Source organism: Hemiscyllium ocellatum, chromosome 35 (assembly GCF_020745735.1).
Source record: "Hemiscyllium ocellatum isolate sHemOce1 chromosome 35, sHemOce1.pat.X.cur, whole genome shotgun sequence".
Classification (NCBI taxonomy): Eukaryota; Metazoa; Chordata; class Chondrichthyes; order Orectolobiformes; family Hemiscylliidae; genus Hemiscyllium; species Hemiscyllium ocellatum.
Window position 1 is genome coordinate 26,924,896 of NC_083435.1, and position 72,089 is coordinate 26,996,984.

General features: G+C 41.2%; 1 protein-coding gene across 1 annotated transcript; it reads right to left on the reverse strand.

Moving 5' to 3' along the window:
• Positions 1 to 8,211: 8,211 nt before the first annotated feature.
• Positions 8,212 to 41,409, reverse strand: LOC132832579 (muscarinic acetylcholine receptor M2-like). Its single transcript, XM_060850670.1, has 3 exons — positions 41,041 to 41,409; positions 13,585 to 13,649; positions 8,212 to 9,562 (listed from the first exon to the last, which is right to left on the reverse strand). Exons 1-3 carry the CDS (start codon positions 41,407 to 41,409, stop codon positions 8,212 to 8,214), a joined length of 1,785 nt encoding a protein of 594 aa, XP_060706653.1.
• Between the last annotated feature and the right edge of the window lie 30,680 nt (positions 41,410 to 72,089).

The following is a 72,089-nucleotide window of genomic DNA, read 5'->3' on the forward strand; positions in this document are numbered from 1 at the left end:
GAATAGTGCCAGAAGACTGGAGGATAGCAAATGTGGTTCCCTTGTTCAAGAAGGGGAGTAGGGATAACCCTAGTAACTATAGGCTGGTGAGTCTTACCTCTGTTGTGGGCAAAGTCTTAGAGAGAACTGTAAGGGATAGGATTTATGAACATCTGGATAGGAATAATGTGATCAAGGATAGTCAGCATGGTTTTGTGAAGGGCAGGTCTTGCCGCACAAACCTTATTGAATTCTTTAAGAAGGTGACTAAGTAGGTGGACGAGGGTAAAGCGGTAGATGTGGTGTATATGGATTTTAGTAAGGCGTTAAATTAAGGGGTGGTAGTATAGGACTGATGTTAGGGGTAGATTCTTTACTCAGCGAGTCGTGAGTTCATGGAATGTCCTGCCAGTAACAGTAGTGGACTCTCCCTCTTTATGGGCATTTAAACGGGCATTGGATAGGCAGATGGAGGAAAGTGGGTTAGTGTAGGTTAGGTGGGCTTGGATCGGCGCAACATCGAGGGCCTGTACTGTGCTGTATTTTCTATGTTCTATGTTCTATGAAACCTTAGTATGGGCTGAATTCTAAGGATCCATAAAGGTGCCATTCTTCGGCCAGAATTGGAGGTGTCTTTGAAGAAAGAAACGAAAGTTTGCCATCTGAGATCCAAATAAAACTGGGTTCTATGCAAATCTCTGTGCAAGGCCTAAAAATGTTCAACTGTGTTGAAACAAAGTTTCTGTCCGCTGTTAGCCCATTTAAAGATACAATAAAAAACAGGTGCATTTTCCAGCATTGTTCTCAAAACACTTTTAAGAAGGAAAGTAGGGCAGTCTGTTGACTATCCAAATTCGTCTGAAACCTGACAGACTGACGAAGATATACATTCTATTTCAGACCCTGGAACTGTCTTAGAATGACTTGCTATCATAAAGTTGTCTTTCTTATTCTTCTATCCACATCTGAATCATATACAATGGCAGCTTCTATTTGACTGTGACACACTCTCAATGCTGGCAAATACCTCTGTCTAAATCCTTGTTTGAACCTAACCAACAACGTTCATAAAAACACTGTGAATACAACTTATAAGATCTACAACATTGGTCAATTGGCAGATCACATTGCAAAATGAACTGCTTTCTAAACCAATTATCATCATTGGCTCCCTCTTTGTGGTATAACCATATACTCTTGCCATAGCAGGGGTACCTCTGTGTACGTGCTTCTACATTAAAATATCAATGGGGTGTTTCACTCCAGCTGAACCCAGAGTTACATTCAACCACTAAGGTTTGTTCTTCGCAAAGTATGTAGACAGTTAAATTTGGCGAGGTCACCTCTTGACTCTGATTGCATTAAAGTTTTAGCATGCAAATTCTTAAGCCATGCAACAGCCGCTTTTGTAAATCTCCAAAACTGCAATGAGTGGACCTTTGTTTTTCAAGTCTCCCATGTTCTCACTTTTCAACTTATTCTGAAATGAGAGATTTCTGCAATTTGGAAATCACTGGAGTTGCAGCGATGCTCTGTGTTACCAAAACCACCAACGATATCTCGGCGTGACTTTGCTCAGGGCAAAGATTCTAGGAACGCCACTTCAACCAAGAATTTTGAATTTTCTTATGACACAAGAAGGTCTGCAGACAGATAGGGTCATCAGAATCTTCAAATGCAGCGTTCTTGGAATCAATCTGTGCAGAGATGTCATGTTTGGAAAAAGTCGGACTTGAACGAAGGATTCGAGTTTCGAGGTAGAACTTTCAAATTTATTATCAGTAGCCATTCTATATCGCAGAGATGGGTTCAAGTGTTAATACTTCAACGCAAGGAGTATCAGAAATAAGGTGGGTGAACTTAAGGCGTGGATTGGTACTTGAGACTACGATGTTGTGGCCATCACAGAAACGTGGATAGAAGAGAGGCAGGAATGGTTGTTGGAGGATCCTGGTTACAGATGTTTCAGTAAGATTAGGGAGGATGGAAAAAAGGAGGGGGTGTGGCTTTGCTAATTCGAAATGCTATAATGACTGCAGAAAGGCAGTTCCAGGGGGATCTGCCTTTGAAGGTAGTATGGGCTGAAGTCAGAAATAGGAAAGGAGCAGTCACCTTGTTGGGTGTTTACTATAGGCCCCCCAAAAGCACCAGAGATGTGGAGAAACAGATTGGGAAACAGATTTTGGAAAGTGCAGAAGCCACAGGGTAGTAGTCATGGGCGATTTCATCTTCCCAAATATTGATTGGAAGTGTTTAGATCAAGGAAATTGGTTTGGGTGATGCTTGTGCAGTGTGTCCAGGAAGCTTTTCTAACTCAGAATGTAGATTGTCCGACCAGAGGGGAAGCCATATTGGATTTGGTACTCGGTAACGAACCGGGACAAGTGATGGGCTTGTCCATGCGTGAGCATTTTGGTGATGGTGATCACAATTCAGTGACTTTCACCTTGGTTATGGAGAGAGATAGGTGCATGCAACAGGGTAGGTTTTACAATTGGGGGAAGGGTATACACGATGCTGCAAGACAGGATCTGAGGAGCATAAGTTGGGAGCATAGGCTGTCAGGGAAGGATGCCATTGAAATGTGGAACTTTTTCAAGGAACAGGTATGACGTGTCCTTGATATGAATGCACCTGTTAGGCAGGAAAGAGATGGTCGTGTGAGGGAACCTTGGCTGACGAGGGAGGTTGAAAGTCTAGTGAAGAGGAAGAAGGAGGCTTACATAAGGTTGAGGAAATAAGGTTCAGGCAGAGCGTTAGAGGGATACAGGATAGCCAGGAGGGAGCTGAAGAAAGGGATTAGGAGAGCTAAGAGAGGGCATGAACAATCTTTGTCGGGTAGGATCAAGGATAACCCCAAGGCCTTTTATGCGTATGTGAGAAACATGAGAATGATGAGAACGAGGGTAGGTCCGATCAAGGACAGTAGTGGGAGACTGTGTATTGAGTAGGAAGAGATAGGAGAGGTCTTGAATGAGTACTTTTCTTCAGTATTTACAAATGGGAGGGACCATATTGTTGAAGAGGAGAGTATGAAACGGACTGGGAAGCTAGAGGAGATACTTGTTAGGAAGGAAGATCTGTTGGGCATTTTGAAAAACTTGAGGATAGACAACTTCCCCGGGCCTGACGGGATATATCCTTGGATTATGTGGGAAGCAAGAGAGGAAATTGCAGAGCCGTTGGCAATGACCTTTTCGTCTTCACTGTCAACGGGGGTGGTACCAGGGGACTGGAAAGTGGCGAATGTTGTGTTCCCTTATTCAAAAAAGGGAATAAGGATAACCCTGGGAATTACGGGCCAGTTAGTCTTTGGTGGTAGGCAAAGTAATGGAAAGGGTACTGAGGGATAAGATTTATGAGTATCTGGAAAGACTCTGCTTGATTAGGGGCAGCCAGCACGGATTTGTGAAGGGTAGGGCTTGCCTTACAAGTCTTATTGAATTCTTTGAGGCGGTGACCAAGCATGTGGATGAGGGTAGAGCAGTGGATGGAGTACATGGATTTAAGTAAGGCATTTGACAAGGGTCCCACGGTAGGCTTATGTGGAAAGTAAGGAGGAATGGGATAGTGGGAAATTTGGACAGTTGGATAAAGAACTGGCTAACCGGTCGAAGTGAGAGAATGGTGGTAGATGGTAAATATTCAGCCTGGTGCCCATATACAAGTGGAGTTCCGCAGGGGTCAGATCTGGTTCCTCTGCTGTTTGTAATTTTTATTAATGACTTGGAAGAGGGAGTTGAAGGGTGGGTCAGTAAATTTGCAGATGATACGAAGATTGGTGGAGTTGTGGATAGTGAGGAGGGATGTTGTCAGCTGCAAAGGGACTTAGATATGATGCAGAGCTGGGCTGAGGAGTGGCAGATGGAATTCAACCCTGTCAAGTGTGAGGTTGACCATTTTGGAAGGACAAATAAGAATGTGGAATACAAGGTTAACGGTAGGATTCTTAGTAAGGTGGAGGAGCAGAGGAATCTTGGTGACTATGTTCATAGCTCTTTGAAAATTGCCACTCAGGTGGATAGAGCTTGTAAAAAAGCCTATGGTGTATTAGCGTTCATTAGCAGAGGGATTGAATTCAATAGTCGTGAGGTGATGTTGCAGCTGTACAGGACCTTGTTAAGGCCACATTTGGAGACTGTGTGCAGTTCTGGTCGCCTCACTTTAGGAAAGAAGTGGAAGCTTTGGAGAGTGTGCAGAGGAGATTTACCAGGATGTCGCCTGGAATGGAGAATAGGTCGTATGAGGATAGGTTGAGAGTGCTAGGCCTTTTCTCATTTGAACGGCGAAGGATGAGGGGTGACTTGATAGAGATTTATAAGATGATCAGGGGAATGGATAGAGTAGACAGTCAGAGAGTTTTCCCCCGGGTACAACAGAGTGTTACAAGGGGGCATAGATTTAAGGTGCAGGGTGGAAGGTATAGGGAGGATGTTCTTTACCGAGAGAGTGGTGGGGGCATGGAATGCGCTGCCAGTGGGAGTGGCAGAGTCAGAATCATTAGTGACCTTTAAGCGGCAATTGGATAGGTACATGGAGAGGTACATGGATAGGTGCTTATGGTAGGACAAATGTTCGGCACAACATCGTGGGCCGAAGGGCCTGTGCTGTGCTGTATTGTTCTATGTTCTATGTTCTATGTATCACCCGCTGCTCCAGACTTGCCATAAAATGTCTATATCATGGCTCTATTTCTCCTCTCACTCTCCTCTCACCCTAGCTCTAGACAAAGCATACTTTTTAAAAACCTAATTCAGCCTAATTGGTCAACGTGAATGCTTCCACCTTTCAAACCAACTAAGGAATCCATGATTCTATTCTTGTTAAAGGATCTGCTGCCGATGTGCAGAAGGGAGCAGTTCTGTGGACAAGCTGGTTGGTCCGACTTGAATCCAATTGGATTTGTAAAGAGAGCATGTGAATGATCAAATGAGGGACCAATTGTATGTCATTTCCACATAGGTGCATCGCTGCTCCCACAATTCAACGGTGGAATGTTTCCCAACTCCATTCTTTACTCAGCGTTTCACCCACTCCACCCTTCACAATCTTCAGTAAGTGTTGCAATCCTCCAGATGTGAAAAAATTTCTTCTGCCGAATCTGACAGTCTATTTAACTGCAAAAAAAAAAGCCTAGAGAAATATAGCAAGAAACTAATCCAAATAGGCAGATCTGAACTGAAGTGGCAAATGCAGTCTTTGTTCCTTTAGCAAGAGAACGCAGTCACCGAAAAAAAAGAGGAAAAAAATGTAGAGAGAAAGATAACGTTCCCACCATTCTGCACAGTAATTCTTTGCAGCCGAAACAATTTCCTCCTTTAGTTTTGCACTGTAAGAATATCAAAAACTCACAGACAAACATGCTTATATAAAGTTTCTCGCAGTCACCTGCCAAATCGGCTAAATTTCACCTTCTGCATAAATCATTTCCAACACGCTGACTCTTTTATTTTCAACTCTTCCCGCCGAATTCACAACATGGCTTAGTGAGATGTGTACACTCCAAGATGTTTTTCACTCTTCTGGTATATATCATTTTGATCAGTGACAGTGTGTGCTCACTTGCTAAACTGGGAAGCCATTCATGATGCAGGAAGTTGAGACAAAATTCAGCACTTAGGAGATGCATTGTCCTGAGCCTGAAGTGACATCATATTGTCATTTGCTTACGGACCCTGTCTTGGGAATCTCAATACCTTCAACTAGATCTCTCGGTCGAACATTGTCTGTTGAAGAAATGTTGAGCAGTTTTGACTTTACAACTCTAGAGTTAAGAAGAATGAGAGCAGAATTAATTGGGGTATAGTAGATGCAAAAGAGGATTGACAAATTAACGGATTTTTCCCATTGTGGGGTAATGTAGAAATTGAGGATAAAGGGTGGAAGATTCCAAGTCGAGATGAGGAGCAAAGAGGCATGAACCTGTGGAAGTCAGCACCCAAGACTTTCGTGGTGCCGGAGGGCACAGTAAATTTAAGGAAGAGTTAGGTTCTAATTAGTAATTGGTTAAAGGGTAATGGAGGGCCGACAGGAAATGGGGGTTGAGGCCAAAATGAGATCAGTGATGATTGCAAGAAATGGTGGAACAGACTTAAAGAGCTGAAATGGCAACTTCTGTTCCGAGTCCTCAAGCTCTTTTATCTGCAGCTGTGGTGTGGCATGCAGTTGACGAGAAAGAAGCTTGTGCAACTCTGCTTTGGGTGGAGAGTTGGTTTTGCGATCCTGAGCAGAGGTAGAACATGAGTCTGCCTCAGATACCGAAATGGAAAAAATGAGAATTGAAGGGTGTCACTGGAAAGGAGCGATGTTTCTGATAGATGAACTGCATTCCATCAAGTTTCCAATTCTTGTCAAGCAGCGCATATATCTTGAACACTTGTATCTGAATGTAATAAAACTGGAGCTATACAATGTGACATATCAAAACTGTTTCTTATCGTCAATTGCACTGAAGGTCACTCGCCTCAGTGGCAATGATAAGTGACTACAGCTGCTGAAACAGTTAGCTGTGGATGCAAGTTTGTATTGTGAAAAGTATAATCAGTAAATTCAACAATGGACAGGACAAAAACAATTTTTCCTGAAATTTTCTATTCCACTTGTTTTGCCACGAATAGGATGGGAACATTTTAACCTAATAAGTATGCTTCTGTCTTCACTTAACGTGTCACAGCTGTAGAGCATTACCCCCCTCAACTCTTGCTTTTCTTGTTACTTTATTTCATTTTTCCAGCACCTGCACCATTTTGGTTTTGTTCAGAATTCTCGTGAGATGCAGAGTTTGAGAATAAGGTCAACACACTCATGAAACGTGGTTCATGACAATATTTTGTTCCCATTGGTAAATGTATGACTTCATGTTCATTTGTGTGGAAAGTTTTTCATCAATTAGTTTACATGAGCCACAACTAAAAATATTACATACCATAAGAAGTATCACTGGTTATGACGGAAACTGAAAACGAACACTAACATGTCTCCAAGTATTAAACGCATATACAGTGAGTTCTAGGTTGACCAAGTGCATTCTTAATGATAGTTTGATTAGAATCAGTCCCCAAAGATGTTGAGTTCTACTTATTGCACTGTGAATTTTTTGTATTTACTTTACAGGTGGTAGATACTTGTGTTTTGCACGTTGTAAAAGGTGAAAACAGTGCACCTCTTGTGTAATGATCAGTAGCTAATCCTAAAAAAAATCAGAACCGAAGTGTTTCTTTCATCAGCTGACTTACTGAGCCAAACAGATCGAGTCAAAGAGCAGGCTATATGGAAAAAAAAATCTCCAACAACATGCTTAGCTAACTCATTATTTTTCATTACAAAAGGCTCTGGACCACAAATAGAGACGTGGCTGCATTGGTGTCGATTCTAATTAAGCACAATTTTTGAATTGCATCATGTTCTGTGTGGATTGAACTCAAGATTGCTTCAGTCTGAATAATTTGGAGAGAGAATTTAATGCTGATACACATAGGAAGATCATTTGATGAAGAAATGTGCTACATTTTCATCAGCAAGAGATTTGATTGCAAAGTTTGAGATGATCAGGAGAACTAAGTGATGTTTAAAATAGAACCTTTCTTTTCCTTCAAATTTGTCTTTCCAAAGTATGAATGATTTGCTATCTCAGCATTTTAAATGGACTTGTTGCACATCAGAATCAGGATGTGCTTTGCCTAATTTGACCCAATTAAAGGAAGATTCATTACCTTCTCTAGTGACAGAATCGCATCTGTACTAAATTTAGTTGCAGTTGACATCTTCATGTGAAGTACAGACGTAATCCAGGAACTGCACCAGTCAGAAAGGAAATCGACCTCTGCAATTTTAATATCATTCTAATCCATAAGCAAGACATCAAAGCCAATGAAAATAAACAACAAGAACTCGCCTTGAGACAACACCCTAGAAGCTCAGTTGAATGTACTTTTTATTGAATAAGATTGCAAATCGAACATTCTTCAACACAAACATCTTACACGATATGCAATGAAGGGCAACATCAGGCAAAGACATTTCAGTTTATTCAAATATATTCTCTGACATGAAATATTAACTTTTTTCACAACAGACATAACCATTTCGATCTATATAATTCAAATCTGTTGACAATATGACATATAAACATCTGTGCATGACTTATGATCTTTCCAAGCGAGCTTCTAATTTACTTGCATTGTTGAAGCAACCTAAGGATGTGTTTCTTATATTGTGATTATTACTGTCGTCTTAGTTTGTAGAACTTATATTCCTACACTGACACAGTAGAAGATGCTTGAACGTTTTCCTGAAGGTCATATTGCTCAGTGCATAGCAGGCAGGATTTAGAGTACTATTGATATAACAGAGCCAGTATCCTATGTTCCAAACGGTGCTGGGGACACACATTGGGCAGAAGGTATCTATGAGAACAATGACATTGTATGGACTTGCTGTAATTATAAAGGCCAGAAGAATAGCCAGGATGGTTCTTGTCACCTTCTTTTCTCGTAATACCGCACCCTTTGCCCTCTTAACATGTCCTCTGGTCACCTTAACAACGTCATCTCTTGTTCTGATCATTCTGATATTTCCATTTCCGTTGTTGGTACCTGATGCTTCTCGCACTGTGATGCCACAGGTATCATTCTTTTGAAATTTGCTGAAAATATTTATTGAAGAGAGTTTCAAGTTATGTGACCTGAAATAGTGGAGTGCAGTTAAGCCGTTGGTATATGTTTGTGTAGCACCTTCTTTGTTCACATTTGATGATGCCAGGGTGAGGAAGCCAGCCTCTCTGGGAAATACCTCCTCTACTCCTTGATCCCAACCAACACCTGATGTTTCATTATTTATTATGCCAGGTTCCGTTTTGACCTCTGGCAACTGAACAAGAATCTTTGCTGTTTTTCTATTATTTGGTTTCATTAATTTGTCATTCACTAGACTGGGAGAAACAGTGGCCTTACATGACTCAGATTCATTTCTATCGTCCTTCATTCGACTCTTGCTGGCCCGAGATATAAGCACATACAAAATTGTCATTATGGTAACCGGGATATAGAAAGCAACTATGGCAGTACCAAAAGTTATACCTGGATTTGAGAAGAACTGCACATAACACTCATCGTCTAAGACAATCCGTTCCCCCACAATGAACTGCCAGAAGAGAATGGCAGGAGCCCACAGTAGAAAAGACAACATCCAAACAGCTGCAATCATTATCCCTGCCATCTTAGTGGTTCTTTTCACTGGGTAAAAAATGGGCTTTGTCACACTGAAGTAGCGGTCAAAGCTGATGATAAGGAGGTTCGTGGCAGAAGCGTTACTGACGACATAGTCTACAGTAAGCCATAAATCACATACCACTGGACCCAAAGGCCAGTATCCATTGACAGTGTAAATGGTGTATAGATTTATAGACAATACACCAATGATCAAATCAGCACAGGCTAAGCTGAAAATAAAATAGTTGTTAATAGTTCGTAATTGTCTGTTTACTTTGATAGAAACTATGACCAGAATGTTTCCAATGATGGTCACCAAGCTTAATGTTCCTGTCGCAATCACAATGCAGATCACTTCAACCATTTTGTAAGGCCACCATCCGACAGTGCCAGACAAGTCTGTTAAATTGATGAGAGATTGATTTGCTCTTGTTCCACTTGCCATAAGTCTGCTCTGTTGTGTATCTAGTACTTAGAAAGCATAAACACAGAAGAGAAAAGGAAAGGATTAGGAAACAAATTTTAAATATTTTGCAGTTAAAGAAACAGCATTTTTACGAATTAAAGTTCAATCAGGAACGCCTTTTAAAAAGTGGTCTTATAATATGTAAGGATTTCGTGTTTATATAGTGTTCTATTACATGCGTGATTCCACAACGTTCAGTAATTGCAGCTCACTTTCAGTTGTATGTTGCAAAGAGTTGGATATAAGACAGATATACAAGAAGTTGGCAGGTGATTAAAAACTGGCATTTTAAAATAGGTGATGGCAGCTTCGTGATCCATTTTGAGCTTAATTTTATAGGCCATATTTAAGAAGATAATTTGCACATTTTCCTTTTGTGGCAAAGCAACACTGGCCTAAAGGAATTTGAAGGGGCCTTCGATTGCTCATGAACTGATTTGATCCCAACATCCTTGTCTGCCCCAACTTAATGTGGCAATGAAGATTTAAAAAGAATTAAAACATACATGCACACACTTCGTATTTATCATCTGAGGTACAGATTATAAGAGCAGGAAGGTTAAGCTGGAATTGCATAAATCATTAGTTCTGCCACAATTTGAGGAGCATGTTCATTATAGAAACAATGCAATTGCATTAAGGAGGATACAGAGGATATACATAAACAAGCAGTATTAGAACCAGAAGAGATGATGAATAGATGCAAGATAAGATGTTTTGGGATTTCCATCTTTTGCAAAGAAAAGTGAATGCAGTGTATCAATTGACATGTTGAAACTTTAACTGAAAATTTAAAACATGACATAATTTCTTTGCAGAATGACGTGTTACCAGAGGACACTTAAAAAGTGTTTCTTAGAAATATCACAATGGCTGACTCGAATTCTCTGTTACATTTTCTAAGGCACAGAAAATACAAATTGTGGCTGGAGTAGGGCACTCAGCCTATTAATCCTGCTCTGCCATTCAATAATAACATGGCTGATCCTTTGTGGATGTCTGACTACCACCGGTAAACCTTTACAGATATGCTTCACATAAAAAGGTGTTCGTGCTTTGATATTAGAAGTTCTCTGTTTCCCCTGCCGAATCAGGAAGTGAGTTGGAAAACCTTATGTTCCTTGAAGAGAAAGCTAAGATCACTGCATTTCTGTATTCAATGGGTGATTCGTAAATTTTAAACAATTTTCTTTAGGTCTGGGTTCTTAAGTAAAATAAAAGATTCTCTGTACATCTATCTGTCAAGAACCGGCAGGACCTTAATTAAAATCATCATTCAGCTGATGTTGTAATTCTGAAACAAAACGAAAACAGGAAGTGTGGGAGAAACTCAACTGTTCAGGCAGGATCTCTGGAGATTGAAATGGTGTAAAAACGTTGAGCCAGACATAATGTTCAAAAGCGAAAGTAGTTGGAAAAAAAAACTGTTTTTTAAAAATATTTTAGACACATAAAATAAAATTAGCCATGTAAAGGGGTGACATGAGGACCAGATTGCAAGCGTTCTTCAAGCCAAAGACAAACGGGTTTATTCGTGGTAGTCAAAGGATAGAATGATGTAGAAAGTGTGTAAGTGAAGGTCTAGAAAGGAGAAAATTGGTCCAGCGAGTGAAGACCAAAGTGAACCAGACACAAATAAGATATGATTGAGTGCGCATGTGAGTACTGGTGTATGCGTGTGCGTGTGTGTGCGTGTGTGTGTACATCTGTGAGTGTCTGTGTGTTTGCACGTATGTGTCTGCCTGTGGGGAGGTACAGAATGGAAATTATATTTTTAGTTTCAAAGACGTGGACACTAAAATTCAGTGGATGTAGTTCTAGCCTGTACAATCTTTCCTCATAAGACAACCCACTTCATACGTCCCTGCCTTATATCAGATATTGTTCTAGCGATCCTTCTTAGACTATTCTCCAACATATTTGACTGACTTTTGTTAAGATGGTGAGAAACGTTATGCACTACACGTCAGATGCAGTTGCAACAATGCCTGGCAGAACTCAAATTTACTGTTTTAATTTTGCATTGTACGAACCTCTTCATCAATTATAAATTTGCAATAGTTTTCCAAATTGCTTCTTGTACCTGCACTTTGACATTGGCGATTCAAGAATGAAAAACCCAGACCACACTGCACATCAGAAGTCTACAGCAATTTCTCCCCATGTAGATAACATGCTTCATTTTTTTGAATGGCAAATAAACAAATTAATTTTTCCAGAGTAGAGACAACTTGACAGGTTGACTTTTGTGAAATGTTCTGCCAATTAATTGTCAATAATCATGAACAGATGCATAGCATTTGGCACCTCCTCCATGAAGCACCGTCCATTTGACAGTTGAACACCACTCTCTTTTCATTCAGTGAAAGTGATAGTTCTCCTGAGATTAGTATTGCTGCAAGATGGCGTGGTGTGTGAATAACAAGAAAGATTCGACACAATGTACCTTTTTCCAGAGAAACGCATCAACTTTCAGTTACTATTCACATGGAGCTGGTGGGCAGCTGTTCCTCCACATCCAAGCATGGGTTTCTGTAGCTGACGTCCAAGAGTTTAAATTAGTCTATATTGTTAATGTCTGACAGTTTCATTTAATTTATTTTGCTTTTGCTCATTGTTCCAAAAAGAATGCATTAATTTTACATCCATGTCTATTAATCAGCCAAGTTGTTGCTCATTTTATCTGTCAACCCTGATGTTACAATTTTTTTTTAATTAAGCATAACTATCAAATCTCTATTAGCATTAAATGTTCTTTTTTGAGAAAACTGCCGGCCAGTAATGCATTCAGAAAGGATAGCATCAGAATAAATAACTCTTGTAGACATAATTATAGAAGTTCCTTCCAAACTGCAAAATAACCTATATCACCACTGGACTCTGCTTCAAATCCCGTATGGAATTTGTCACCAAGCTTTCTTGATAGTAATCATACAGGCTTCTCATTAATTTCTCTAACTAGGTGATCATGTTGTACTTTATGAAAATAATGTAACGTTGTAACACGTTTAAAATCGTTAATTACGACAGCTACTGCACAAGGAAGCTGAGCATTAAGAGCCTACAGATGGCGTTAATAGAGGGATTGCTGACCATGTTCCTTTTTCAAATCAATTTTACCTCCGTAATGTAAAGTGCTTCTACTTCTCATCATTGCCTGTGTGTGCAATCATTTCTGACTTCCACAATTTATCTCTCTACGTGGATTGTTTGACCAATTGAAACTTTAGTTTGTGAACGAATTATCCCATGATGTCACACTTTGGGCGCACTCATTCACTCACAGGGACAATATCAGTTTATCAATTTTTAGGGCCGTTTTCGGCTAGCAGCTGGCGATTCTTTTCTTACGAGCGCTGACATGGGTTCACTCGTCCACAATGAGGCTGGACGGCTGACTGGTACTTTGATGGGATTAGTGTTAAGAAATTGTGCAGGGGAGTAAAATGCCTGCAGTGGGAGATCATTAATGTCTCTCCTTCTTTTACATGCGATTTCGGACCCTGCAAATCAGATCTCTGACCTGAAAGCAGATCTGCGCACTATTTTGAGAGTAAGGATCATGAGTCACATTTGTCCTATGCATTATCTTCCTGGAACTGACTTGTTCATCCGTTGAAGGTCATATATTGATTGACATCATAAGATCTGACTAAAACCTGTTTCCACGCTATCTCTCAGGAGACACGCCAACCTGAAATAAATGTTGCTATACTTGTGGCTACATTGTCTGTTGGAGACAGTAACTATCACTCAGTAAACCAATAAGGAAACGGTAAGATAAAGTCGCACATGCACGTTAGTAGTGTGTAAACCATGAGATTAACGTTGATTTCAGTCAAGTATTTTATTTCATGTTCGAGGAAGATTAACTGATTGTTGGAGCAAATATTACAATGGGAAAGGAAACATCCTTAGTGAAGGTGAGAGTGAGTTGTTGCAACGTTATTATGGGCCCGACTGACAGAGTTATTCAGAGGTGAAAGAAACGTAAACTTGAATGATATTGAAGCAATGATTCGAAACGGTCATTAGAAAATGAATGGAACGCATTGCCTGATTTATGAAAGATAATTCATCCTTCTTCTAACGTCACACCATGTGGAAAGTGAACGATTGGTGCGAAATCCAAATGGAAGAAAGTGAACTGTAACACTGGTACCAGTTTCTGAGTCGTTATAGCAAAAGATTACAACATTTATCTTTTATTTCTCTGTCGGATCAGGTATCTAATGCTCAGAATTATTCCACACATCTATTAGAGTATAGCTTCTGATTTCGATTTGTGATGGACTATCAGAAACCTTCTTTAATCTCGAGAAGGAATGATTATTAGAATCCCTACAGTGTGGAAACAGGCCCTTCGGGCCAACAGGTCCACACCGACTCTCCAAAGAATCAGCCACCCAGTCCCATTTCCCTCTGACTAATGCGCCTAACAATACGGGCAATTTAGCATGGCCAATTCACCTGGCACATCGTTGCGACTGTGTGAGGAAACCGGAGCAAACTCACGTAGCCAAGGGGAGAATGTGCAAACTCCACAAAGACAGTCACCCAAGGCTGGAATTTAACCTGGGTCCCTGGTACTGTGAGACAGCAGTGCTAACTGCTGAGGCACCGTGCCGCCCCATGAAGATATATGGTGACTATGGGCAGATGCTATTAATTGGATTCAGAAGGAACAGATCGCTGTGCAGAAATAAAGTTAAGTCATTTTAAAACATTATTATTCACAGAAGGAACGGACTTTGTGCAAAAAATCAAAATATTTGCATCTGCTGAATTACAATTCTGGAATCAGTAATCGAAAAGACAAAACGTATGAGGAGATACAGACTCACCAGGAACGCCAATGACTGCGACGATTGTGCAATAAAGCCTTTCTACGCGACTATGATACAAATTGTCTTCCACTGGTCCACTCTTGTCGAGATGCCAGTGATTCTTGGATTGGAGCTGTTGCTCCCTGTTCCAGTAAGCGATATATCACCTTGAAAGCGATCTCTTATTAATAAAAAAGGAAAAGTCCCAGTGGCACGGTTTAATTCTATAGAGACTAGTGTTGCAGTCACTGTGAAAAAAAACAAATACAGATCCAGGTAACATATGCCAATTCAACCATTTGATTATCATGGCATTTACAAAATCAATCTGTTAACAGATGTAACATCGCTGGAGCAGTGAGATTTGAATGTGGGTTTTTCAGTCAGTGTTACTAACTGCACGGGTTACTAATACTGCACCAGAAGTGCACTATAAACATAGCATGTATACTGACTGCGTATGAAAAGTGTATCATTCATAATCATGAACGTCAGTTGCCTCATCGAGGTGAAAAAGAAACCAGACCGAAATATATTATCCGTTTTCCTTTTTTGTCTCAAAACTTTGGTTTGAAGTTGTGTTTAAAATCGCCTGGTCAGGCATCCCATTCTGTTCCCTGCCACATTTGTTTTGGAGGAACACAGGGTCTTGAGGAAGTGAACGAATCACTGATGTTTATTTTCCCAGGTGGTTCTCCTGAGCCACCTTATCTTTCTATATCTGCTCGTGTACACAAAATCTCTCCAAATAGACAGTGTCCAGGTATCTTTGACTTAGCAATTGATGGTTACTGGCGTAAGCCTCTGAGTCAATGATGTTGTTCTATCATGAGTATTTGAGGATTTGACTGAGGCAAAGAATCAGAAAATTCTTTAGTGGTTTTTCCTCTCATATGAATGTTATCCTTGTGTCACTACTGCATGGAGAACACTGAGAACTGAGAGATGTTGCTCTTAAGAGATGCGATTCTCAAGTCAGCTTATTGTTAGTGCATACTATGTGACTCAGCTTGCATATAACACTTTTGCTCTTGCAATGTACATTATGATGTCAGAATTTAAAAAAGGTAATTTTTGCATGTAAAGCCTAAATACTTCATGCTAGCAACATCAACCAGAATCGCTCTGTCACTATGGATGGATAGCAACATGACTACGTTAACCCCATGACAACAGTGTCTCTGATGCTGATGATTGAAATATTTAAAGGTCAGAGTGCTCCATCTGTTTGCATCTCCACGTGTTTCTTTGATGTGGACTGTTAGTTTGGCTTCATTGAGATGAGGAATTGATCAAGTTTGGCTTTGGGCCTCAGGTTGACAAGGCTGAATATGTTCCTGAATCCAGAGAAGCGGTCCAAATGAGCACTCTGTGGCAGTCAGTCTGCATCGTGGGGGGTGGGTTTCGAGTTGTGGATCTAAATAAAGAAGAAGGGTAGGCCACTTGAGGAACATTGGAGACCAAAGTGCGGAGGCAGAGATTTTGAAAGTTGCAAGTAAAGAGAGGATGTCCCAAATATAGAGCAGCAGCCTGGAATTTGGGAGTATACAGCTTCAAAATTTAACAAGGATCATAATTTAAAAAATATCACAACTCAATTCCTTCAGTTGATAGAATTGTCTTGTTCTGGTTATTTGTCAGATTTAGGAGAAAGTGAGGACTGCAGATGCTGGAGATCAGAGCTGAAAATGTGTTGCTGGAAAAGCGCAGCAGGTCAGGCAGCATCAAAGGAGCAGGAGAATCGACGTTTCGGGCATGAGCCCTTCTTCATTCCTGAAGAAGGGCTCATGCCCGAAATGTCGATTCTCCTGCTCCTTGGATGCTGCCTGACCTGCTGCACTTTTCCAGCAACACATTTTCAGATTTGTCAGATATACGCAACATTAAGATTGTTCCAAGTCTAGAATTAAGTAGGACGCATTAAAAGGTTCAGTTCATATACTCTCAATTAAGTTATACTTGGGGAACTCAGAGTTTAATTTTGCTCATCTTGCAAGTATATAAGAAATCCAGATAGTTAGAAGGTGCATTTCAGTCTGAGTAACTCCACCTCCAGGTTTCAGAAGATGGCCAGCAATCAGAGGCACGACCTGGACTGAGACACGGGTGGAAAGTAAGTGTTTGGAGGTGGTCAGCCACAATTTAAGAAAATGCAGAGTGAGAGGAAGTGGGTGAACACTAGTCAGAAGACAGTGATGGGTTAGTATTAAAGGAATCCTACTTGTGACTCTTGCTGACAAGCTTTTTATCGCCTTTGAAAAAGTATGGCAGTGGCTGCTCCTCTGAGTAGACAAGCCAGAGCCAAGACCTCAGCTCTGTGGATGATCTAGGTCTTTCGGGACTCGGGAAAAACGTGTGCATGAGCGGGATTCATTAATGAGAGCAGTAGACAGGGGTTTCTGTCGCCATCAATCCAGGATAGTAGTATTGTCTCCTGGATTAGGATAGTGAACAATGTCATCGAACAGGTGGCAGTGCATTCTGAAGGAGGAGGGTGGACATCCAGTGGACGAGATCCATGTTAGGTCACTGACATAGGAAGAAAGATTAAAAAAAATGTGACTGCAAACAAGCTGAGGGAATTGAAAAACAGGTGTTCAGAAGCAACAGCACTGAGTGCAGGAATAGAAAGATAGAACAGATGAATGTGTGCCTAGAGAGATTGTTCAAGAAGCAGGTTTTTAGGTTACTGAAGCATCCGGATCGTTTCTAGGGGAAGTGAGAGTATAAATAAGAGGCGATACATCTGAAGAAGAATGCAACTTCGTGGATAGGTTTGCTACGGTTCTGGAGTGGACTTAAACGAAACTTGCAGCATAGAATAGATCCTGACTAGTAGTTCAGAGGATGGAAAGGCAGTGGTGGCATTATAATTGATACTGTTAATGAATTCGAAATGTTGAGGAAGCACAAAAGAAAAAAAGTTTAGGAACTAACTTCTGCATACCGCCTCAATTTTACCCCTCCCTATCACTGCATCGTTTTTATCAGTACAAAAAACATATCTGTCTGCATAAACTCCATAAAAACTACTTCTCACAGTATCCTGATAACTTCGTGAAGTTTCTGCAGTCTTTCTTTTCTCTGTAACGTTCGATAGGTCTGAAAAAAAAAAATCATCTCTCGGCAACAGGGGCAGCCTTATATGCCTTCCAGTTTATGTAACATTGGGCAACTCTCGTTAATTCTGTGCACTTCACCAGCCTTGACAAACGTTCCAACTTCTGAAAGGTTCTCATCTTCCAGAAGGATTCTGTATCATAGTAACCTAATATTGAACCTGCATGTCATTATCTCTATAGTTTCCTTCAATCTCTTCGCACACCTCTACCACTGGAAATTCCCACAATTTATTGTCCCTCATCATCCTTGTAACTTCTGGCAACTGGTATATTCTCTACAAAACTCCATATTTCTGTGGTATAATTCAACTATACACACTATATATTACCTTATTTCTATGCATACTTCACTACCTTCTTGAACCAATTAATTTCTCCAATATATATATTTACAAGTCTATCATCTACTGCACTTTCTATATCTTTAACCTGATCAGAAGCTACAAATTTATTACCACTGGATCAGCCTACAACCTTATGATCTTCGCTATTTCTGTAATATGCTCAAACCTCTGAACGTCTCCATACTCCCATAATGAACCACCCGATGGCACTAAAACATTCCAATCTCAGGCCATATTCTCCATCAAGCACTAATTTTGAAACATCTATGAGTCTTCTACTGCTGCAGTTCTCTTCTTTTCTCTGAACTAAAGCATTAAAAACTTCAGTCCATAAACTAGTCGCTCTCTAAAAGTATCCAATTTTTTTATGATATAAAATGTTTCTCTAGTTCAGGTTTTTTCACATTCGACTCACATCCACCCCTCCCATTTCGTTGCACTTTGTTTCATCTCTCTGGAAGAGCCAGACGGATCCTCAGTGGCATATCTGTAAAATTTGGAACTCTTTCTCTAACACTTTCTGTATCTGAATTCATCTTTGAAATATCATTCAACATTTATGTTCCAGTTAACTTTTTTTGGTCATCTGCCCTGATAATTCCATATTTCGTTCCTGTCAAAATATGTCTAATCATTCATTCTTTGAAGTGCTCCTGACGTTTTTCCGCATTTCGACAAATTGTCGTTAGTTGAAATGCAGGTATATTTATAACTGATATTAAAACGTGTTCACATTTGATCCATGAAATGTACAAAAAAAAATCAGAGGGCCATGCGGCACAGTGTACGCTTCCCCTGTAGCTCTGTGGTGGACATTTATCACTGGGCTAAGATCACTATAAAAAAGCTCTGCTGATAATCTCATTGATGGTTTGGGCCTCTCACTGCACTTGGAACAACTGTCACGTTTCCATTACACAGCAAGAATTGGTTTATTGAGTGTTGTCATTATACATGTCTGGAACAGGTGGGAATTGAACCTGCACCTTCTGTATCAGAGGTTGGGAAACTACTGGCGCACTACAGGAACCGTGTAGTGACATCTTCAACATGACTACAGAAACAGCACTTTGAGAGTGATTTCCCTACATCAATTCACTGTTTAATTGGTATTACGTTATGTGCGCTAGTGGAAATCAATGAGGGTCAGGGTAGTAGTAGAGTTAGACAACTTTTCAGTGCTGTATTTCTTTCTGGTACACTATTCGTGTGAGCAACTGTGGCAGTTTCATTTTTTTGACACAGGTTACTTAGTTTAATGACCAAATTTAACAACGTTATTCTTAAATGCAATAGAATATTTCTTAGAAAAGGGTTAATATTGACAATGTAATTGCTGAATGCAGGGTTGAGAAAAGCAACATAAAACCTATACGTGGACCTGATGGTGTTTGAATGCTCAACAGGATTTCTGGGAGCTTCTTGATTATGATTTTAATTAATTTAACTATACAATTAAATTGTTCAATCGTCATTGCTTCTAATTCAATCATAACAATAATTATATCCTGAGACAACAAACATTTTACTTGGCTATTGTAATATTTACAGTTTTGATGGAGTTGAAAAGAAATCACGAAGTATGTTGTCATCGCAATGTCCCCATGGAACGACAACAAATGATATATCCAATCTTGTATATAAACCATTATCCATAGTTATTGTTCTCGAGTTCGAAGGAGCAGATCAACTCATACAGGAAAGAATGGAATCATTTCACAGCGTCCGTAAAATGTACTATGTGCTTATTGCTGCCATTGGTGTCCCAGGTACGTGACTGAAATCTATATGTAAACTGGTCTTTTGTTTTACTATTTTATTGAGAATGTTACATGCTCTCCTTCGTGATCACAGTTAATTCTGGATCCGATATTTCAATTTCATTAATTCAAATATATTTGTTATTTTGTTCTATTACTTTTAACCAGGGAGGCTTTGGCATAATTCTACTTTGTTGTTTTTGTTTGTGCAAACTGTTGCTGGCTTGGGCAGTACTCCTGTCATTCCCTAATGTCAATAGATTTTTTTCTCGACAACTCTGGCCAGTTTTTGGTTAAGATCCTATCATAGAACAGGGATATTTCAATTCCAGCAAAAACAATGATTCTTGTCACCATAATGATGACAACAAAATTACCATTGAATTTCTAAAAAAGAAACCAACGGATCGACTACTGTCATCTCGGGAAGCAAATTTGTTATTTTTATTTCGTCTCAGTTAACTTTGATTTGAAACTGATAACAATGTCACTGTCTATTATCTGGTTGCTGAGATTGGTGCAAATGCTAGTCAATTCGTGGGCCAAGAACCAACTAATGTTGGTCTTGTTCGTGATTTCCATGTCACATGAAGGATTGAATAAGAAAGAATGGGGGAAAATATCTTTTTGAAACCAAGCTCGCATTATCACCAAATTGTTCCTTTTCGTGGGCTGGTTTATTTGACTGCTGTGTGGACAAAGTTAAAAATTGCACAACATCAATTATAGTCCAAAAGGTTTATTTGGAAACACAAGCTTTCAGAGCGTGGCTCCTTCAGCAGGTGGTTGTGGAGTATAAGATCACAAGACACAGGCTTTGGAGCAAAGGAATACAGTGTCATGAAAATGAAATGATATATTGAGCAAACCTGGACTTAACATTCCAGGTTTGTTCAATATGTTATTTCAGTGGCATGACACCGTAATCTTTTGCTATAAATTTTGTGTCTTATGACCTTATACTTCACAACTACCAGATGAAGGAGCATCCCTCCCTCATGCTTCCGAATAAACCTATTGGAATTTACCTTGGTGTTGTATGAAATTTGGCTTTGTTCCCTCCAGTCCGACACCGGCTCCTCCACATCACGACTACTGGGTGACACATGAATTCAGTGACCATATATTAATGCGAGTGTCATTCACTGTCGAAATGTATTAGATGTGGGTCAGTATGACACGGAAAATAATTCTGCAAATTTATGACATATGTCAGTGAGTAAGCTCTTAAATCCACGAAGCTATCCATTTTATTCCAAGTGTATTTATAGTCAGAAAGGAAGTTATTTGCTTTAAACCGTGATATTTATTCATGATGCATTAAGTGGAATATGTAAATGTTGCTCTGCTTTCCCATTGAACTGTTCAAGCATAAATATATGTCAAATATTTGCTGACAGGTGACAAAACGGGGAAAGATGATTACTTTGCTCAACCCCTTGTGCAATGATGCCTGTTAATCAGACTATCATGATGCCAAATCGCTGCTCATTCCACTTCATGCACTGAATTGCTTCGAACATGTGGTTATGAAAAGCTGAATTTTATTATGTCTATGGTAAAGGCTTCGTATTTACCTGCAATTATTGTAACATCCATTTGATACATGATTAAACTTATAGATATTCGTAATTATAAATCCATGCATTTGTATGTTGAACCTATGTCAAACTTTATCCTCAGCTCAATGAAATGTGGAAGGTGAAACTTGATAAGTGGTGAACAAACATGTCGAGTTTTCATTATGCGGATGTTAGATGGAAGGCTACAATAACAGTATTGGTAAAGAATTAATAACAACATATGCTGTATATCTATCTCAGTCGTAATCTCACAATGTTCAAAATGCAAGCAGTCTCTTCATTTCTTCAAGATTACTTTTGCTACAAGTGGACAAGAGAAGCACGTAATGAGCAAATTTGATATAGCCAAAGTAAAATATGATATGGTGAGATCAGTTTGATAGAAGAGCTTCAGGTAATTTACATGTTTATTACCATGATATCCTGCAATTTAACTTTGAATAATTCTTAGAGTAATTCAACGAACACATTCGGCTGCTTATTTTGCAAAGTATATTTAGAAATACTTTAAAACCACTATACAATAAGAACAGGGGTAGACTGTTTCACCCCTTGATTGTGCTCTGAAGTTCAACAAGTTCATGAATGATCCAAACTCCTTAATTATATTATTATACTTTGTTTTCAATCAAAATGCAGCACTCCATACTTAGATCCATTGAAATTAATCAGCCATTCTAATGTCACTTTTTTCAACTATTTCATTTTTATTAGGTTATCAGGAATACAGTATAATTCATTTATTTAGGATATTCTCTACCCCCTCTCTCTTTAGTTTTATCTTGTAGATTTGAGAAAACGAGAAAGATAATCATTAAGTTACAGTCTTCACTGCCTTCTCTTGTATTTTTACAGTTAATTTACTGGCTGTCATGATCCTGTCACGGGGAAAGTCTGGACTCTCCACCTGCACTACTCGCTATCTCGTGGCCATGGCAATGGCAGATATGCTGTTCATTGTCACTGCGGTCATCGTGCTACGCATCTTCTCCTATTATTTCCCAGGATCCTTCCTAGATATCACACCTGTGTGTAGTGTTGTTATGGTCCTACTCCATGCATCTGGAGAATGTTCTGTATGGTTCACTGTCACTTTCTCCTTTGATCGAATGGTGGCCATCTGTTTCCAAAAGTTCAGCATTAAATACTGCACCAAGAAAACTGCATCTGTAGTTCTTACAACAACGTATGTTCTACTCAGTTTAAAATGCATATCGACTTATTTCACTTTTGAACCTGGAGAGATAATTAACAATGTTCCCTGGTTCTGTTATTTAAAGCAAAGTTACTATACTGATCCTGCATGGGTAGCTTTTGACTGCTTTAACAAGATTTTGACACCATTGCTCCCTTGTGCTTTTGTTATATTGTTCAATGCGATTACAGTCAGATATATTGTAGTTGCCAGTCGAGTGCGTAAGGCACTAAAGGGTAAGAGCAAGGAAGAGAATAGCAGTGACACAGAAATGGAGAAAAGAAGGAAGTCTGTAATTTTACTCTTCACAATATCCGGCAGCTTCATTCTTCTGTGGCTTTTATATCTTATCAACTTCTTATATTGTATCATTACAGGAATTAATACCAAATATTACAGTGATTTTTCTTATATATTTAGAGAAATTGGGATTATGCTGGTGGAATTAAGTTGTTGCACAAACACATTTATTTATGGAATAACTCAATCCAAGTTTCGAGAGCAATTCAAAAGTGCAGTGAAATATCCGATTACATCCATTATTAATTTAATCAACTAGTTAATTAAAGTGAAAGGGTGCCAGAGGAAGTTTCAGCATTTTCAGCTCACGAATCAAATACATGCGGTTAGACTCGACTCATGTCATTAGTATGAGAGCATATTATTACTGTTAGCTGGAAAAATACCCTCAGTGCTGATGTGGAATTGGTTTGTGGCAACGGAATCTATTTATTCCCTGTCCATCTATAGTCAAAACGTCTATCATCTTCTTTTGTCTGAATGGCTTGTGAATTTAAGTATGCTTTAAGATGGTTAGCTTTCAACTGCCCTCTGAAATGAGCCAGAAAATGTCTCGATTCAAATGGATTTGAATTTTAGAGTCATAACAATACTGACCAATTTGGCAATGCTGAAATATTATGCAAGAAGAATTTTTAAAAATGGGGAAATAAGAAATGAAAGTGTCACATTCGGACACCGATTTGTTCAGTTCTGGATTGACACTCCACCTTATAAGATGCTAATTGAAATGAAATATCAGTAGTCACTGAAATTCTTGAGCTTGAATGTATCATTTTATTTTCTGGGGGTTATTTGGAGGTAATTTATTGATTCACCTAAAACAATGTCCAACCTTCAGTCCTTCCTATCAGTCTCCTCCCATTGACAAAACAGGGGCAGGACTGGGGAGTTCTGTATTTGCGCATAAAAAATACCCAAGTAAGGCAAATGAATTTGGATGATGGAACAAGTCTGTGCTCAGTGCCAGAGGTGACTATACCAAAGTAACAATGTTGGGACTATTTGGATGGGCATGTTCAAGACCATTTGTGACTGTACATTCGCTGAATTTTAATATTTATGTTTGATATTTTTCGACTATCAATGTTGCTCTCAAAGAACAACTATTGATCATTCCATGCTGCGAACTATGGAAATATTTCAATTAAATACATGAATAATGAATCGTGTTAATCTTAATAGTCTTGTCATATCCAGTCGTGAATGATGATGGACAATTAAGTAATTAACAGAAGGTGGAGTCTCCACAAATATCTCACCGTCAACAAGATGTGGAAACAATATATTAGCACAAAATTTAAGGCTGGAATAGTTCATTCATCTTCAGCAGAGAATTCAGATTGAAGAGTCAATCTCGAATTCTAACACCCAGAAGGACAAGAACAGCAAATACCCAGTAGGGCAATCAGCTGAAAGTTCCCTTTCAAACCATTCACGGTCTGCATTTGGAACTATATCAGCAACCCTTCGCATACAAATTCTAAAAACTAAACAGTGATAACAACTACAAAGATGTAATGAATCCAGAAATATGGACTCGCCACCATGCTGTTAAGTAATATTATCTTATCCCATAAATACAGAAATGTCCTTTCCATCAGAATGTGTCCATCTGGGCACAACATAACTAAGACTTCTAAAACTTGTTTTGACGAAAATGAAGATAAAATGGACTGCTGTGATTCGCAGGGACAAACATGATGTGCATTGTGATTTGTCATCCATTGCCAATAACATGCCTGTGCATCTATCACTTTCCTTCAGAAATGTGTAGAAAAGGGACAGTGCGACTGTGGGTGAGTAGCAGCCTCTCAGTGAGACAGTGCATTTCAAAGTTCTCAAGCCCACCCCAGCTGAAGGAGCTAAGAAAAACATCCAGACGCTTTGAATAAGATTGTGAAGTGAATCAGCCAGGGTAGAGTATTAGTGAGTATGAAAAAAAAATCAGTTGACTTCAAAAACTCCACCTGGTTGGCTTCAGAATGTATTGGTCGAAAGAAAACATTTCCTGAACAATTTTGGAGACTCATTACCTTCACAAACTTTGACAATCTGATGTTTTCCTAGTCTGCATGATATTTAAAATCCCACATGTTTATAGCCATACATTTTCTGACAGTCTCTAGTTCAATGTTCCAGTTTAGGTGTTTCTCCCGCATTTATACTTCTGCACTACCTGTGCATGACTTCAAGATTGGACTTCTGGCATTTATTATTTCTCTATCCAGATTGCTTCCACATCCAGATTTTTTGAACTCGGTAATCGCTTGTGCTAAAACGCTAGTTCATTACATTGTCGGTACTTTTTTTCCTAGCTGCTTTCTCCAACTAATATTAAACTACAGCAATGGATATTCAGGTCCCAGGCTATGTTGTAATCGAATTATGATTCAACAATGGCTATCATATTGTAGCATTCATTTCAGTGCACTTGTTTTGCTTTGAATGTTATCAGAATTTTATGCAGAGCCTTTGCTTGTTTTTTTCTTGGTTCTCTCTTTTTTTAATCTTTGCAAATTATATCCTTGTCTATAACTTGCCCTCAGTTTTGAAACCTTTTCCATTTCCTGTCAGGGGTTGTCTATGATTTCCCTCATGAATCCAATAAATTTCAAGAATAGCACAGAGAATATCTTCCTAGCCATAATGCTGAAGGAGGAATCTTGGACGTGAGAAAAGTGTTAAATTGATGAGGCGGATGTTTTAGATACGGTGCCTGTATTTTGAATTGATAAGGCAGTGGGACCAGATGAGATGCATTCAAGAATATTGAAGGAACTGAGAGTGAATTTTGCAGAGACATTGGCAATTAAGTACTTTGAACTTCTCCTGAAACAGATGCCCTGTCAGAGATTGCAAAATTGCAATGTACATATTTTGTACAAAAGAGTTTAGAAAGATAGGTGCAGCAGTTATAGCCTTCTTGTGACATCATAAGATGAATGGTACTGTGTAAGAGTTGCGAAGGAGCAGAGACTCTTGGGTATTTATGTGCACATGCATTCAAGTTATTTGTACAGGCACAAACGTTAATGCCACTAACTGGATTATAGGCTTCAAAGATACAGGCGCATTGTGCAAAGGACGGAACACGCGATCGATTTATGCAAGATACCACTTGATCCTTAGCTTGGGTAGTGTGTAGATTTTTAAGTGCACACTATCGAAGAATGAGCCTGCATTTGCGAGAGTTCAGAAGAGAATCGTTCTAAAATCCTCGCTGATTTTTCATTCTTTTCATTTTATTCCTACATCCGTTTTGATGTTGTGAATTATGAGCTGAGGATGACAGTGGATTTTGTGAAACAGCTTGTGGTGAACGGAAGAGAATAGGTCAGAGAAGCTTTTGTTTGATTTTGCGGCCATGTTTGGAGCTTATTTTCAGGCAGTATTTTGATTCAAAGGGTTCCCAAGATACAACGAGGAGTATTGTCTTTCAGCAGATGTCAGAAATTTTCTGTTCATGAGTTCAGTACATGGGAAATGGTTCCAGCAAGTCTGGAAGACAGGCTATGTTCAAGCAAGTGTCAGATGCTAATTGGTAACTGAGGCCTCAGAGATAGTGATAACTACAAACGCTTGACAGTCAGAGTGGATAAAGAGTGGAACTGGAAAACCACATCAGGTCAAGCAGCATCAGACGAGAAGGTGCATCGAAGTTTCAGGTCAGAAACTTATAGGGGAAGGTAACTGAGCTGCGAAATAAACAAGGTAGTTGGGGTTGTGGAAAGGTGGGTGGGATGGTCGCAATTAGATGCGGGTAGGAGGTGGCATTAATTGGTCAGTGGGTAGGGTGAATCAGAAAGGTGGGCAGGAAGATGGGCAGGTAGGGGGTGGGGTGCAAAAGCAGGGCCTAGTCTAGGATGATGTCGGGGTGCTGGGGTGGGTAGGTGGGATAGGACAGGAGATTTGGAAGCTGGTGAATTGTATGTTAAGGCCATATGATTTCGAGCTCCTAAGGTGGAAGATGAGATGTTCTTCCTCCAGTTTGCGTGATGCCTTCTGATGATGGCAGAAGAAGCCCTGGATGGACATGTCATTCGGGAATAGGAGTGCGAGTTCAAATGGATGGCAATTGGAAGGTGGGGTTGATTAGAGCGTACAAACTATAAATGTTCCCTGAATTCGTTCTCGAGTTTGCATTCAGTATCTGCTATGTAGAGGAGATCCCATGGAGAATAATGATTGCAATAAATCAGTTTAGAGGAAATGCACATGAATGGCTGACGGACGAGGAATGATTTTTTTCGAGGCTTGAACGGAGATGAGGGTGGAGGTGTGTAGGCAGGTTTTGTCACTGTGACGGATAATCAGTCTATTCAAACCAGACCAAAATGTGAACTGCGTTTTCTGGGAAGTGCGTTTAGCTGCTTGTGAGACAGCATGAAGATGCGATATCTGTCTAATCTCCCACATCAGCTTTTGTAAGCTTAAAGAGTAGAAAACTGAGTTGCCAGTTTTGGTTTTACTCTGTTGGGAATGCAGATGAAGAAAGACTGATTTCGTTACGTTGTCTGTCTCTGTGTTGTAACTATGAAAACAGAACAAAAGACAAAGAAAATTACAGCGCAGGAACAGGCCCTTTGGCCCTCCTAGCCTGAGCTGATCCGGATCCTCTATCTAAACGTGCCACCTATTTTCTGAAGATCTGTATCCCTTTGATCCCTGCCAGCTTAAATGGCGCTATTGTTCCTACCTCTACCATTTCCCCAGGCAATGTGTTCCAGGACCCCACCACCCTCCGCGTAAAGAATTTTTCACGTATATTTCTCCTCAACCTTTCCCCTCTCACTTTGAACTCGTGAACCCTCCCACTTTGGACTCGTGACCCCTCTCACTTTGGACTCGTGACCCCTAGTAATTGAGTTCTGCACTCTGGGAAAAAAAAACTTCTTACTATCCAACTGGTCTGCACCTCTTATGATTTTGCAGACCTCAATCAGGTTCTCTCTCAACCTCCATCTTTATAATGAAAATAAACCTAATCTATTCAACCTCTCTTCATAGTTAGTGCCCACCAAGCGAGGCAACATCCTTATAAACCTCCTCAGCACCCTTTCCATAGCATCCACATCCTTTTGGTAATGTGACAAAGAGAAATGTACGCAGTATTCCAAATGAGGCTGAACCAAAGTCCAATACATGTGTAAGATGGCCTGCCAACTCTTGTACTAAATACCCTTTCCAATGTAGGAAAGCATGCCATATGCCTTCTTGACCACTCCACTGACAAGCTTTGCCACGTTCAGGGAACAATGGACCTGAACACCTAGATCTCTCTGTATGCCAATTACCCATGGGACTTTTCCATTTACTGTATAATTCGCTCTTCAGTTGGATCTTCCAAAATGCATCATAGTTCCAGGGATGGGGTACTTCTGTTTTGAGAAAGGATCGGGATATTGAGTCTGTTTTCACTAGAAAGCAAAAGTCTAAGAAAAGATGCGGTTGAACTTTTCAAAAATCACGAGGGCACTAAACAGAATGGATTAGGAGAAAGTGTCCCCATCCCTTCGAGGATCAAGAAGCAAAGGGCACAGCTTGAAATTGTTTTGCATAAGGTTAAAATCTGGGATGAAAAATTTTAAAAATATAATGCACTGTAAGTTGTTACGGCTTGAAACACACATACTAACAGTGAAGATTTCTCCAGTTGAAATACTCAAGAGGGCATTGAATGATTGTTTAAATGTTGTCCATAAGCAGTGATACAAGTCAAGCAGGTTGAGGCAATAAGCTGAAATTCATTGTAAGTCGATAGAGATACAATAGGTGAATAGCCACTTTCTAAAAAATAACACTACTCTAATTCTATGCTTCAACCTTCTTCACATTATTGTACCCTACAAACATTACATTGCTTCTCTTTTACCAGTTTGGAATGACTTCTAATATCATTGTGTGATGATTTAGCTCGTGGATTATACAAACCCAATTCTCATAAATTGGAGCTGCAAGAAACACAAATCTTTTGGGCAATAACAAAAATTGGGGATCCTGCACTCATATCTTGGGTGGTCACTTGGAACTGCCTGACTGCTATTGTAAACTCCAAATCCTGCCAAAAGGATGGGGTCTTGTCCTGATGGTTGTAACCAAACTTTCTGCACAACAGTAAAGTGACTTAACTACTCTAATGCTTTGTGTCCAACTCAGAACTAAATTTCATTCACACATTTGCAGCAAATGTATTTGCCTTGATATTATACATTTCAGGACTGGCAAAGCATGACCAGACATACCATTTTGATTTGTCTTAATGACGGTATTTTGTTCGTATTTATGTATTTCATTAAATTAATGACTACTCATAATGCTAACTGTACTCACTTAAACTGGATTCATGCAAAAACACTTAACACTCAACAATGAAATAAACAATTGAATCACGAACCTTTGCTGCCCTCTCTTGGCCAATCCTAATTAAGTAAAACCTTTTATTTTCTGGTCAAACATGAGATTATTCTGCATCCTCCACCATTCCTCGACCAATGATATCATGACTTTCCCGATACTTCATTGCTCGGAATTATCTTTTTCTAGTTTGAGTTTTACTGGAGGAACACATACCAGCAACGGATCCCGAGTCTGAACCTTTCCCAATCGAAACAATACAACTCCAGTTCCCATTTTGCCTCCTCTCCTGCCTTCTCATCTCAAATGATTTTTTATTGAAGTGCGCTGCATTGCGATCACTGAGCATCTGTGTTACCGAGTGAAAAATTCAAACGAGTGAAACAAAAACAAATTACACTTCAGGCATTTCCTGGTTTAAGATATTGGTGAAGGAGATGGTTCCTGATCTCCATTATGTAGACTTATTGTACGGCAGTCGTTTCTATTATTTCTAAGTTATTTGTCCTCCATTTTACCATATTGCTCTTTATATCAATTCCAGTCTCAAGAATCTTACATACGCAACTCTCTCTTTTAGTTGTATACTGTCTCTCAGTTATGCCTAACATCCAATATTGAATGATTATTAATGATGGGTGTGCTCTTATCTCCAAAAACCTACCTGCAATGTTGTCCTTTAGCCATTTTGCAACTCTATTATTTTCAGGTCAGGTCACTTATGTAGAAAGCGAAAAGTAGTTAACGCTTCTGGTCAAAGTAAAGTTAATAAAAATGATAATTTATCACTGGCAAATAAGTATATTTCTGAGTTATTTACCTATTACATCGATTCTGTACTTACACCCCAAACTATATTCATTTTCCACTGTTTAAATGCACACAGACAGAAGCTGGAAAGGAGTTATGATAAATTCTGCATCTCCGTGTTTGACCACAAAGTCAGATGCCAAGCTTGGGCTGATCTGCCTGTGGGAGATATAAATTACAATCTTTAAAGCATGGTGTACGTTCATGGTTACTGTCTGTTGTAGTCATGATGGGAAGGGATCTTTTGGTGCTTCCGTTTACAGCACTCAATCTCCATGACTTGTACATGACCTGTAAATGGGACACGGGTATATTGCATTTATTTTGGACTCTGATATTACAGGTACCACGTTTTGTAAGTGCGTGGAGTTTTAAGCAGAATACATAGATGTTTTGAATCTTGCTAATATGCGAACACTCATTCTATCATTTGTAAGTATACAATAAAAGAAACGTGAATTGAACTTTGAAATGCAAACTGTAACTTGATGTAAGGTTAGAAATTGAAAGGTGTTTTTCTCATTCCATGCAGTGGTAGATTTATTTGCCGTTAGTTTGCAAAATGCTTAAACCTTCACGAAATGTGTAAATGTAAGATTCATCAGCCATACCCACAGGTAATGCAAAACAGCACATGATCTGCATGCAATGCCATCTATGCTCTCAAAACCAAATGCAACAGTGTCATGAAACTAGCAGATAAAGGAGGAGCCATCATCAGTCAGTTTTAAAAAAGCACTGCTGCAAGGAAGTGAACCATTAGCTGAACAACCAGGAGCATTATAGGTAACTACCCATCGATCCGACCAAAGAACACACTTGTGAATCAAACAGATTGATCAAGACTTTTGATCCAATCCCTTAGAGTTCAGTGCACACTCTCATCCCACTTCTCGCATAGGGCACTGCTATTGTCTTCGGAAGATATGCAAAGCCAGCACACCTGGACATCCTATCCTTTCAGGCAACGTATTCTTGTTTGAGAATCTCTCTGGCTATGTCGAGGGCACCTTGAAACCCATTGTACAGGGGACCGTCAGGTTCTGTCATGACATTACAGATTTCTTCAAGAAACGCAGCATCCATAGACTAGTCGGATTGGGGACATTCCTCATCACAATGGACTTTTTGGTAAAGTACACCAGCATCAGTCATGATGACAACATCACGGCAACAGCTCAGTACTTAATACATTAAACTTCCAATCTCAGAGCACCATCCTACAACTCATCCGCCTTATTCTCGACAGCAATGTTGTCACCTTTGGCTACTAGTTCTTCATTCATACACACAGAGTAGCCATGGGGACCAAACTTTCATGCACAAGTTTCAATAAACTTCTTTTGTTGCACAGGGCCTTTGTCCAGAATTATACATTAGATACATTGATGATTTTTTTTCCCCCTCGGGCGAGGACTCACAGAAACTACTACAAAGTGATATCAACAAGTTTCATCCCACCATCAGACTTACCATGGACTACTCTTTAGTATCTGTCTCATTCTTGGACATATGCTCCTCCATCAATGATGGACACTTCACTCTACCACAAACTCAAGGATAACCTCACAATGCTGCATTTCTTTAGCTTCTCCTGGAAATATTAAAATAGCCATCCCCTATAGACAAAATCTGTTCAGATGAAGAAGAATGTGACGGATACCTATAGGTGCTGAGGGACGCCTTCATAACAAAAGGATACGATGCTGAACTCATCAATCGCCAGTTCCAACGTGTCACAGCAAGAAGCCGTACTGATCTCCTCAGGTGACAGACACAGGATGCGACCGATAGGATATCATTCATTGTCCATATTGCCCGGATGCAGAGAAACTATGCCATGTCATTTGCAGGATGCAACACATTCTCGATGAGGATGAACACTTCGGCAAGACCTTGCATACGCCTCCACATCTCACCTGTAAACAACAACCAAACCTTAACCAGAACATTGTTCGCAGCAAACTGCCCAGCCTTCAGGACAACATTGACCACAACATCGTACATCTCTGTCATGGCAATTAGAATGACGCTGTAGATATCACCAATACACATGAGGAGCCCACCCACCATATACATGACAGGTATACATGTGAATCGTCTAACGTTGCCTATCTCATAGAACATAGAACATAGAACAATACAGCACAGAACAGGGCCTTCGGCCCACGATGTTGTGCTGAACATTTGCCCTAGATTAAGCACCTATCCATGTACGTATCCAATTGCCGCTTAAAGGTCACCAATGATTCTGACTCTGCCACTCCCACAGGCGGTGCATTCCATGCCTCCACCACTCTCTGGGTAAAGAACCTACACCTGACATCACTCCTATATCTTCCACCCTTCACCTTAAATTTATGTCCCCTTGTAACACTCTGTTGTACCCAGGGAAAAAAATCTCTGACTTTCTACGCTATCCATTCCCCTGATCAACTTATAAACCTCTATCAAGTCACCCCTCATCCTTCGCTGTTCCAATGAGAAAAGGCCTAGCACTCTCAACGTATCCTCGTACAACCTATTCTCCATTCCAGGCAACATCCTGGTAAATCTCGTCTGCACCCTCTCCAAAGCTTCCATATCTTTCTATAAGTGAGGTGACCAGAACTGCACACAGTACTCCAAATGTGGCCTTACAAAGGTCCTGTACAGCTGCAACATCACCTCACGACTCTTGAATTCAATTCCTCTGCTAATGAACGCTAGTACACCATAGGCCTTCTTATAAGCTCTATCCACCTGAGTGGCAACTTTCAAAGATCTATGAACATAGACCTCAAGATTCCTCTGCTCCTCCACATTACTAAGAACCCCACCGTTAACCCTGTATTCTGCATTCTTATTTGTCCTTCCAAAATGGAAAACCTCACATTTGACAGGGTTGAACTCCATCTGTCACTCTCAGCCCAGTTCTGCATCATATCTAAGTCCCTTTGCAGCCGACAACATCCCTCCTCACTATCCACAACTCCACCAATCTTCGTATCATCTGCAAATTTACTGACCCACCCTACACCTCCCTCTTCCAACTCATTAATAAAATTACAAACAGCAGCGGACCCAGAACTGATCCCTGCAGAACTCCACTTGTAACTGGGCTCCAGGCTGAATATTTACCATCTACCACAACTCTCTGACTTCGACCGGTTAGCAAGTTCTCTATTCAACTCGCCAAATTTCCCACCATCCCATGCCTCCTGACTTTCCACATAAACCTACCATGGGGAACCTTATCAAATGCCTTACTAAAATCAATGTACACTACATCCACTGCTCTACCCTCATCCACATGCTTGGGTCACCTCCACAATGAATTCTATAAGACTTGTAAGGCAAGACCTACCCCTCACAAATCCGTGCTGGCTGTCCCTAATCAAGCAGTGTCTTTCCAGATACTCATAATTCCTACCCCTCAGTACCCTTTCCATTACTTTGCCTACCATCAAAGTAAGACTAACTGGCTTGTAATTCCCGGAGTTATCCCTATTCCCTTTTTTGAACAGGGGCACAACATTCGCCACACTCTAGTCCTCTGGTACCAACCCCACTGACAGTGAAGACGAAAAGGTCATTGCCAACGGCTCTGAAATGTCCTCTCTTGCTTCCCACATAATCCAAGGATATATCCCGTCAGGCCGGGGAAGTTGTCTATCCTCAAGCTTTTCAAAATGCCCAACACATCTTCATTCCTAACAAGTATCTCCTCTAGCTTACCAGTCCGTTTCATACTCTCCCCTTCAACAATACTGTCCCTCTCATTTGTAAATACTGAAGAAAAGTACTCATTCAAGATGTACATACTGAAGAAAATTACTCATTCAACTTCATGTGCTGCAGGCAAGGGTGCCTCGAGGAACAGAACATTGACGGGACTAGCAAATACTTTGACAATGGATGAATTGACATCACTCAACAATTGTCAGCGAGGGATGTTCCTTCCCAGTCGCGGAACACTTCAGCAGTCAGTGACATTCGGCCACAGAACTTCGGGTGCTTGTTCTGCAAGGCGGACTTCAGGATACAGAACAATGCAGAAAGGCCGAGCAGACGCAGATAGCCAACTTTGATACCCAAGAGGCCTCAACCATGACTTCAAGTTCATGTCATACGACAAGTAACCTCACTACACTACACACTCTCACGCACACATACACTGCCATATAAGCATAATACACGTACACACACTTACACACTCACATACTCTCATAGACGCTCTCTCATACACATGGTCTCCCTCAGACACACAAACATACATCAACCATACTCTCTCTCATGCCCATCCCCTCTCACAGGCTTATACTCCACCTCACTCATGCACAACATCTACTAAGCACGCGCGCGCGCGCGCACACACACACACACACTCTTTCTCCCTGAAATGCGTTCAGACACACATGAAAGTCTATGGGGTGAATTTTCATTTGCAGAATTGTATTTGCAAATGCATTTTATTTTGTTAAAAAAACACTTAATATGCAGTCAGTCAGTGCAGGCAGTCAATCCATGTGATATTTTCTAAATACCTACTTTGGAAAAAGAACCTCTCTGACTCAAGATTGGAATACAGACAGATTTTAACCTCACGCCTTTATTGCATTGTTTGAACTGAAACGTCTCCTCTCTTTATAAAATCTTAAGTTATCTATGGAATGTGAGTTGTATGAAGTTCTGGGATTTGTGTATTAATGAATTGAAACTTGCAACCCATCCTAAAAGTTGAAAGGCTTAACAGCAAATTGTTCAATGTATCAAATCAGGTGTATGACGCTATGGCCTTACACTATAAATTCTGTGTCTTGAAACCCTGCCCCACCAGCCACCTGACGAAAGAGCTGCGTACTGAAAGCTAGTACTTCCAAATAAAATTCTTGGACTATAAACTGGTGTTGTGTGATTTTTAACTCAGTAAAAAAAAAATCAGCATTAATGGCACTTGTAGATACCTCAAAGAGAATTTATAAAAATTGAAAATCAGTTTGCATACTTCATCTTAGATACTTGTACATAATTACTATGTTCAAAATATAAATGCATTCTTGGATAATAAGATTTACCCCCAAATGATCATTGCACTGACAAGCAAGGGCCCCAATTTAACACATTTTTTCAATCTTTTAAATATACTTTAAAAGAGATCGAAATATTCTCCGAAAAATGCGCAGGTCGAAATAGCGAGGTTGTGGTACAGAGAACCATGGATTGGGCAATGATTTGATGTAAGCCATGGAGACGCTTGTGTCCATCAGTTACACATGCACCAGTGGCTACAGGGTTGTCTGTGCAAAATCTTTTCTGATGTTTTTGTGGGTGGCTATAGAAATTATCAAAGAAAATTTGATTTCCAGAGGGAGCTAACATTTACAGAATGAAACGAGAGAAGTGAGAATCACGGAAATAAAGAGATACAGGAACACTTTCAGAGAAGTACGTCATATTAATATTGACAGACTGAGGGAGAATGATGTTTAAGTCTGGGCAAGACGACTTTGTTGAATAAGTGAAACACAGTTTTACCTTTCCTGCTATTGAAGTGACGAAACGAATTCACACCTTATTCTTGTCTTGATGGGGTCACTTGCTGTTATGGCACCACAGACTTACCGGACCATAAGGGCTGGTCTCTCACGAGAGAGAGAAGCGACTTGTCATGATTTAACCTCAGGGCCAAAAGACCTCAGGCAAGGGAAGAGGTTGAGAAGGAGTGTCCTTCATGGTAACCTCAAACAGGTGGTGGGAATTAAACCCACGCTGTTGGCATCACACTGCTCTGCAAATCAACGATCCAGTCAACTGAGCTAAAAATGAGATATTTGATACGAGAATGCAGATTACTTTAGTAATGTGCATCTATTGCTTCACAAAAAATATTAACTCGTGTAGCATAGGATCATCGAGTCATAGATATGTCCAGCATGGAAACCGACCCTTTGGTCTGACTCAGTCCATGCCCACCAGATACCCCAACCCAATCTAGTCGCACAAGTTATCACCCGGCCCATATCCCTCCAAACCCTTTGTATTCATATATCAATCCAACTGCCTTTTAAAATTTTGCAATTATACCAGCCTCCACCACTACCTCTGGCAGATCATTCTATACACGTACCACGCTCTGTGTGAAAAAGTTGCCCCTTAGTTCTCTTTTATATCTTTCCCCTCTCACCCTAAACCTATGCCCTCTAGTTCTGGACTCCCCGACCCCAGGGAAAAGACTTTGTCTGTTTATCCTATATATGCCCCTCATAATTTGTTGTAAACCTCAATAAGGTCACCCTTCAGACTCTGACGCTCCAGGGAAAACAGCCCCAGCCTGTTCAGCCTCTCCTGATAGCTCAAACCACTCAACCTTGGCAACATACTTGTAAATCTTTTCTGAGCCCTTTCAGGTTTCACGACATCGTTCCAATAGGAAGGAGTCCAGAATTGCAAGCAATATTCCAACAGTGGCCGAACCGATGTCCTGTACAGCCACAACATGACCTCCCAACTCCTGTACGCAATACTCTGACCAATAAAGGAAAGCATACAAAACGCCTTCTTCACTGTTCTATCTGCCTGCGCCTCCTCTTTCAAGGAGCTAAAAACCTGCACTCGAAAGTCTCTTTGTTCAGCACCTAATGCGAACACCTTACCATTAAGTGTATAAGTCCTACTAAGGTTTGCTTTCCCAAAATGCAGCACCTCGCATTTATCTGAATTAAACTACATCTGCCCCTTCTCAGCCCATTGGCCCATCTGATGAAGATCCTGTTTTAATCTTAGGCAACCTTTTTCGCTGTCCACCACACCTCCAATTTTGGTGTCATCTGCAAACTTACCAACTGTACCTCTTATGCTAGCATCCAAGTCATTTATCTAAATGATGAAAAGTAAAGAACCCAGCATCGATCCTTGTGGCACTCTGCTGGTCACAGATCTCGAGTCTGACAAACAACATTCTGCCACCACCCTCTGTCTTCTACCTTTGAACCAGTTCTGTATCTAAATGGCTAGTTCTCCCTGTATTCCGTGAGATCAAACCTTGCTAACCAGTCTCCCATGAGGAACCTTGTCCAACGCCTTACAGAAGTACATATAGATCACATCGACCAATCTGCCCTCATCAATCCTCTTCGTTACTTCTTCAAAAAACTCCATCAATTTTGTGAGACGTGATTTCCCACGCAAAAAAGCCATGTTGACTATCCCTAATCAGCCCTCGCCTTTCCAAATACATGTACATCCTGTCCCTCAGGATTCCCTTCAACAACTTGCCCACAACCCACGTCAGGCTCACTGGTCTATATTTCCCTGGCTTGTCCTTCTTAAACATTGGCACACGTTAACCAACCTCTAGTCTTCCGGCACCTCACATGTGACTACCAATGGTACAAATATCTCAGCAAGAGGCCCAGCAATCAGTTATCCAGCTTCCTACTGCATTCTAGGGTACACTTGATCAGATCCTGGGGATTCATCCTCCTTCATGCATTTCAAGACATCCAGCACTTCCTCCTCTGTAATATGGAAATATTTCAAGCTGTCACCATCTATTTTCGTACATTCTATATCTTCCATATCCTTTTCCACAGTAAACACTAATGGAAAATATTCGTTTAGATTCTCCCCCATCTCCTGCAGCTCCACACAAAGGCTATCTTGCTGATCTTTGAGGGGCCATATTCTCTCGCTAGTTACCCATTTGTCCTTAATATACACGTAAAAAACCCTTTGGATTCTCTTTAATTCTATTTGCCAAAGCTATCTCATTCCCCCTTTTTGCCCTCCTGAATTTCCTCTTAAGGACTCTCCTACTGCCTTTATACTCTTCTAAGGATTCACTCGATCTTTCCTATCTATATCTTCCATATGCTTCCTTCTTTTTCTTCACCAATCCCTTAATTTGTTTAGTCATCAGCATTCCCTATACCTACTAGCCTTTCCATTCACCCTAACAGGAATGTATTCTCTGGATTCTCGTTATCTCTTTGTGAAGGCTTCCCATTTTCCAGCCATTCCTGTACCTGTGAACATGGGCCCCCAATCAGCTTTTGAAAGTTCTTGCCTCATACCATCAAAATTGGTCTTTCTCCAATTTAGAACTTCAACTTTAACATCTGGTCTATCCTTTTCCATCACAATTTTAAATCTGATAGAATTATGGTCACTGGCCCCAAAGTGCTTCCCCAGTGACATCACTGTCACCTTCCCTGACTTATTTCCCAAGAGTAGGTCAGGCTTTGCCCCTTCCCTAGTAGGTACATCCACATCCTGATTTTTTCTTGTACACACTTAACAAATTCCTCTCCAACTACCCTTAACACTATGGCAGTCTCAGTCTATGTTAGGAAAGTTACGGGAACGTCTTTTGGGAATGATAAAAGAACTCGATTCTGTTCCCCCTGGTTTCTTGAAATGGAGAAGATGCTAAAGGTTTACGCCACATCTATCACATCCCACTTCTATGTCTTTTCACAGAATCTGCATGGTATCGTGGATATTGATCCAAAATTTGTTCATCTTAAGGGAACCATGCAATTTCGTAATGCATGGGTGGTCATTTAGAGATGCTGCACTTTCCTTAATAAATGTTCATAATTATCATTACGTTATATGACAGGGAAATTTTGAGGTATAAACAATACTGGCCATGAGTGTTCCTTGCCTTGTCAGCTGTATCTCGACAGCGTACAATTTTTTCTAACAACCAGACTTTCAACTTAAAGATGGATTTAAAAGAGTAGACAGTACCTATTGCCTGATGATAATGATAACTTCCCGCGCAAGTACTGGCAAACCACATCATTCAATTGATCAACTCAGTGACTCGAATGATGTGCAAGTTCTGGATTATATTCAAATTCAAACAGCAATATGAATTTGTTCTTTTGACTCTTGAATAAAATAGGCAGCAGTACACATTCTGTTGCAATATTAATATTAACTCAGGTTATGAATAATGCATGTAAAAACTCCTGTGATTCAAGAGTTTTGCTTTCTGATTAAGCACAGTATCTGGGGTTGACGGAGAGTCACTAGTCTCTCTAAAATACCACAAGAATCATTTGCTTTTCATTAGACGTCAGGATAATTTCAGTTACAGAAGTAATACTTGCCTCTGCCATTGAGAAATTCTGCTTATTCACTCTGACAAAACCACGAAACATGGCATGTTGAATTACAGCAATACATTGTGATTATCCTAGGTAAAATGGTTGTCAATGTTAATTGATTGGAATGAATCACAATCCGGATCTAATTGAATCTTAACTGCGATAGATAGCAATTTATGCTGCCTCCCAAGTTCTCCTGTTTTCTGAATTTGTCAATTATCCATGGGCACATCATATTTATTATGATTTCGTTAGTTATTTTGCTAAGAGAATAGTTTGATGTGTGCTTTATGCATTCGGATTGGAAAAGCAAACGTGGGCTGTCAGCCCATTAATGATAGTTATGCCATAATGAGGTCATCACCTTCCTTGTTCTTCATGTTCACAGTATATCAAATCACTGACCTCATGTTCTTTCTTAGAAAGCATTTGTTCAGTAAAGTGTTTTTAGTCTCTGCAGTGTTAGAATGAGTGAATTGAGTGTTATTATGTTTTACAGCAAAATAACACTGTACCCTCACAGTGCCAGAGACTCGGGTTCAATTCCTGCCTCAGGCGACTGACTGTGGAGTTTGCCCACTCTCCCGTGTCTGCGTGGGTTTCCTCGGGGTGCTCCGGTTAGCTTCCAGAGTCCAAAAATGTGCAGATTAGGTGAATTGTCCATGCTAAATTGCCCGTAGTGTTAGGTGCAGGGGTAAATGTAGGGGAGTGGGTCTGCGTGGGTGCGCTTTGGCAGGTCAGTGGGGACTTGTTGGGCATAAGGGCCTGTTTCCACACTGTATGTAATCGAATATAGTTTAAACAGTTGTTTATTAATACAAAGAATATCAAACATTCTAACGTATAAAATTGCCAGTACATGAATGCAAGTAGAACGAATTGGTCAAGTATTCTGGTACATTCAGTTGATACATAATCGTGTGTGATAAACATTTAAAGCATGGTAAAGAGTGAACTGTTCTATCTGGATCACTGTCACTTTCTCCTTTGATCATATTTTGGTCATTTGTTACCAGAAGTTCAAAACGAAATATTGCACCGTGAACATTGCACCTGAGGTTTATATGGACAGGCATTCTCGGTAGAAATAGAACAATAATTTTACTTTGAAGTCAACGTCTTAAAAAGTTCACTAAAATGGCATTACACAGTGGATGGAATCATGAATTTCCAGATTTCCATATCCTGTCCAAAGCAGAAGAGGGAAGCATTAAATTTCCCTTAGAATTGCTGTCAAATGGAACTGAATTAAAAATTGCAGATGGTGCTCTTTGAGCTTAGGAATGGGAATAATGAGGAAAATTGTCTGCAATCACATCCTGTTTGAAGCAGGATAAGAAACCATCTTTTGTGATATTAACAAAAAGTTGGTTTTCATATTTTGCTGTTTAGTATGGCAGGGAGGAGACATATGCATAAAAATAAATGCTGACATAAAAATAATAGTACTGATCACATGGAAAGCAACCAACATATGTTTAGAACAGAAGGAACATTACAAGGCAATGAAAGTCAGAGAGAGGAAAAGTGACACAATTCATCAAGATTTCTTTGTAATCTTTGATATCCTTCTTTACTGTTTACTTTACCAACAACCATAGCGTCATCTGCAATCTTACTAATCATGCTTTCTATATTCCAATCTACATCATTTAGACAAATGACAGATCAAAGTCGAGCTAGCAGTAAGCTCTGTGAAATACCTCTGGTTACAGGTCTCCAGTCCGAAAAACATCCTTCCATCATTACTCTGCCTTTTGCCATTAAGAAAAATTGTATCTAATTGACAAGCTCATTCTGATATAACTTTATTAATTAATCTATCATGTAGAACCTTGTGAAAGGCATTACTGAAGTCCAAACAAATGATTTCTGCCACTTATCGTCGTCAAATATGTCATGACACAAAATTCTCCTTTCACAAAACCATAGTGACTATCACTGATCATTCTTTGGCTCCCCAAATACATATAAATCCTGACCTTCAGACTCACTTCAGACAACTTATCCAAACATGTCAGATTTACACGTCTGTAGTTCCCGGGTCTTCCGTACATACTGTGCTTGTGAAACAGGTCAGCACTGATCTTTTTCTTGTAATCATGATTTGAGTTTGGCTCCACTCTAAAAGTGAGGAACAGTTTTACCATAAATCGCCGAAAGTTTCTTCTCCATTCAGGTATTCTCCACGTGATAGGAGCACTCGGCCTGATCTGTTGGATCAACTCCAGCAGTTTCTGGATCTGGTAGGTCCTGTCGTGATTGGGTAAGATCCCAGTGGACAGGATTTCATCAATCAGCACTCTGTCCTTCCAAGCAGTCATCTCAATGGCTTGAGGGTAAATCCCAGTGACGGGAATCATCCAGATGGGGAGAGAGAAAGGCAGAGAACGAGAAAGAGAAAGAGGGAACAAAGAAAAGAGAGAGAGAGAGAACGAGAGAGGAAGAGGGATGGAGATGTAGAGAGACCGAGAGAGTAGTGTAGAGAAAGAAAGAGAGAAATAAATAGAGACAGGGAGAGAGAGGAAACATGGCTCTCACTTCACCACTCACTCACCGACTATCAATCCCTAACCACACAACGATTCTCAGATTCCCCCACTTAACGACTCTCAGACCCACATCACACACCATCTTTTATTCACACTCCCTCATGCACCTTCTCTCAATTTCCCCTCACTCACTGTGTCTCATTGCCACTTCATTTTCTCACCAATTCTCAGTTGTCTCTGCCTGTAGCCCAGGTACTTCCTTGCTCAATCAACACACGCTACTTCCAGATAATGTTTCCACTGTTGATTCTTAATTTTGTAGTGGTCCTATTTAATGCATTCCACCCACCAAAAGCATGCTTCCTTTTTGAAGCTGGTAAAATCTTATCCATTCCACGCCCTCTGATGCAACCAGTTTTCATTCGATTATTCCTCAAGTCGCAACCAATCATCACCTGGTATATGTGGATCCTTTGCAATCAGATATACCAATTATCAACTATATGCTGCATAATTACATGGCACGACAATCCAATAACATAGTTAAAAGTAGGCAAGACGTTTGCTAAGGGTGTATGAATAACTCGAAGTTAAATTAGAAAGAGGAAGGAAAAAGGTAATATTCTCTGGATTAGTACCTGAGCCACTGGCTAATTGGCGCAGGGTCAATGAGTTTAAGCAGGTTTTTTAGATTACTTACAGTGTGGAAACAGGCCCTTCGGCCCAAGTCCACACCGACCCGCCGAAGCGCAACCCACCTATACCCCTAACCTAACACTGTGGGCAATTTAGCATGGCCAATTCACCTGACCCGCACATCTTTGTGATTTTGGGAGGAAACCGGAGAACCCGGAGGGTTCTCACGCAGACACGGGGAGAACGTGCAAACTCCACACAGTCAGTCGCCTGAGTCGGGAATTGAACCCGGGTCTCAGACGCTGTGATACAGCAGTGCTAACCACTGTGCCACCGTGCCGCCCACAAATGCGTGGCTCAAAGAATTCACGGACATTGACGCCAGTACTGGGGAAGAAGGGACCTGTTCCAATGAGATGGTCTTCATCTGAACTGTGCTGCAACCAGTCAGTTCGAATCACATGACAGAGCTTTAAACTAACAGGGAGGGGGTCTGTGTGGGGGTGAATGACTCAGTTAAAGTGGAAATTACAAAACCTGGATTAATGGAGAAAGTGAGAATGCAGAACTCTACAGAGGGGATTAAAATCTCCAGCACAGACACAAATAGGACAGAGTGTATGGAAAGTGCTAGCGATCAAAATTTAAGCACACTGGACAAATGAATGAAAATTAGAAGAGAAACGGTTAAAACAGGACTGAAGGCATTATTTCTAAATGTACGCAGAAGAAGGAATAAGGCAAATGAGTTTGGGGCACAGGTCAAAGTTGGCAGGTACGACATGGTGGGCATCACAGGAGATGAATGTTCAAAGATATCCATTCTATCGTAATGACAAGCGGATAGGTAGAGGGTGTTGGTTACCCTTATGAGTAAAAAAATGAAATTAAATTAATATTATGAAACGAAGGAATGTCTGATGATGTAGAATCTGCGTGGGTAGAGATGAGGAACTGCAAAGTTTAAAAAAATTTAGTTGGAGTTATGTAGAGACCACCAAATAATAGCTAGGAGCTGCGCCGCAAGGTACATCAGGAGATAAAAGAAATTTGAGGGAAAGGAAAAGTTACAGGGATTATAGGCAATTTCAATATACAGATGGACTGGGAAAATCAAGTTGGCTGTAGATTGTAAGAAAACGAATTTGTGTAATATCTACGAAATGGCTTTTTGAAGTAGCTTGTGGTGCAGCCCACGAGAGAAGAACCAAAACTCGATTTAGTGTTGTGCTATGAGACAGACTTGAAAAGGCAGTTTAAGGTGAAGGAACCCTTAGGAGGCAGTGATCATAGTATGATTAAATTTACTCTGCAATTTGAGAGGGAGACGATAGAATCAGAGGCAACCGTATTACAGCAGAATAAAGGTAGGTTTCCGAGAGAGGTATGAGGGAGGAGTTGGTTAGAACAGACTGGGAGAAGAGCCTCGCCTACAAACTTACAACATAATGCAAGGCTTCGAAAGGGTGGACGCTGGGAAGTCATTTCGGTTAGGCAGGGAGACTAAGCCCCGTGGGCACAGCTTTATAATTAGAGGGGGTCAATTTAGAACGAAAATGAGGATAAGTTTGTTCGGAGAACTGTGCTGAGAGGACAATCAACTCAGCGAAAAATATTCTTTGGTCTCCTGGAAATTGGTGGTTATCCAAAGTAAAGAGTTGACCCTGACCAAGTGTTGCAGAGTAAAGTCCAAGACTACGCGCAGTGGGACACAATCATGCTTGGGACAGCTGCCACAAAGGAACTGTGGTGAAAAACCATTGAGTACAGAGTGCTAATTCATGGTTCTACCCGGGATGAACATTAACAAAAAAAAAATATCTTTCTGCAGACCTTCTTTGCAAATGCACATCCCAAAAGGAGATGTGTGGCAGTCACAACGTGCACATCGTGGCCATTTCAAGGGGAGTGTTCAGTAGTGTACAGTGTTAAGTCACGGGCTAAACCCTCCTGCTCACTTAATCCAGCAACACAGAGAAGATATGTCCCATGTAGAAATTTGTGAAATTCGATAGTGACAAACCTAGTTGAATTAAAAGTAATAACTGTATTTCTTAAAGGATAACCAAAAATATTTAACTAACAACTATTTACAACTCCTTCCTCTAACTTGCCTTTTGCTTTCCCTTCTGTAATACTAGTTCAATAAAACTCCCGATTAACATTTACTAAACAAAACTTCTTATCTCAAAGCCAGGCAGCTTTTTGGTTCATCTCTTTATTCATGCATTCTTTTCTTCTTCTAGGAGATTCTGTTTCACAGTTTACTGATCGATAAAGGTAGCTTTAAGACAGATATTTTTCGGGCAGTCTGTACACGATGGCCTGGCAGTACTCCTCCCAACTCTTCAATTTTCCCTGGTTTTATACCCGCAAAAAGCTTCGGATTGTGTCATTGGCTTCAATGATTGTCAATAAACTAAATTCAAACTTGATTGAAGGTTGGTATTTTGGGGTATAATTTGATCTGGTTTGCCAAATTCGAATTTGTTTATGTCTCCAGGCAACAAGCTACTTGAGTTGTTCGAACAAGTGTTACACTATTACCTATTGAGAACATTTGGTGCTGAGTTCAGTAGTTCAGCTAGCTTCTAACTCTCTTAAAGGTACATTACACCCTAGAGTCAGTTGTATTTGACGGATCTGACCGCAGTGCTCTTCCCACCACAAAATTATGTCTTGGTATTTACTGGATAATTCTGACGATGAGGTATTCTCCCAAATGCATCTGGTCAGTGAAGGCCGCAACAGGATCCATCCTTTCCTCCTTATTTCATTTCAGTCCCACACCATATGTGTGTGTGTGTGTGTGTGTGTGTGTGTGTGTGTGTGTGTGTGTGTATATATATATATATATATATATATATATAAAGGGCTGAGCTCCAGAGATGAGGTGAAACGTGCAGTAGTTAACATCAAGGTTACACTAAACTGAAAGTGGCATCCACGAGCCCTGCCCCCCCACAAAACTGTAATCAACGAGAATCAACACAAATTTCTCTGCTAGTTTGGGTCTGATCTGGTAGAAAAAAATGATGTTCACGGTTATTGGAGGTTAGTCATCTCAATCCCAGGACATTGCTGTGGACGTTCTCGTCTTCCACTGACAACCATTCAGAATTGCTTTAATGTTCTTTCCCCCACCAAAATGTGAAGAGCGATCCCCTCATGATTGCACAACACGTGATACTATTTGCAACTATTTTGATACTGAAGCAATCCGTGTCCCAATGCAGAAAGACCTGCAAAACATTCAGGCTTCGGCTGAGGCAGCAAGTACCATTCACACCACATAATTCACAGGCAATGTCGAAATGTCAAATGTCAAGAAAATCTAACAACCCACCAATTACATTCAATGGCATTACTACCTCCACTTTCAGCATCCTGGGGTTTACAGTTGACCAGAAACTGAGCTGGATGAGTCATGCAAGAACCGCAGTACCTTTGACTGCTGCATCATGAAATCTTTTATTAATTAAAGTACCATCACTTCACCCTATCACAGATGTCCAAGAAAAGAGGCTATCTCTTTTCCTTCCTTACACTCTTAAAACCTTGATTTCTTTGTTTCCTTTCAGAGTTGATGAAGTATCTCTCCTCACAACGTTGCTTGAATAAATGAGATTTCCATTCATTTTTCTTCTTATGGCCTTTGTTCTTTTCAAAACATTAAATCCCTTTCATCTGCTGATTGAAACCTGACTGAATTCAGAAAGATAAACTCAAAACAACGAATATCAATGAGTTTTCCTCGTCTCCACAGAAGTATGACAGGGAATGGAATAACCAAAAAGGGTTATTTTTCCTGATATAAAATAAAAACACGCCTGTATAGGGCAGAATTTTCTCCCATTCCAAAATTGGCCTCGAGAATGTGGTCATGAGTCATCGTTTCCAATCAATTCAGTCTATGTGGAACAGTTAAACCCAGAGTGCTGGTCTCGGTAAAAATGGTCAGAATTTTTATGGCTACATGAATAAGACGGTTTTGGAGGCAATAGTCAAATACTGGCAAATAGGGCTAAATTAATTTAGGATATCTGCTTGGCATGTACGTGTTGGAGCAAGGGATCTGTTTCCAGGCTGCATCAATCTATGTTTCTAATTGTTCTAGTCAACATTATTCTTCTGGTTTCCCAGAAATAAGAAAAGTTTTGCAATTAAGGATAGACCAGAGATTCGCAATTAATGTTGTCCCAATTTTCTAGTGTTTGGCCCTTATTCTGCTAAACCGTTCCTATTCATGTACCTATCCAAATGCCTTTTCAAAGTTGTTAGTCATACCAGACACTACCTGACAGCTCATTACATCCATGAATCACCCTCTGCCTGAAATTGTTTACCTTTTAGACACCTTTTAAATCTTTCCCCGCTTCATATTATACGTGTGTCTCCTAGGTTCGGCCTCCCTGACCCTGGCGAAATCGCCTTAACTATTCACCCCACCTATGTGCCTCTTGACTTTATAAACCCCTTTAAATTCACCCGGCAGCCTTTGATGCTCCAGCGAAACAAACCCTAGGCTATTCACCCTCTTCATTTCACTCAAACCCCACAAACCTGGTAATATCCTTGTAAATCTTTTCTGAACCCGTTAACGTTTAACAGTATTTCCCTATGGTAGGGAGATCCGAATTGAATGCAGTATTCCAAAGTGGTAACCAATGTCCTGAACAGCCGCATGACTCCTATTCTCAATGCACTGAACAATAATGGCAAGCGTATGAAATGCCTTCTCTACTCTCTTGTCTATCTAAGCCATAACTTCCTTTCAATTATGAACCTGCATTCCTTGTTGAGCAACACTCCCCAGGAGCTTAACAATAAATGAGTAAGTCCTGCTTAGATTTGCCTTACCAAAATGGAACACCTTATATTTATATAAATTAAAATCCAAATGCCGCTCCTCGGCCCATTGCTCCATTACTTAAGATCCCATGGTACTCTGAGGTAACGTTCTTCTAGCAAATGTTTCACCTATATCTTCTAAATGTATAACATTAACTTGTAGCTCATGTAGTCTATGCACCTATAACATAACCCTGGAAGAAACGATATTTTTTTAACTGTTCTCTCCACCAGTCCTGCTGCCTTCAATAGTGTGTTCACCCTCATTCCCAGGTCATCAGCCCTTGCACATGATCTGAAAATGCATTATGTAATAGTGTCTATCTTTGTTTGTCTAATCAAAATCCATCACTTACCTCTTCACATCTCTGCATTGGCCCTCATCTGCCACCGAAACTGCAACTTCACCAATTTCTGGCTTTCACTTGAAGTTTAAGTGATCCTCTGCACAGTTTAAAATTCTCTCAGGTTTTATGGAACCCAAAACATTCAAATTTTCTGTTGCATGCAAAGACCCTGGTCATCAATGTAGATTATGAAAACCTCATGCCCGAGTGTAGGCTCTTGGAAAACTCACCAAGAACCCTTCTTCCACCTTTCAAAACATCCACTGACCACGACTCTCTCTTTTCTATTTCTCACGCAATTATATCTTTACATTGTTTCTGCCCTTTCTACTGCATTATCGATAACTTCTCTCCATGTCTACGTGGGTTTCCGCTAGATGCTCCAGTTTCCTCCCACAGACCAGAGATGTGCAAGTTAGATGGATTGACCGTATTAAGTTACCCATAACGCTCAGGGATGTGGAGTTTAGGTGTATTAGGCCAAAGGGAATGCAGCGTTATGTGGTAAGGTATTGGGACTGAATGGGATGCTGTTCGGGGAGTTGGTTTGGACATGTTGGGTCGAATGGCCTGTTTTCACACTGTATAAATTCTATAAATTCTATCTCGTTGTGAAGGAAATAGTCTTGTTAATTTCTGGAAACCAATTTTTAGCGACTAGTTATTTCTAAAGTAGTAATTTACCAAATTTCTTCATCATATCTCAAACACACTGCAAACCTCCCAAACATATGCTGACTATTAACATTGCTTCAGCACTGTCGTTCTGCAGATAATGCGATTCAATACATTATTTCTTCGTTTGACCCATGTATTCATGTCAGTTCCTGTGCATGTGAGTGGTATGATTTTTTTTCTGTTGTGTAGGTCACATTAGACTTTTGACAAATTTCTTTTCGTCATGTAACTGTGCATATTTGGAACCAATCTTCAGCATATTTCTAAATGTTACTGTCACAAACCTAGTCCCTTTTTTAAAAAAGTAAAAGCTGTTCCTTTGTTAAAGGAGACTCTGTCCTTGATTTGTTTTTCAGAGGGGAAATAAAACTAGACTGGGCTCTGATCAGTCTGCTTTGGTACAGAGATGGAAATGATTTTTAGAAGCTTTTTGTTTATACGTAAACAGATCAGACTTCAGGCCAAAGTGTTCATGTTTGAGAACATATAAAGAAAGAGATGTGGTTAGTCTCTAGGTGCCGGAGCAGAGCAGGTTTAGTTCAGTCTGACCTGGTAAGAAGTTCAAAAGGGAGCTGTGTGTAAAGTCTCTCTCTTTTTTGCCCTTCAACTTCAACCTGTCCCATTTATGTTTGCTTTTAAAAGGAATTTGTTTATTGGGACTGTTGTGTATATTCGGAACAGCATGATGAAGTCTAGTTGGATAGACTGAGTTCTGTAGGCGTTCTTTATTGTGTTCTTTGTGTTTCATTGTGTAATTTTGTGAATAGATTTTTGTTTGTGCTAAAATCTATTAGCCAGTCTAGCTATCTTAATCCGGGTTACTTTCACTGTACACTTACCAAAACAAATTGCAAAGTTATGGTCTGGGGCTGGCAGCTTCAGAATGCTTTTCATGGTCTGGCCTAGTCAATAACATTAGCTGCTGCACATGACGTTGATGCGCTTACACAATTACTCAGTATCACACTATACTTTCTGTACATTCAAATAATCTTATTAGAAGTTAAAAGTGGTTCATTGTCCGATTTTCACTTAACCTGTCCTGCATGGTGCTGATTTCTGAGGTGGTCCTCAGACTGTCACATTCAGTTACCTGAAAAGGCACTGATCAAGTACGTCCAAAGTAAATGTATCGACATATTAGCATAATCTACAATCACCTTTTATCAGAATGCGCATCAATACCAATATGATATATTTCATTCAACGATAAGTTCAGTTGAGTTATCCCATTTTGCTTGCAGTGCTGCATTCTTTCTTACCAACTCTACTGAGATCTTCAACCATTTCCTCATAACTATTTCTTGACATCTAGTTGCTGAGGTTAGCAGAAGAGGAGGCCAAGATAGGTCAACCACACAACCTCTGGATGAGGATGGATGTAATGTCGTCTTTTGCTCTGAAGTGTTTGACTCCCCTTTCATTTAGAACGTGGCTCGGTATGGAGCATTTTCCTCATTTGAATTATTTAACTGAAAATGTGTTGCTGGTCAAAGCACAGCAGGCCAGGCAGCATCTCAGGAATAGAGAATTCGACGTTTCGAGCATAAGCCCTTCATCAGGAATGAGAGAGAGTAGCCAAGCAGGCTAAGATAAAAGGTAGGGAGGAGGGACTTGGGGGAGGGGCGATGGAGGTGGGATAGGTGGAAGGAGGTCAAGGTGAGGGTGATAGGCCGGAGTGGGGTGGGGGCGGAGAGGTCAGGAAGAAGATTTCAGGTTAGGAAATCCTTGTAGAGGGAGGAATGCCTTCCTTGAAGAAGCTCTCTTCCTCCCTCTACAAGGATTTCCTAACCTGAAATCTTCTTCCTGACCTCTCCGCCCCCACCCCACTCCGGCCTATCACCCTCACCTTGACCTCCTTCCACCTATCCCACCTCCATCGCCCCTCCCCCAAGTCCCTCCTCCCTACCTTTTATCTTAGCCTGCTTGGCTACTCTCTCTCATTCCTGATGAAGGGCTTATGCTCGAAACGTCGAATTCTCTATTCCTGAGATGCTGCCTGGCCTGCTGTGCTTTGACCAGCAACACATTTTCAGCTGTGATCTCCAGCATCTGCAGACCTCATTTTTTACTGAATTATTTAACTGCCCATCACTATTCACAACTGGATATGGAAGAACTCTATAGTTGCCCCAAAGTATGATAGCAACATTTCCATAATAAGGCATGGTTCCTCATGCAGCAGTCATTGAAGATAAACATGCACGTGCAGCAAACAGAAAAGAAAGCGAATGGCACATTAGCTTCATGGCAGAGATTCCGAGTCTCATAGAGTTGGACAGCATGGAAACAGGCCAGCAACTTCTCCAGGCTACCAAATTGTCACAATTGAAACCAATCCCAACTTATCCAATCTCTCCTTATAACTCAAACTGTCCAGTCCAGTAACATTCCCGTAAATCTTTTCTGCATTTTTCGAATTTAATAGAATTCTTTCTCGAGTAGGGTGACAATAACTGCACGCAGAACTCCAAATGTGGCCTCATCAACATTTTGTACAGGTGTAACAAGGAGGCCCAACTCCTCTAATCAATGCTCTGACCTCTGAAAATAAGCATGTCAAAAGCTTTCTTCTCCACCCTACGTACCTGCAACTCCATTTTCAGGAAGCTATGAACCTGCATCCCTAGATGTCTTTGTTTATAACACATCCCAGAGACATAACACTGACTGTGTAAGTCCTGCTGTGGATTGTCTTAACAAAATAAAACACCTTGAATTTAACTAAAATAAACTCCACCTGCCTTTCCTTAGCCCACTGGGTCAGGAAGACAAGATCTTGCTGCATTCCCAGATATCATTCTTCAATTTCCACTATAACATCAAACTTGGTGTCATTCACACTTCCACATTCTCATCCAAATCATTTCTATAAATGATGAATAACAATGCAACTAGCACCAATCGCTGTGGCACGTCACTGGTCATATGTCTGAAAAAGAACCCTCTACTCCCACCCTTCGGGTTCTACTCTCAAGCTAATTTTGTATGCAATTGACTAGCTCTCCCAGGATTCTGTGAGCTTTGACTTTCTCAAGAAACTATCATGCAATATGTTAGGCCGGAACCTCGGGGTTCCAGTCTTCGCGAGTTCTTTGGAAGGAGAGACCGCACCAGCTTCTTTAGTTTGGAGCAGAACACCGTTTATTTTACAGAATCAAAACTGGCAAACTATACAACGAATTCTACAGCATGCAATTCGTTGGAGAAGGCGTTCTGTCTTCTCCTTCGGACTTGGCTCAATTATACTTCGCGCCGCCAGGAGTTCCCGGTCAGTTCTCCCTCGTTCGTCCCCCTCATTGGTCGGTACACCTGAGAGCGAGGGGGTCTGTGCCTCTATTGGCCTCATCGAGGTGCCTGTCCAGCTCCCGCTGCGCCGGACAATGGTACAGCCATCCTGGGGTCGGCAGTTCCGACCCTGCAATCAATAGTCCATTGTTCAGAGTATCGATCTCATTACTATGTGTCTGACAGGCTAGGTGTTTTCCGTAACAGAGTCAATGGTTTTCCGCAAGCGAATTAACAATCATTATTATTTATCATGGGTTTCGATGGGAATTCGTTCTAGTAGGTACATTAACAGATGCTTTAACAATCATGTACTCCGATAGCACAATTCACACCGTTCGACAGTTACCGGTTCCTTTATTAGTCATGAGTTCTCAATGGGGAATTCTGATACTGGCTGACATGATCTAATCAGCGAGGAATGTTACTTCAGACAGGTAGCCCTGCAGTTGCTAGGTTCTCCCCCATGGCTGTGATTAACTGTTTGGGGACTGGAACTGGTAATGTCTGCTGTAGCAATAGTGCTACCCTCCCTAGCGCCACTCTAGGCAATCTGATGGTGTATTCTCCCCAACAATCCCTCCCTTGGCCTCTTTTAGAGGCCACACACCCCCCATCGCGATGCCCGCGTAACAAGGTATATACAGAGAATTAAACAAAAACATCCAAATCTAAAGTAAGGTCCCACTCAGGGAGGGCTCCTCTGCAAAGGTAACAAAAGGACAAATTAATCAATTATGGTAAAACGACAGACAGAGGTCGGGGAAGTGGTGAAGGTATGAAGGTATCACAGATTAATATAGTAAAACAACTCCGGCAGGCTTCTGCGGAAAGGACAAAAGCACAGAATTAATCAAGCATGGCAAAAAGACAAACAGAGCACTGTACGTGAGTACATAACAGTCGCAAGAGATTTGGAGTGGAGGAATTAAAATAAGTAAGGTGTCCGCAGAACGCAAGTCTGTAGTCCAAAGAGCACCCAAGTGTAAACATGTTCTGTAAATTGTGAAACGGAATAGGATTAGCACACTACCAGCAGTTAGGTACCTGCTAGCGAGTGGAAACCCAGTGAGAAACTGTACTGTGCCCCGGTGTTCCCGCAGATCAGAATGCTCCACAGGCCAGCAGCTCAGTCCAGACGTCCGACACGGAAGACAGAGGACAGAGATCTTATGAAATCATGATGAATGTGGGCCACCAGTTCCGATGTCAATGCGCGACTGTGCCTGTCTTAGGTTGTCCCTCGCCCGAGGGATCGCACCCGTCATTGGCTAACCAGCCGTACTGCATTGAATTGTAGATACCGACATCCGTTTCACCGCCGTCAAGAACCGACACAGGCAGTGGCAACCGGCTCAATAGTGTGTTCAGTGGCCCTCGAGACCAGCTGAAGCCGACCGGGAGTACTGGAGATTATGTAAAAATCGCTTGTGTGAACAGCAGTGTTTCGAGTCCCGGGCACACAGTACATCTCAACCTCGCACTGTATGAAAGGATCAATTCACATATCCCCAGGTCAAATGGGCAAAATAAGTAGGGACTCCTTGGACAACCAGACCACATTCACTGTTTATAAAGGAGAAAAGCTAGTACTGAGTAGCATCAAGAGCAGAACCGTAGCGCACCACCGTGGGCGACGCGATCGGATGAACTCGAAAGAAAGCCATTGAGACCGCTGACATGCACCGGAGAGATAGCATTTAGTACGCCTGCACCCGTAGCCCATTCACAGGTGGCAGTGCATCATCGGAGAGAATAACCGCCAGATCCCCACTCGCCTGGCCACCCACCAGGAGACGTGAGTCACGTAATGGAACCGGCCGCACAGAAAACCGGCTCCACGGTTCATGAATGGAAGTCACCCCACAGCATGTATTCCATATGTCCCTGCACGTTTGTAGGAGATCACACGCAGGCTGTCGTGTACTCGGAGTTGGTGGCGGCGCAGGCATCTGTTGAGGAGTGCAGAGCCCAGCGTATGGGGGGTTCGGTTGAAAAGTAATGATACCACATTACATTTAGACCAGAGAGATGGGGCTGCAGAAATGTGGTGAAAAGAGTCCTGCACTCCCCAGGGTGACATTTGGTGAAGTGAGCCAGAAAACATCCTACCAGTATGGGAAATAAAAGCATTGTATTTAACAACCGCCATTAGCACATTCCTGTGAAGGCAGAGCCATTGGGTGAGCTGATCTGGAAAAGCTCCTTGCTATTAGAGTCAAAGGACATCACCATGCCAGTACTTCAGGATGTGAAGTCTCATCTAGTAAAAGGAAGAGGGGGCCAGTGCGAAATGTCCAATGCATTTACTAAGATTGCCCCCCACCCAGTTGTGCAACAGAACTGGAGAAACCAGATATCAATCAAGACAATGACAGAGAGAAAAAAAAGTGAAGGTAGGCCTAACCACTAACCGTTCTCACAGCCCATGGACCTGTACGAAGCTGTCGCCTAAAAAAATAGAGTGATCCTAGTGTGAGGTAGAAGGAGTGGTTCCGTCTAAAAGGAAGAAATAGTACCTTGTACAAAGGAGTGCAGAGCAATTTGTGAACTCCAATCAGAGAGAAAAAAGGTCCCTGACCACTGGCTGCCACAAAAGGCGATTGAAACAGGGGGAAATAGATCATCCTGTAGGGGAATTGTTCGTCTTATTTTTAAAGAGTCAGAAAAAAGCGAAAAAATGCAACCACGCCACTGATTCAGTATTGGGAGAGGTAACTGCGGAAAAGCAGTCACGCAAAAAGATACCAAGTAGCAGCATTTCTCAATCAGAAAAAGGTAAAAACCAAACGTGCGCAGGCTGTGGAAGACATTCAGTAGGAAAGGCTGCGGCCAATTGGGAAATAGCACTATACAGGGCAGATAAATTCCGGGACAATGATGAAAATGCAAGATAGTACGAGTCTCGGTTATAGCTTGCCGTGCATCTGCACTAGCAGCTGCAGGCGCAAAAACGTCGTCATGCACATGAAATAACCAAGTGTTGAAAAGTAAAAATATCCGGCCAAGAGCTCTACCGAAAAAATAGGGTGACCCCCTAGAGGGGGTCAAAGGATTGGCAACAGTTAAAAGGGGAGAAATAGTACACCGTATAGGGGAAGGCAAACTATGTCCACTGTCACCACAGGTGATTAAAACAGATTGTCGTATGCGCAGGTTACTTCCTTAGGAGGCAAACCGAAAAAAACAGGAGGAATATAAAGTAGGTAATCAGTTCAGATGAGCTGGACATGGGTGAATGCACCACGCATCGCGCAGGAACTGTCACAACTGTAGCGTGTACACTATGTAAATAACAAACCAGAAAGTTGTCGGGTGTGAGATCACGAACATACAGGGTCGGCTCTGTTGCAGTATGGGTGACCCGTGGCAACAGGACAATAGAGCAGCTAAATGTCCACTGTGTGGTTACGAAAAACATGGCGCAGGGCGCCCCCTAATTTCCCAGGGTGCGCAGCATAACTCGCACGTAGGGGAGAACCCCGAGCTGTTCGTAAATATTGTTGAGAGGTAATTTAAAAACACAAAGGCAACTCCGAAAGCATGGGTAACATCAGCAAAAAGGGCGAATTGTTTCCTGCTCTTCCCAGATATTCATGTACGCCCTGCCCGTGTTTTAGCCTGAGGGTCCCCCATGCGTCCAGGTGATAAGTTGGAAATAGATATAGTGACCATATAGAAAATGGAGCTCAGAAATGTTAACTAAAATGGCCCCGGCATATTGGCTGTATTTCCCGGCATCCTAAGCGACAGGCTAAGCGAAACTAATTGCTAACATAGCAATTTGTAAGAAGCCAGCTTGGCTGTAAAAAGGGAAGTTTGAGGTCATGCTCTGCAGGAAATAGGAAGTATTACCTGGTAGGGGAATACAGTCCGTTGCCTACCGGCTAGAAAAAGAGGAGTAATCATTTAGTTCGGGCACATGGTGAATGACACGGGTAACGAGTTGTGAGTACAATCTGTACAGGTCAGGACAGAAATCCTCTGTGTAGCACTGTCCTCTGTGTAAGGCAAAGTTTGTAGGTAGTAGGAGGACTTAAGAGTTACCCAGGGAAAAGAATCATAAAGGAACCTGGTGACCCTGCCGTTTTCAGCGCGAATCTGCGCCTTGCAGAAGGTATGGACAGGTGAATTGGAAATAACTACTCGCCGTTGAAGAGACTGAAGGATTTGGGCAAGAGCTGAGCTTCGATCCCTATGCTGCAGACAAAAGTTGTTGCAACGTTTGCATTGTTAGGCTATTCACACTTGGCAGTCAGTCAGGGACAAATGGGTGAGAACAGAGCATGGCCACCGTGACCGCCTAAGATACAGACAAGTAGGTATAAAATCAAATCTAGCGTTCAGAATCTGGTAGCAGGAAAGTGTAGCGACCCAGCCGTCCCACGCCCGGTAAAAGGGTCTATTGTAGGAACATGAAAGAAAGTGTAAAGATAAGCATAACGTATTGACAAGAAGAATAACTGCACAAACCCCCCCAGGATCTCACCCTCGTCCTCTGAGGAGGTAGTGTCAGGCGGGGAGGTGAGCTCGCACCCCCCTGCACAACTTCGCCCTGGAGGTGGGCTCCCGTGACTATTAGAGTGTCGTTTTATGCTGCGAGGGGGTGTACCCCCGTCGGGGCTTGTGAACTCTGCGGGGCAGCAACAGGGGCCGCGGACAGTAGGGGAATGATAAGGACGAGGCCAAAGCTCTCTACCCCTGTGGGAGGCGATTGTATGTATGGCGCTTTCCAGCACAGGTGAAGGCAAAAACGCTCCGGACACTGTAGGTGCAGCGGAAAGGCAAAAGAAAACGTCGGCCAGGTCTGTGACAGAGAAAAAATGACAGGCAGGCGTGAGCGCCTGCAGTACAACAGCGGGGTCCGGAACCTTCAGATTTAAAGTGACTGTGGCCCCGTTTATTCTTCGGAGGTCCTGTAACGAATCCTGGTAGCAAACCTCAGGGAGCATAATACTGGGAAAAGGGAATGAGACGCAGAGTACAGCAGCAAGAGCACAGTGAGTGAAAAGCTTTTGATGGAGAGATGAGGCCAGAAGATGAGTTACTGTGACCTGGTAGAAAACCTCAGGGAGTATAAGACCTCAAAAAGGGGATGAGACTCGGAGACCAGCGGAATCTCAGGCCTGCGGACACCAGTTGAATTCAATGCTTCAAAAATATGAGTGAAAGATAGAAAATGACGATAGAAACGACTCAGATCTGACATCGAGTGGAAATAAAGGGTGAGCGGGGGTGTAGGATGGGGCACTACATACGGCAATAGAAGTCGGAAATGAGATTTCAATGGGACAATTTGATACTGGCTGGCAGTTACAGGCTCCATGATCTAATTATCAAAGAATGTAGCTTCAGACGGGTCTGAGAGAAAGGATGAAATGGGTGTGTAAGATAGGTCAGTAAAAATTGGAGGACATAGGCGGAAAGATGAATGAGTGCCCCCATCTCGTCATTAAGGAATCTGTGAGCATGAGAGTGGAAAAAATGGCTTAAGCACCCATGTCGGCGGACAAAAAGGAGTGACTGGTCGCGAGGAAAAAGAGATGAATGAGCTAGGCCAAACGCTTTACTGTCTGCTGAGTCACAGGTCCCGGTTGGAGACCTGAGACCAGCGGACTCCGGGAAAAAAGGAGGAATAGGCAAAAACAAGTGGGCTGGGGGATGTCAGAGCCTAATGCCGGCTTTGATGATGCTGGACAAACAGCGGTCGCATGAAAACCACTTTAAAAGGGGCGAGTAGTAGTGGCTACTGTGCCACCGTATGGTAATGCTGCACTGCGCATGTTGTTGGTCGGTATTTTCTATTTAAAAGTAAAAAGGGTACAACCTGTCGAATAAGATGTAGTTAGAAGCATGATTCATGTCATCATCATGATAATTTAAGAATTAAACAGACAACAAGGGGCGCGCTCGGCTCCGAAAGCGTCGCGAATTAAACAGACAACAAGGGGCGCGCTCAGCTCCGAAAGCCACGCGAAATCGAACCGGTACTAGTTAAAAGGTTAGTGGTAGCTTACCAGTCAGGATTCTGCGATGCTGCTGCCAAACTGATCAGTTTTTTGGGTTGGTGAGGGTCAGAGAGCAGACAAGAAACTAACTAAAGAAATTTAACTACTGGAAGCCTTAGGATTAACAGGCGCTTCCTCACCTTAGAAGGTTTCGGCAGAAGGTTGTCTGCCCCCTGACCCGCCAACGTGGCCACCTTGCAGTGGTCTCTTTCCCTTCCCGCGTCAGGCTCGCCAGATGTTAGGCCGGAACCTCGGGGTTCCAGTCTTCACGAGTTCTTTGGAAGGAGAGACCGCACCAGCTTCTTTAGTTTGGAGCAGAGCACCGTTTATTTTACAGAATCAAAACTGGCAAACTATACAACGAATTCTACAGCATGCAATTCGTTGGTGAAGGCGTTCTGTCTTCTCCTTCAGACTTGGCTCAATTATACTTCGCGCCGCCAGGAGTTCCCGGTCAGTTCTCCCTCGTTCGTCCCCCTCATTGGTCGGTACACCTGAGAGCGAGGGGGTCTGTGCCTCTATTGGCCTCATCGAGGTGCCTGTCCAGCTCCCGCTACGCCGGACAATGGTACAGCCATCCTGGGGTCGGCAGTTCCGACCCTGCAATCAATAGTCCATTGTTCAGAGTATCGATATCATTACTATGTGTCTGACAGGCTAGGTGTTTTCCGTAACAGAGTCAATGGTTTTCCGCAAGCGAATTAACAATCATTATTATTTATCATGGGTTTCGATGGGAATTCGTTCTAGTAGGTACATTAACAGATGCTTTAACAATCATGTACTCCGATAGCACAATTCACACCGTTCGACAGTTACCGGTTCCTTTATTAGTCATGAGTTCTCAATGGGGCAGTCTGATACTGGCTGACATGATCTAATCAGCGAGGAATGTTACTTCAGACAGGTAGCCCTGCAGTTGCTAGGTTCTCCCCCATGGCTGTGATTAACTGTTTGGGGACTGGAACTGGTAATGTCTGCTGTAGCAATAGTGCTACCCTCCCTAGCGCCACTCTAGGCAATCTGATGGTGTATTCTCCCCAACAAATACCATGTCAAGGCCTTGCTAAAGTCTATGCTGACAAGATCTACCACACTCACCTACTTTCTTTCTGACCACTTCAAAAAACTCAATGAAATTCATGAGGCATGATTTCCTCGGCACAAATCCATGCTGACTATGCCAAACGAGTTCTTGCCTCTCCAAGTGCTTGCATATCTGTACCCTCAGAATCCCTTGTAACAACGTACCACCACAGATGTCATGCTTGCCAGTCTGTAGCTCCCAGGCATTTGCCTGCAGTCTTTCTTGAATAACGGGACAACGTTATACACCTGCAAATCTTTGGGTACTGCATCCGTGGATTCAGATTATACATATATTTCTCCGAGGGGTCCAGAATGTTTCTCTATAGCCTCCCCTAATGTCATGTGATACAACTCATCACGTCTTGGAGATTTATCTATCTTAATGCGTTTATAGAATTCCAGCATCTTTGGTTTTGTAATGTGGGCTCTCTCCGAGAAATCAATATTTCTTTCTCCCAGAGTGCAGGAGCAAGGATGGCCTGCTGCAATTTTGTAGTCACTCGGTGATATCACACCGGGAGTATAATGTGCAGTTTTGTTCTCCTTGTCTGAGGAAGAATATTCTTTCTATAGAGGGAGTACACCAAAGATTTACCTAATTGACACTTGGGATGGAAGGACTGACGTGTGAGGAGAGATTAGAGGCAGTTCGGATTGTATTCACTGGAGTTTAAAACAACAAGGGGACATTTAATCGAAATCTGCAAAATTATAACAGGATTAGATGTGGGAAAGATATACCACCGTGAGATGTTGAGAACAAGAGGGCATAGTTTAAAGATAAGGGAGGACTGAGGACTGACATGACATGAGATTTCTTTTGCCAGCAACTGATGGGTCTCTGGAAATTCACTACCAGAGTAAGCGGTTAAGGTTAAAACATTGTTCATTTTTCAGAAAGAGGTTAAGGTGTTCAACGGATATGGAGGAAGGTGGGATTATGGTATTGAGCTGGATGATCAACCATGATTAGATTGAATAGTTAAGTAGTTTTGAAGGTTCGAATGCTCTACTGCAGCTTTTATCTTCCATATTTCTATTCACACAGTGGAAGTAACCAGAGAGACCTACTTCTCCATGAATGTACTGGAAATTTTAAAGGCGGGAGCCACTGATTTGGTAGAAGGGGCTTGATATGGTCTTAAAGGTCACTTGTCATTATCGATATGCATTTGAGCTCCAAATTTGCAATGAGTGGCTAGAATGGTTCAAGTGTCCCGATTACGCCTCTCTTGTTTGAAAACAAATACAAATATCTTAAATTACCTTCGCTGATAATTAACTACGTGGTAATTTGTTCAAGGTTTTCGTGAAGACCATGCATTCCACATCCACCAAATTTCCCCGTCACCATATTTATTAAATGCTCAAAGAATGCAGTTGTGAAACACAGTTTCTACTCTTTTAAAATCTGTGCCGCTCATAAGCCACTCAAAATGCGCCCCACAACAGAAGGATTTGTCTTGAAATAAAGAGTGAGGGCAGAGACAAGGAAATGGAGAAATAAAGTATTTTATTGCTGATGTTTAGCGGATGTCAACATTGCTGTTACACATTACAAATTGAAAAGTCGAAATAAATATCAATGTCCAATGAGAACAAATTGTAACACAGACTTCGTCTGTTAGAATCCTGGTAAAGCTCTAAATTGGGAATTCTTGCTAATTAAAAAAAAGGAACTAATCCAAATAATGTGAGTAATTGTAAACCTTTCTTCCTTATACCATCGGACTGTTCCTTTTTTGACCTTGAAATGGCTTGAGGAACTTTAGACATCCGATTTTTAACTAATTGTAAAATATAAAAGTACATATGAATCTACATCTGAATTTTACATTTTATTCACGCTTGTGATCAGTCCTACGTAGAAGCAGCTGAGACATACGATTAAATAAGTGTGGGCCTTGTGTATACATTGACTAAATGACTTATTGACTAGGGAATTTTGAAAGCTGCTAAATGTTTAGAAATTTCAATGTTTGGCAGGATTTGTGGCAATCTGTGAAAGCAGGCAACCTGCTGTATGAGTACAAAAATGACAAACACAATACCGGAGTCCGAGAGAGAGGGATAGAAAAAATAGAGCTTTGACCTCAAGACAGGAGAGCTGTAGACCACTATTCACATGCTTTAATGAATCTTTGCTGCAGAAGGCTTGTAAATTGATAAAAGCCTGAACATGGGAAGCATTTGAAGTCAGAGAGTCCGAGCCTGTGTCATTATCTGGGAGGGAGCTGGATTAATGACGTATATTGTCATGAGACGGTTCATACCACAGTACAAATTTAAAAACCACGCAACAGAGTGGTTATAGTCCAACAGGTTTAATTGGAAGCACAAGCTTTCGGAGCACTGCTCCTTCATCAGGTGATTATGGAGAATAAGACTGCAAGACACAGAATTTATAGCAAAAAGTTTACAGAGTGTTGTAACTGAAATTATATATTGCAAAATACCTGGATTGTTTGTTAAGCCTCTCATCTGTTGGAATGACAATGTTAATTTCAGTTCTTGCATATATAAATCGCAAAACCTTTTGTTAAAAGTTGGTTTCTCAAGTGCACTTTAAGAATTGGTGTTGTGTCAGCCCAGATAATGTATTGAAGGTGTAAACTCCCCTGTGTGAGATTATCTGCCACAATGGTTAGACTGATTCTAATCTTAAAATTAAAATGGATTTTTCAGAATCTCACATGGATTCATGCAGTTTTGGAGCAAAGTAGGACGTATTTCTGCAAGTAAAAATTCACACCACAAACTTATATATGTGTGCAAGTGGGTGTGTGTATGTACAGGGTGAGGGTATAATGAGTGTCTGTGAGAGAGTGCTAGTATGTGTGTAACTGTGAGTGCAAAGGGGTATAACTCTGTATGAGGGTGCATTTGTTAGTGTGGGAGTGTATGCGTGAGCATATGAGAGTGTCTGCTTGAATGTGTGTGCCTGTAAGAATGTGTGTGTGTGTGTGCATGTGTAGGAGTGTCTGTGTGTGCATCTGTCTGCTTATATATGAATAGTGCAATGGGGGTCACTTGCAGTGTGACGTGAACCCAAGGTCCCGATTGAGGCCATCCCCATGGGTACTAAACGTGGCCGCTTTCCATTGCTGCCTGTCCCGAAGTCTTCCTTGGAGGATGGTCACCCGAAGGTCCGAGGTCAAATGCCTGCCGAAGTGTTCTCTAACTGGGCGAGAACACTCCTGTCTGTTGATTATTGTGTGGTGCCCATTCATCTGTTGCCATAGCCTCTGTTCGGTCTCACCAATATACCATACCACAGGACCTCCTTGCCTGCAGCGTATGAGACAGACAACGTTGGCTGAGCCGTATGAGTACCTGCCACGTACATAATGGGAAGTGTCGCAAAGCACAATAGTGGTATCGACGTCCACACTCTGCCATGTCTTGCTGCGTCTATCATGATAATTGTATGGCATTGTCTTGAAAGCCAGGCAGTTTGCTCCGAACAGCGATCTCTTTGAGGTTTGGTAGTTGTTTAAAGGCAAGCAGTGGAGGTGTGTGGGGAAGGTCTTGGCGAGGTGCACATCCCCATGGATAATGTTCTGCAGGTTGTGAAAAACATGGCATAGATTTTTGCCTTCTGGGAAGTACTGGACAATGAAGGGCACCCTGTCGGTTACAACACATATCTGTCTCCTGAGGAGGGCATTATGCTTTCTCGCTTGGGCATGTTGGAACTAGCAGTTAATGAGTTGAGCATCGTACCCGTTTTATGAGGGCATCCTTGAGTAGTTCCAGGTGCCTGTCACGTTTTTCCTCATCTGAACAGATCCTGTGTATGCATAGGGCTTATCCATCGGGGATGGCTGATTAAATATGTTTTGGGTGGAAGCTGGAGAAGTATAGAATCGTGAGATCAAACTTTGGGTTTGCGATAGAGTGAGATGCTGAGGTGCTCATCCTTGATGGAGATACTTGTGTCCAAGAACGAGACAGACAGTAGAGAGTAGTCCATGGTGAGTTTGATGGTAGGATGGAACTCGTTGATATCATTGCGTAGGTTTATCAGTAACTCCTCGCCATGGGTCCAGAGAAAGAAAATGTCATCAACGTACCTAGTGCTGGTTGGCGGTCGCGTTGAAAATAAGTCTTGTTCGAACCTGAGCATGAAAATGTTGGCATATCGGGATGCACATTTGGTCCCCATGGATGATTCGAGTGTCTGGATGAAGGACTGGTTGTCAAAGGTGAAGACATTGTGATCGAGGATAAAGCAGATGAATTGTAGGACGCTGCTCAGAGATCGGCAGTTGCTACTGTTGAGTACTGAGGCTATTGCCCAATACCATCATTGTGGCGGATGCTGGCATAGACTGCTGACACTTCCACTGTGACGAAGAATGTTCTGGGTTCGGCTGATGTGTGGGTGCCGAGTTACTGTAAGAAATCTGTAGTGTCACAAAAGAAGCCGGGGATTCCCTGTACATTGGGTTTCACGATGCCTTCGACATAGCCAGAGAGGTTCTCACACAGGGTCCCGTTGCCTGATACAATGGGAGATCCTGGTGCATTGGCTTTGTGTATCTTTAGAAGGCAGTAGAAGTCACCTACGTGGGAAATACGTGGGATGAGGGCGCGTAGAGAACTCTGAAGGACTGGATCCAAAATCCAGATCAATGTGTTTAGTTTACCGGTGTGCTGTTTGGTCGGAATGGCCGGTAGTTGCCTGCAATGTTCCTGGTTGTTCAATTGTCAGTACACTTCTTTGCAGTAGTCTGTTCTATACTGAATAACGATGGCTCCTCTTTAATCTGTTAGTTTGAATACAATGTTGTCATTGGTTTTGAGAGCATGGATGGCGTTGTGTTGTGATCGGGTGATATTTTGCTCTAACTTGTGGGCACGGCTAATGAATCTGACATTTACATATTTCCTGATGGCTTGCACATGTCAAGTCCGGGGAGGTGGCTCTCTGATGGGGGCCAAGTTGACTCCTTCTTTGGTCGCTCCTCTACGGATCCCTGTTATGATTTTTCTGGTTCATTGATGGGCTCATTGGGATTACTGATGACATCTTGAAAGAATTCCTAGAGTCTCCTTCTTCTGATGAATTCCTCCGTGTCTGCTGCAAGAACCATGGAATCCATTTGGTGGTGTGGCAAAATTAAGACCCCTGCTAAGGACTTCAATTTCTTCCAGGCGAAGAGTGTGGTCTGATTTGAGGTTTGGTGGTTGTTTAAAGGCGAACAGTGGAGGTGTGGGGAAGGTCTTGGCGGGGGGCTCATCCTCATTGATAACGTGTTGCAGGCTGGCCAAATTGCAAAACCAATTTTGATGTTATTACCCAAGAACTTTTAAATGTTAATTGGGAGAGACTGTTCGCTGGTAAAGGGACATCTGGTAATTGGGAGGCTTTGGAAATTGAGATAACGGGAGTTCAGGGAGAGTATATTTCTGTTGAAGCACAAGGCTAGCAGGAACAGAAAACTGGTTCACTGGAAATATTGAGGCTCTGGTCAAGAAAAAATAGGTGGTATATTCCATGTTGTGGCAGGTTGGATCAAATGCATTTCTTGAGGAATATTTAGGGCGGCATGGTGGCACAGTGGTTAGCACTGCTGCCTCACAGCGCCAGGGACCTGGGTTCAATTCCCGCCTCAGGCGACTGACTGTGCGGAGTTTGCACGTTCTCCCCGTGTCTGCGTGGGTTTCCACCGGGTGCTCCGGTTTCCTCCCACAGTCACAAAGATGTGCGGGTCAGGTGAATTGGCCATGCTAAATTCCCCGTAGTGTTAGGTAAGGGGTATATGTAGGGGTATGGGTGGGTTGTGCTTCGGCGGGTCGGTTGGGCCGAAGGGCCTGTTTCCACACTGTAAGTAATCTAATCTAATCTAATCTATGGGGGGATGTAGAAGTATGCTTAAGAGGGAAATCAGGAGGATAAGAAGAGGAAATGAGATAACTTTGGCAGATTAGGCTAAGGAGAATCTAAAAAGATTCTACATGTATATTAAGAGTCAAAAAGTAAGTAGGGAGAGGATGCAGGCTCTTAAAGCTCAACTGGCCGTCTGTGTATGGAGTCACATGAGATGGGTGAGATGTTCAGCCAATTTTTTGCATCAGCATTTACTGCAGAGGAAGAATTGGAAGCTAGGGAACTCAAGCAAATAAATAATGCTGTCTTGAAAATTGTCGACATTACAGAAAAGAAGGTGCTGGAGGTCTTAAAATACATAAATGTAGATAAATCCATGGGAACTGATCAATTGCACCCACGTACATTGTGGAAAACTAGGAAGAAATCGCAGCACCCCTAGTAAAGGTATTTGTTCCATCGTCAGTGATAGGTGATGTGCTGGAAACTGGAGGTTGGTTAATGTTGTACTTTTCTTTAAGAGAGACTGCAAGGAAAAGCAAAAGAACCACAGACTGGGGAGCCTGATGTCAGTGTGAGCATGTTCATAGCATCCCTATAGTGTGGAAACAGGCTATTTGGCCCAACCAGTCCACACCATCAATCCGAAGAGCCACCCACCCAGACCCATTCCACTTACCTATTACCCGATACTTATATTCTGACGAATGTACTTAACCTAAACATCCCCGAACACGATGTCCAATTCACCTAACCTGCACATCTTTCAATTATGGGATGATACCAGCGCACCCGAAAATCAGTCTGGATCCCCCAAACAGCACGTGAGGAGAGACCCCCGAGATGTACTACACTCTGGTGAGTATACCCTTTTCTGAAGCAGTCTCTGTTGTGTGTGGTACTGTGAACAGAGGCTCACTGAATGGCCTCTGTCAAAGTGGAGTACAAAGGAGAAAGTGAGGACGGCAGATACTCGAGATCAGGGTCAAAAACTGTGGCGCTGAAAAAGCACAGCATGTCAGACAGTATTGGAGGAGCAGGAGAGTCGACGTTTCAAGCATAAGCTTTTCATCAGAAATGTGGGGAAGGGCCCAAGGGGGCTGAGAAATAATTAGGAGGAGGATAGTGCTGGGGGCAGAAGGTAGCTTGGAAGGCAACAGGTGGCTGCTGGTCGGGGGTGTTGGTGATACGTCAGAGCAGAGGTTGGAGCAGATAGGTGGAAAGGAAGATGGACAGGTAGGGTGCGGTAGGACAGTTCAAGGGTGCAGTGCCGAGTAGGAGCAACACTATTGCTTAACTTCGACTGGCAAAGTTGTGAATTTTTGATTTCTTCTCTGCATCCTGATGCATCATACGCAATGCTACTTTTGAGTGCTGCCTAGCTGATTAACTTGTTCTGTTTAATCTTTCCATAAAATTTGAAGTTCAAACTCTCTCTCTTTCTCAATTTCTTCTCTCTCTTTCCACCTTCTTCTCTCTCTTTTCCAATAGAGGGAAGTTCTTCCAATTGCTTCTTTGTTTGTTGTATTTTAATTATAGTGTGTTTTGCTCAGCATAGAGTCGTTCAACCAATCAAATTGCAACTGCAACACAGCACCTTACATTTACATTTAAAATAATAAAAAAAGTTTGCATCTAGGCACCCATCTTAAAACATTTTGAGAGAGTTTGTTCCGGCCTATAACGAATTGGGGCCTCTTGTCAGGAACAATATGCTTAATTCCAGGTTCTGTTTAGGATTATAGGACTGAAAGTCAGCACTGGTAAGTTTGGGTATGTTTATTTCAGTTGTTAAATTTGGTTAATTTGAACGGTGTATGACTTGTGTAACAACAGTTCATTGAGTCATGAGGACTTTCATTTGGGTAGAAGACGTCATTTCGGGAGTTTTACACAATGTGAGCAAGGCAAAGTTTTCTGGATTGGTAAACAAGCTGAACTTGGAGTTGTCTGTGTCAAAGAGGAAAGGGTAAATAGTTGTGGTAATTTTGCAGCACTTACAATTGCTAGGAATGCAATCAGAATCAGTGGGAATGGCTGAAATTGAATTGCAAATAATTCAGCTTGAACACGAAAAGGCAATGAAAGAGTCTGAATAACGATTTAAAGCAGAGGGAAAAGAAAAGGAAAGGCCGGCCCGTGCAGAAGAAAGACGGAAAGTGAGAGAAGAAAGGGAGAGGAAGAGAGAAGGAAGGGAGAAATAGAGAGAATCTGAACTTCAAATTCTGGAACTGTGAACTCAAAGTCTACTTAAAAAGGCGCAGGTAGTGATGAAAAATAGGAGTAGCGGAGTATCAGAGAAGGCATCTGGGGAGCATAATGACTTAAAAAAAGCTATCTTAAGTGCACATGAGCTAGTAACAGAAGGCGATCGACAATGTTTCACAAAGCAAAGGGGGAAAGCTGGTCAAATATACATTGAGTTTGAAATGATCAAACTAATTAATTTTGAAAGTTTGCCAGGGCATTGAAAACACATCAAAGATACGACGGTCTTACAGAAATGTTTATTTTGGAGGAATTAAAAATTCACTTCCTGAAATAATGAGAACTCATCTGGAATAGCAGAGAGTTGAGGCTGCAAGACTAGCAGTGGAATTGGAAGATCGTTATGAGTTGGATCATAAGTCAAAGTTTGGCTTCTGACATCAATTTCAATCTGTGAGTGATAGAAATTTGGGAAAAGTGAAATCCCTCGTTTGGTAAGGAAAAACGGGATATTATTGAAGAAAACAAATATAGTTTACCACAAGGGAAAAGGAAGTCCGTGAGGGGCAATGGGAAGACAAAAAAAAAAGTTCAGGTGTTTAAACTGCAATAAAGTAGGCCACAAGAAGTCGCAGTGTTTACAGTTGAAAGAAAGCACTAGGAAAGTGAATGTGAGGCAGTAGGATAGACCAGTGAGTCTTGTTGACGTTGCAATGAAAAGCAAAGTGGAAGGAGAAAATCTCCAGCAGATTGTATAGCTTGGTCAGGGGTTGGTTGAACGCAAAGTGCCAAATCTCTTTAAGTAATTTACTTGTGAGGGTAAAGTTTACTTGTAAATGCCAAGAGGAGCGGGAAAAGAGATTAAAATTTTAAGAGGTACAGGAGCAAGTCAATCTTTAATGGTGAGAGATTATGAGATCTGTGATTCATACGGAGTAATGCCTGAAAAAGGTGTAATATGTGAAATTCATTGTGAAGAGAGTAGTATTCCATTTTATAAAGGAAGGTTGGAGAGTCTTTTTGAAAAGTGATGAAGCAGTAATAGGATTAATAGAGAAATCCTCGGTTCGAGGAATATGGCTTCTCCTTGGTATTGATATCAGTGAATGACAGGTGGAAATGCTGCCTACTGTTCTTGAAGAGCCAACGGAAAATCAGGCAACTGAGGACAGAAAGTATATCCTGGGATTTTTCCTGATTATGTGGTAACATGATGAGAAAGCCACAGGAAAATCAAGAGGAGAAACGAAAGAATGAAGTTAAAGATTTCGGAGTTCAATTTGTCAGAGATCATGTTTGATCAAATTATTGAGAAATTTCAAGATTGTGTAGGACAAAATGGATATTTTTAATTCAGAGAAATTAACTGAATTAGAACATAAAGATGGGGAACGAAAGCAGTTATATCAAAAAGTGTACTTATAAAATAGAATCTGAGTATATCCCAGAACGTTACTATCTTAAAAATGACGTCTTGACGAGGAAATGGAGAAGGTCATATATTCAGGTGGATGAGACACGAGCGAAATTCCACAACATTTTATTATTGGTGGCTTATAGAAAAGAAGTGTTGCAGTTGGCACATGAATTAATAGTAGGAGATCGGTTGGGAGTAGGGAAAACTCAAGCCAAAATACAATAAACATTTTTGTTGGACTGGGTAGCATAAGAATGGAGTTGGATTTTGCCAGACAAGTCATATGTGTCAGGCGATTGGAAAACCTCAGGCAGTGATGAAACCAGTACCCTTAATACCCATTCCCACAATTAAGGAACTTTTTACATGGGTCCTAATCGATTGCATGGGACCCTTACATTAAAAGAAAACTCCGTATTTTTCGACTATAATGGATACACCTACTAAATTTCCATATTCCATTCCAATTTTCAATATCACAGTTAAAATGAGAATAATGAACTGGGTTTATTCAGTGAACATCATGACCAGGCATAATTTTCGTGCCTTCCCTCTCATCTTTGAAAATTCTTCTACTTGAATAATCAGCTACTTCCCTCTTCACTGATTCTTTCGAAACTGACTCTACTGCAATTCCAGGCATTGTGTTCCTGTTGCGAATGACTCCTGCGAAAAAAACATTTTTCCAACGTCCCACATTCATCTTTTACAAACCATTTGAAACTACTAACATTCTGCTTTTGAACCCTAACGAGTGGGAATAGTTGATACCTAGCTTCTTCATCCAGCCCCTTGACTATTTTGAAAATTATATTAGATGTCCTTTTGGATTTTTGTTTCTCAAAGTCTTCGTGAAATGAAGAAGAATGAGACAGTAAAAATGTTTCACGTGCTGGTGAGTCTATAACTAAAAATGCAGTCAGAACTTTCAGGGGAGAAACTGCGAAAGAGTTCCTCACTAAAACGTGACAAATTTTTGGATGTGACAAATAACTGACATCCATTAATTATTTCAAGTTGGAGCTTGCTAAATTCCAGCCACCTACATGTAACAGGGAGGGTATGAAAATTTTGCAACCACAGTGTTAAGTGATAGATGAGCCTTATTCAACTACATGCTAGGGATTAATGAACCTCCTGCTGTGTTCTGTTCTGCGATTTCATGCTGAACCAAATACAATTCACCTCCTGAATTTAACTTTTCTTTCACCCTTCTACCGGATACATTAACTTCTCTGCTTTAAGGTGATAGAGCCCTTAAGCATTGCGGGTGCATTTATAGAAGTGCGAACTTCCATTCTTTCAACAGTCATTTTAAAAAAAAGATATAATAGATATGAGAGCTGGTGGAAGAATTTCGAAACGCAAGGACAATGTTCTTTTTAGAGGACTCAGAAAAAATTTCAAATGAGAATTAGTTCCATGGATGCAGTAGTGGGGCTCAATTTTTCACCAGTCCTGTGTGAAGAAAATCCAGATTGTTTTTAACATTCTTGAATCAGAATACTTTCTCTGACAACGTGATTGTTGAAGTATCTGTATTAACGAACATGTTCTGAGAATATTATTGTGTTCAGCACAACTATTTTCTTTTGGTGAGTGACAATAAATTGGTATGTTTATTCAGCAACAATTAAATTTAAGTTAAACATTATGACTTCCACAGTTGAGACATTTGGTGAGCATATGTAATAATTGTTAAATTCAATTTTTTTGAACTACTGAGGGAGATAGTTCAGTATTTGTTGTAGCATTTTTCTCAGTTGCTTTGTTTTCTACAATCATAAAGCGACATTTCAGGACATTGAACAGCTCCTATCTAAATCTATTCTGGGTCACTGCATAAATCTATTCTGGGTCACTGTTTGTGCAGTAGCTCAGAAGCTGCAGTAGAATGCCTACAGTTTTGAAATTTTCCAAAGGGTTGACTATCGATTTGAGGTTGAAATAACCTTTAATTCTAAAGCGTAAGAAATATGATACTGTTGTTATCCACAGCAGGAGAAAATTGACAGATATTGAAAAAAGTAAAACAATGGACTTTCTCTGGTTCTTCATTTTGGGGTCCTCGCCTTTTCCCTCATTGCTCTTGTGGATCTGAAGGTTCCTTCGGGCATGACTAGCCACGAAAGTGCACCTGACTGTGAGAATGTTAAAGTTAAAAATCAAAAGGAACGGAAGAGTTGGTGTTAAAAGCTGTTCCAAATAAGAAAATGCTATCCCTGTAAACTGTATGTAAATTGCTGATGATTCTATACAGCTCCGTGGTATATTGTCATCTGTAATATATGACACATGAAAGATAGGCCATGGGACATTCTTTATACAAAAGAAAAGATTCAATGTGATGATGACTCGAGTGGCAGTTTTCTCAGTGCAATATTGTGTTTTCAGCTTTGGCCAACAAATAGCTACAAAACGCTCGAAGGTAAAGGCAACTGTGAACCAGACGGAAATGTCCACGGCAGTTGGAGAGAGGAATAGAATGAGTCTGCACACAGAAGTGTGAATCGGGAAAACCTTTAAGCGATATAGAGCAATTATCCTGTGTGGTACAACATTACAAATGATCACCATGAGATCCGCTATTGCCATAGCCACTAGGTATCGAGTTACACTTTTGGATAGGCCACATTTTCTCTTTGACAGAATCACGATTGCCAGCAAGTTAGCTGTGGAACACATGCAAAATGTAAACAGTAAATAAATGGCTTGTATCAATGGTAAACATTAACTGCGTTAGTGCTAGATTTAATGTTCACCACTTGTATTAATTTGTCTCATTCTGAAGGTTATGCTGATGAGTTTCTGATTCACATTCATTTTTTTGCATGAATTCTTTTTAGGCATCTGAATCTAAAGATAAAGTTGGATAACAAAAAGGATATCAGTTTTAGAAATAAAGGGGGCACAACAAGTGAAAGAAGTCAATGATAAGAAAATAGCCAGATTTTGCAGAAGAAAATAATAGCCCAGGAAAGGATAAAATGTGCTTGTGAATACAACTATGCGTGTAACTGCCAGTCAGAAAGAAAGCAGTTCCCAGGAGAAAGATGAGAGATTACATAAAGATCAAAGTCATCAAACTTAGAAAAGAAGACAATGTACAATCACATGGCAGTTGGTAAATGACAAGGTCAGAAGTGTTCAGAACAAAAAGACAGACAACTTTCAGACTAATTGGAAATGATATGGAGGGAATGAAAACAACAAATGATCATCTTGGAGAGAAGCGAAAAATAAGAAAATCCGTTGTTCAGAGAAAGGTTAGACTTTGAAGGAGACAAGACACTGTCAACTGTTGGCATTGCTCAGTAAGTGCATGGCAAGTTAAACATCAATGTAATAGGATTAGTAGGCAACAGACATAGGCATGTGAACAACTTAAAAATGTGATTCTGACACAAGAATGTAACTCACCAGGCGCTGCAGCGACTGCCAGGATCGGGTAGTATATGGACACAAGTTGAGTTAGTGAACCCGGAAACATTTTCAACTTGTCTTCAGATTTTGAAAGTGGTCGAGGTGAAGGATCTCTTACAGCACTGAGATGAGCTAAATAAATTTGGATTTTACTTGTAGTGAACTCCTCAATGATACAATGACGTCCAATCTCTCATGTTGTTTGTTTTAAGAATTTGAACACAGATGTACCAATAATCTCTGGAGTTTAACTGAGCAGGTCATTATGCAACCTAGCAGAATCATTTACAATGTTGGGAGTAGCAGCGACAATTTCTAAAAATATCATGATATCTTGTCAACAGTAGCTTAGTTAAAAAGAAACTGATAATTTCTAACGCTGGGCAATGAATCTGAGCAGTTCATTTGAAGTCCAGAGACAATTCTTCATTCCAATCAGTAATCACCTAGCTACTATAGTTTTAATATATATTATTATTGTCACAGTCTCACACCTCTACCTTTCATTTTCGCACGTATTAACTCTCAGTCACTCTGCCAGTCAGTGGAACCATCTTATAGCAGGCAATCTTACCAGTCATTCTAAATTCAGTATATCATCCAATGTGATCGACTCTCATTGTTTTACATGAGGAATAGGACTTTGTTTTTCATCTCTTTCACAGAACAAGTCTTCCCATCAATAATTGATAGAAAGCTATCTGAAAGTTACAGCGTTCAGGTGCAAAGGGAGTGTTTGCACGTTTTTTTTTATCAAATCAACCAGCGAACTC

What these genes read in the sequence shown, in the direction of transcription:
- LOC132832579 (XM_060850670.1), bottom strand. Translation starts at nt 41,409, where the DNA reads ATGATTCCCGTCACTGGGATTTACCCTCAAGCCATTGAGATGACTGCT. An exon ending in GTTTGGATAAGTTGTCTGAA is followed by an intron (nt 13,650 to 41,040) that starts GTGAGTCTGAAG and finishes ATATCATTCAAG; the next exon opens with TTTACGTTTCTTTCACCTCT. An exon ending in AATAACGTTGCAACAACTCA is followed by an intron (nt 9,563 to 13,584) that starts CTCTCACCTTCA and finishes TGTCGGATGGTG; the next exon opens with GCCTTACAAAATGGTTGAAG.